At 43.9% G+C, this 71743-nt stretch overlaps 1 protein-coding gene and 1 long non-coding RNA gene across 6 annotated transcripts; one reads left to right on the top strand and one right to left on the bottom strand.

Moving 5' to 3' along the window:
- Window positions 1-41740: 41740 nt before the first annotated feature.
- Window positions 41741-69542, bottom strand: LOC139040283 (uncharacterized). 5 transcript variants are annotated; one of them, XR_011494468.1, is made up of 7 exons: window positions 69087-69542; window positions 66789-67934; window positions 65903-65955; window positions 63007-63167; window positions 61105-61329; window positions 42769-42889; window positions 41741-41874 (listed from the first exon to the last, which is right to left on the bottom strand). It is a non-coding gene; the product is annotated as an uncharacterized lncRNA (long non-coding RNA). The 5 variants fall into 5 exon arrangements; XR_011494469.1 differs by lacking the exons at window positions 41741-41874; window positions 42769-42889 and adding an exon at window positions 58694-58829; XR_011494471.1 differs by lacking the exons at window positions 41741-41874; window positions 42769-42889; window positions 61105-61329 and adding an exon at window positions 61337-61508 and having other exon boundaries at window positions 69087-69541.
- Window positions 58827-68063, top strand: LOC106841783 (visual system homeobox 1). Its single transcript, XM_014857971.3, has 5 exons — window positions 58827-60845; window positions 63041-63119; window positions 63566-63689; window positions 64630-64810; window positions 66042-68063. The coding sequence occupies exons 1-5, from the start codon at window positions 60422-60424 to the stop codon at window positions 66329-66331; spliced, it is 1098 nt and encodes a 365-aa protein (XP_014713457.3). The 5' UTR covers window positions 58827-60421; the 3' UTR covers window positions 66332-68063.
- Window positions 69543-71743: the final 2201 nt, after the last annotated feature.

Genomic DNA, 71743 nt, shown 5'->3' with positions numbered 1-71743 from the left:
TTTGCATGTGGCTGTCCAGTTTTCCCAACACCATTTATTGAAGAGACTCTCCTTTCTCCATCGTATGCTCTTGGCTCCCTTGTCGAATATTAGCTGACCATAAACGTGTGGGTTTACTTCTGGGCTCTCGATTTTGTTCCATTGATCTGTGTGTCTGTTTTTGTGCCAGTACCATGCTGTTTTGGTTACTATGGCTTTGTAGTATAATTTGAAATCGGGGAGTGTGATACCTCCAGCTTTGTTCTTTTTTCTCAAGAATCCTTTGGCTATTTGGGGTCTTTTGTTGTTCCATATAAATTTTAGGATTCTTTGTTCTATTTCTGTAAAAAATGTTGTTGGACCTTTGATAGGGTTTGCGTTGAATCTATAGATTGCTTTAGGAAGTATGGACATTTTAACAATGTTAATTCTTCCAATCCAAGAGCACGGAATATCTTTCCATTTCTTTGTGTCTTCTTCGATTTCTTTCAACAATGTTTTATAGTTTTCAGTGTACAGATCTTTCACCTCTTTTGTTAAGTATATTCCTAGGTATTTTATTCTTTTTGTTGCAATTTTAAATGGGATTGTATTCTTAATTTCTCTTTCTGCTACTTCTTTGTTAGCGTATAGAAACACAACCGAGTTTTGTACATTGATTTTGTATCCGGCAACTTGACTGTATTCCTTTATTATTTCTAAAAGTTTTTTAGTGGACTCTTTAGGGTTTTCTAGATATAAAATCATGTGGTCTGCAAAGAGTGATAGTTTCACTTCTTCTTTTCCAATGTGGATCCCTCTTATTTCTTTTTCTTGCCTAATTGCTCTGGCTAGGACTTCCAATACTATGTTAAATAAGAGTGGTGACAGTGGGCATCCTTGTCTGGTTCCTGTTCTTAGAGGGATAGCTTTCAGTTTTTCTCCATTGAGAATGATATTTGCTGTGGGTTTGTCATATATGGCCTTTATTATGTTGAGGTATTTTCCTTCTATACCCATTTTATTTAGAATTTTTATCATAAGTGGATGCTATATCTTGTCAAATGCTTTCTCTGCATCTATTGAGATGATCATGTGATTTTTATTCTTCATTTTGTTAATGTGGTGTATCACGTTGATAGATTTGCAGATGTTGAACCATCCCTGCATGCCCAGAATGAAACCCACTTGATCATGATGTATGATCTTTTTAATGTATTGTTGTATTCTATTTGCTAGTATTTTGTTGAGGATTTTTGCATCGATGTTCATCAGTGATATTGGCCTGTAATTTTCTTTTTTTGTGTTGTCCTTGTCTGGTTTTGGTATCAGGATAATGTTTGCTTCGTAGAAGGAGTTAGGAAGCCTCCCCTCCTCTTCAATTTTTTGGAAGAGTTTGAGGAGGATAGGTATTGGGTCTTCTTTGAATGTTTGGTAGAATTCACCAGGGAAGCCATCTGGTCCTGGACTTTTATTTTTTGGGAGGTTTTTAATTGCTGTTTCGATCTCCTTACTGGTGATCGGTCTATTCAAATTTTCTACATCTTCTTGGTCCAGTTTTGGAAGGTTGTATGTTTCTAAGAATTTATTCATTTCCTCTGGATTATCCAATTTGTTGGCGTATAGCTTTTCATAGTATTCTCTTATTATCTTTTGTATTTCTGAGGTGTCCGTTGTAATCTCTCCTCTTTCATTTCTGATTTTATTTGTTTGAGCCTTCTCTCTTTTTTTCTTGGTGAGTCTAGCTAAGGGTTTGTCAATTTTGTTTATCTTTTCAAAGAACCAGCTCTTGGTTTCATTAATTTTTTCTATTGTTTTTTTTAGTCTCTATTTCGTTTATTTCTGCTCTGATTTTTATTATTTCCTTCCTTCTACTGATTTTGGGTTTTGTTCGTTGTTCTTTTTCCAGTACCTTTAGGTGCACTTTTAGATTGTCTACTTGGGATTTTTCTTCTTTGTTGAGGTAGGCCTGAATTGCTATAAACTTCCCTCGTAGAACCACTTTTGCTGTATCCCACAGATTTTGGCATGTCATGTTTTCGTTTTCATTTGTCTCCAGGAATTGTTTTATTTCTTCTTTGATTTCTTCATTGACCCAATCATTGTTCAGTAGCATTTTGTTCAATCTCCATATTTTTATGGCTTTTCTGTTTTTCTTTCTGTAGTTGATTTCCAGTTTCATACCTTTGTGGTCAGAAAAGATGCATGGTATTATTTCGATCTTCTTAAATTTATTGAGACTTGTTTTGTGGCCTGATATGTGATCAATCCTGGAGAATGTTCCATGGGCGTTTGAAAAGAATGTGTATTCTGTGGTTTTTGGATGGAATGTTCTGTATATATCTACTAAGTCCATCTGGTCTAATGTGTCCTTTAAGGCGAGTGTTTACTTATTGATCTTCTGTTTGGATGATCTATCCATTGGTGTAAGTGGAGTGTTAAAGTCCCCTACTGTTATTGTGTTACTGTCTATTTCTCCTCTTATGTCTGTTAATTGCTTTATATATTTAGGTGCTCTTATGTTGGGTGCGTAGATATTTACAAGTGTTATATTTTCTTGTTGGATTGTTCCCTTTATCATTATGTAGTGCCTGTCTTTGTCTCTTATTACAGTTTTTGATTTAAAGTCTATTTTGTCTGATATAAGTATTGCTACCCCTGATTTCTTTTCTTTGCCATTTACATGGAATATCTTTTTCCATCCTTTCACTTTCAGTTTGTGAGTGTCTGTAGGTCTGAAGTGTGTCTCTTGTATGCAGCATATACATTGATCTTGTTTTTTTATCCAGTTGGCCACCCTATGGCATTTGATTAGAGCATTTAGTCCATTGACATTTAAAGTAGCTATTGATAAATATGTATTTATTGCCATTTTGTCACTTTTTCTTTTTTGGGGGTGTTTTAGTAGTTCTTCTCAGTTCCTTTCTTTTTCTCTTGCTCTCTTCACTTGTGGTTTGATGGCTATCTTTAGTAATATGTTTGATTTCTTTTGTTTTACTTTTTTTCCTGCTTGTTATAGGTTTCTGGTTTGTGGTTACCATGAGGATCCTATTTAATATACTATGCATATAACAGTCTATTGACCTCTTTCTAAAAGCTCTACTTTTTCACTCCCCTCCTCCCACATCATATGTTTTTCACATCATATATAGTCTTTTGTTTAGTGTGTGTATATCCATTACCCTCTTATCATTGAAATAGGTAATTTTAGTACATTTGTCTTTTAACCTTCATATTACCTTCACAGGTAGTTGATCTGCTGCCTTTACTATACTTTTACCTTACAAGTGATTTTATTGCCTGTTTTTTCTTGTTGTTGTTTTGGGTTTTTTTGATAATTTTTTTCTTTTATCTCTATTTGTGTTCATTGCTTTCCCACTTAAATAAGTCCCTTCAGCATTTCTTGTAGAACTGGTTTCTTGGTGATAAACTCCTTTAATTTTTGCTTGTCTGGGAAGCTCTTTATCTCTCCTTCCATTCTGAATGACAGCCTTGATGGATAGAGTATTCTTGGTTGTAGGTTTTTTCCTTTTAGCACTTCAAATATGTCGTGCCATTCTCTTCTCGCCTGTAGGGTCTCGACTGAGAAGTCTGCTGACAGTCTGATGGGCTTCCCTTTATATGTCACTTGTGGCCTTTCTCTTGCTGCTTTTAGGATTCTCTCTTTGTCTTTAATTTTAGACGTTTTGATTATAATATGTCTTGGTGTGGGCCTCTTTGGGCTTCTCTTGTTTGGAGCTCTCTGTGCTTCCTGAACTTGGATGTCTGTTTCCTTCCTCAGGTGAGGAAAATTTTCCTCTATTATTTCGACAAATAAATTTTCTGCCCCTTTGTCTCTCTCTTCTCCTTCTGGGACCCCTATAATCCGAATGTTAGCACGCTTGATATTGTCCCAGAGTTCCCTTACACTGTTCTCATTCTGTCTAATTCTTTTTTCTCTTTTCTGTTCTGCTTGGGTGACTTCCTCTAATCTTTCATCTAGCTCACTGATCTCTTCTTCTGCTTCCTCTACTCTGCTATTGAGACCCTCTAGTGAATTTCTCATTTCGAGTATTGTATTCTTCATTTCTGATTGGTTCTTTTTTATATCTTCCAATTCTTTGCTGATGTGCTCACTGTGTTCATCCATTCTTCTCTGCATATCTGTGAGCATCCTCATTATATTTTCTTTGAATTCTTTGTCAAGGAGGTTGCTAGATTCTGTTTCACTTAGTTCTTTTTCTGGTGTTTTGTAGTGTTTCCTTGCTTGGAAAGTATTCCTTTGCCTCATCATTATGCCTCTTTCTCTGTGCTATTTTCTTTGTACTAGGTGAGTGGGCTATGTTTCCTGATCTTGGAGAAGTGGCCTTATGTATGAGATGCCTTATGAGGCCCAGCAGTGTGCTTCCCTCTTGTCACCAGACCATAAGAACAAGGAGTGACCCCTTTGTGGGCTAGTTGTGTTCTTCTGCTGTGGCAGGGTTGCTCCCACTGCAGGTACCCAGGGAGTCTGATCTTTCCTTCCCTGGCCAGCTGTTTGTAAATCCAGTTTGGAGGGGCCTCAGCACTGTTGGCTACAGAGTCTATTAGCATACTATTATTGCAATTGTCCTCTTAATTGGGTTGGTACCCAGTGTAGCTGGTTGCTAGGCTCAGGGGCGTACAGTTGTGATAGGCCTGAGGCCAACAAGGCTGATGTCAGTTCTCTTAGGAGTGCAGCTGAGTAGGGCTAGCCCTTGGCATGGAGGCACTCAGTTGTTTCAGGCTTTGGAAGGTGAGGCTGATCCTTTTTATGGCTATTTGTGAAACACAAATCTTCTGCCGCTGATAAGCCTCACCCCCCTCTGGACCACATACACTGTCAGCACAGTCCTGGTCTGTGCACACTTCTCAACCCCCTGGAGCGTACCCCACCTCCACACTGCAGAGGTCCCCACCTCTGCCCCAATGCCCCCCACAGTTCACCTGGTCCTCACAAAGCCCTGCCCCACAGAGGCAGACACCTTTGCCTGCCTGTAGAGGATCAAGGCACTCAGTCAATGCAGGCTGAAAAGTACCCTGAGGGCTTGCTGTTAGGTGGGGCCAGTCCCTAGGGCGGGTTGCCTGCCCTGGCTGAACTGGATTAAATCTGTGCTCTAGTGGGTGTGGCAGACCCCTGGGCTAACAGTCCAAGGGACACACCTCAATGGCCCCCACCGGTGTCTGGACCAGCTCAGAACAACGGCCCCCACCAATGTCTCAGTCTCTGGAGAGGATCCTCCTCTCACCAAGATGCCCCCAGAGCCCACTAGGTGAGTCTTGTATCACCAAAGGACAGTGAGCCTTCTCTCTGGTGATTTTAGGTTGCTGCAATGAGTGAGTTTGTGCGTGGGCCCTTTAAGACCCGGATCTTTTTGGCTTTCAGCCGATAGCTTTTCTGGGGTGTCCTCGCTGCAGTTAATAGCCAGGAAAGCCAGACAGTAAGAGCCCCCTCTCAGTTGGGCTGAGTCTGAAGGATGGTTATAGCAGTATTGCCCCCACTCCAGACCTCACTCCTCCAGGGAGGGCTTGTACCTTAGATTGGCTCCCGCCTGGCCAGCTGAGAAGCTCCGCTGCTCCCAAAGGTGGCTTTTTTCCTCTCCAGCTGGGGTTACTGCCTCTTCTGCTTTCGTCAGGACTGTCCCTTGTTGTGGGGGTTCTTTTTATCCAGTTTTCAGTTTTCAATCTAGGGTGATTCTTCCTAAAATTGTTGTAACCTGGTTGTGTTCGTGGGAGGAGGCGAGTTCAATGTCTGCTCACAGCACCATCTCGATGAGAACTGATCCCTTGCTAATTTTTTAAACATCATCGTTTATATGTGCAACTTTTCATATATAACAATTTTATATACTGTATTTGATAATTCCAATACTTGAAGTCGTGTGGGTGGGGTGGTGTCTAAATTTGTTTACTTTGTCTGCTGACTAATGGCTTTTCATTTTGACTCATCAGCTGAATTTGATCTGTGGGAATTCTTAGGAGACTGGATTAAGAATTTTTCTCCAGAGATGATTGGCATTTTCCAATGGCATTTCCAATTGGTGTTTTACATCTGATACCCAGATGATTGGGTACCAGAGAGTGCTACCAATGTAGAAATGCCTTAATTTAATTTCACTGAAATTATTTTATTTTAGTCTCTTGGGTTTGGCCAGGCTACTCTCATGGCTAGGGCAGTATAAGAATATCAGATCTGAATGTTCAATTATCAGGAAAGACTTTTTTCCCCCATCCAGATCAAGGCAGAGAACAGAGGGCTTTTCAGAGTACTTAACTTATTATACTGCCAGAAGCAGAAATCAAGACAGATCTTGCAGATTTTTATAGTTTTTCCCTAACCTTTTACAGGTGTCTTGCCCATGTCTAATTTTTGCTCACTCTCTTTTTACATTTGTATCTCATTAGTTTACATAGTATTCCTTCTTCATTGGTTTAAAAATTATTTAACCAAGTTGCATAATGCAAACAAGTACAACTAACATAAACAGATTTCTGAAAAATCCCTACTGATAATTGGGAAGCATACTACTTGATTAGAGGGAATGGAAGGATGAAGTCATTTTTTGAGAGTAGCCATGACCATCAGCGTGCAATAGGTATTGTCCTTGCAGAGGGAATAGAGAGTATCTATTGGTTGACTAAAGATCATTTTAAGTCTTCATTGTGGCTTAAAAACTCAAAGAATACTAGTACTTTATAAAGTATAATGGCACCTTGGTCTATGTAGCAACACATTTGGTTCCCCATTGCTATCTGTGTCACCCACCCCAGATGTTATCTGAAGTCTCAGGGGACAGTTCTCATATGTACTGATGACTTCCTACCTTGAAGACCTGCATCTTTCTGTTTGAGGGTATTATCTGGCCAGAGGAGTGTGCTTGGTCTCTGCATGGAACAAGCACAAAGTTCCAGAGAGTTAGTGCCTCCAGGAGCAGCCCTTAGCCAATGAGGGATGAAAAGTGATAATTCTGAGGTGAGTTCTACACTGTCTCTCAGAGGTTCCCAGCAGGACTGAGCCCAAGTTGCCTGCAGTGGCAACATTATCATTAACTCATCCTATATTGGCTTTCCTCCTTTCCCAGTCCCACTTCCCCTTTTGCTACCAGTGTTTCTTGGAATAACCTCCCACATAAACCATTTGTACCAAATGCTTGTCTCAGAGTCTGCTTTGGGGAGAAGCATGGCTAAGATACTTCAACTCTTCCCACCTTCTCTTCTGACTGTTCAGAGGCAACCACTTTCAATCCTTTGAGTTCATTCTAGAATCTATCTTCTTATTACTAATAACATGTTTATATAGCCATTTCTTGATTCAACTATTTTAGAAATTATGCTGTATGAGGATTTTACTATCTTCTCCTCTTACTTCTTTTTCTCATATGCTCCTTATAATCTTTTGTTAAACTCGTAATAGTTACATCATTATGACTTTATAATGTACTATAATTACATTTCATTTCTTGTAGAACTTTTTGTTTTCCTGGAATTAACTACTCCTTTTCCATTTGCTTTGTTTTCTGAGACTCTCACTAATTCTTTCCTCACCCCCACAGCCTGCTATTACAATTTTTTATGCTGCCAAGCACATCAGACAATCTTCCTGGTCCATTGATCTGTACTGCCTACAGACAGATCTCCTGGAGCCCTCCAATATCCTCTCCAGCTTGGGTTCTACAGAAATATCATCGTGGGACTTTTCCTTCAACACTCCAGGAGTTCTGTTAGCTTCGCTCTTGTAGGATCCCTATCTCCTAGATCCCATATTTTCCTCTTTCTTGGTTTGTGGCCTTCATTTTTGTGGAACACTCCTTCCAGTGGCTTCCTCTGAGAAGATGATTCAATACAATTTCTTTTTTTCTTAATGGTCTGAAAATATCCTTATTTTCACATTACACATCACTTCACAATTGATTGGCAGTTTAGTTGGGGATAAAATTCTAGGTTGAAAATAACTTTGCCTTGGAATTATGAAAGCAGGGCCCCCATGGCTTCCAATGTTGTGTTGGGAAGTACTTTCTGACTCCTTACCTTGGTATTTGACTGTTTTTTACTCTCTGAAAATTGTTGGGATTTTTTCGTCCCTAGCATCCTGTAGTTTCTCAATGATATGCTGTGGTGTTGGCCTTTAGTGACTTCTATTTCTGGGTATCTGATAGGCCTTTTGATTGAGAGACACGTTCTCTTCTGGGACATTTTCTTGTGTGCTTAGTTGGGGAATTCTCTCCATTTTTCCCTGTATGCTCTTTCTAGAACTCTCATCAGCCATGTGTTTGTTGTACCCATGAAGTGATTCTCTGATTTTCTTACCTTTTTTTCTCTTGTTCATCTCATTGCCTCTCTCCGCCTGCTTTCTGAGAATTGTCTTTAATTTTACCTTAAACTCCTGATGCTGAATTATTTTTGTTCTGGCTACTACATTTTTAATTTCCAGGAGATTATTCTTACTTTCTAACTGTTCCTTTTTTTAAAAAACAATCTGTTCTAGTTTCAGAGACGTAACATCTCTCATCTCTTTGAGGGTATTATTATCGTTCTTTTAAAGCTTTCTGCTCCATGCTTTCCTTTGATTTCCACTGTGTTTCCCTTGTTTTGCTTATTTGTTGTTGCCTCTGTCTCCAGCATTAAGGCTTTCCACAGCTACACATTCATATTTAAGAGTGAGTAACCAGAAAGCAGACGGAAGTCTGTGTGTGGGTGTGGTGGGGCGTGTGAGAGTGAGTGTGTGGTGGGGGTGCTTGTTGACTGGCGGGTTTCCCTGCAGGAACTGGACACCAAGCTAGTGACCTGAGCCTGGGCGGGGGGTGGGGGGGGGTCTCACAATATTTTCTTACAGTAGCCACTTTCTGCTGGTGCCTTAGCCCTGCCCTGTACTGTGCTCAATGTCTCTGCCTCTGGAGCCTCTCTGGGTTGATTTCACAGCTTCCAAAGGGCCGGGGGAGGTGTAGTCCTGTGGTGAAAAGGGGTGGCTTCCTGGGAGTCCACTTGTTTCTCCTACAGACTTGCTTCCTTTTAGCCCAAGGCCTCATCCTGCCCACGCTGGTACTTGGGGGGATCTCTGATTCCGGAAACTTTTTGGGACCCTGTGGCACACGATGGCCTGCATTTCATTGGTGTCCCCTCCACAGCACGTGGACCTTTCCTGCTCTGCCCTCTGAGCACCAGTCTCCTGTTTACCATCTCTCTCTGAATTTTTGTTGACCTTTCCTGTCAACTGTAATCTCCTACCCCATTCACCTTTGTGGGTTTATATATCTTTTCCCTTTAATTGATTTTGGGAAGCAATGAAGACAAAAGCTGCTGCTCAATTCACCATATTTAACCAAGTATCTCATAATTCTTGTTTTAGTGGTCACATAACCAAACAAGTGAATGTATCACCATTTATTTATCCACCTATAAAGGCTATTTTAAGCTGTTTTCAGTTTTTTGCTATTATAGCAAATGCTTCAGTGAACCTCCATGTAAACAGAACTTTTTATTTCTGTTAAATTATTTCCTGAGGGTAAATTCCCAGGAGGGGACTAGTCACCATCTTCAGGAGCATTTCTTCCCTGTTGCTTTCCTTTCTAGTGGCCACCCTCGCCTGAGGATGTGTCCATGCTGGCATTTATTTTCAGTTGGCAGCACTGCACTGTTTGTTCCCAAGTGTCCTCTGCTTAGCACAGTGTCCCAGGGCCAGGTCCAAGGATGGGATAGGGAAGGGCATGCAGGTTTACCTCTGGAGAAGGCCGACAACTTGCTGGGAAATGTGGGTTTCCTGACAAGTGGTGATAGTGGCTTCAGAAAGAAAGGAACAGGCTGTGGATGAGCAGGGAGAACGTGAGCCTTGCAGAGGAAGTGGGGCTTCTGGAGTGACGTTTAAACATTGGACTGTTGGCCATCCCAGTGGTGCAGCGGTTAAGTTCGCATGTTCCGCTTAGGCAGCCCAGGGTTCGCTGGTTTGGATCCCAGGTGTGGACCTACGGCACCCCTTGTCAAGCCATGCTGTGGTAGGTATCCCACATATAAAACAGAGGAAGATGGGCACGGATGTGGGCTCAGGGCCAATCTTCCTCAGCAAAAAAAGAAGAGGATTGGCAGTAGTTGTTAGCTCAGAGCTAATCTTCCTTAAAAAAAAAAAGAAAAAGATAAACATTGGACTGTAACAGGGGACATCTGTCGCCACCACTCAATAGGGAGGGCAGGCTTGCAGCCCTGGTATGACAATATGTTCTGGGCCTCATAATCACTTGAAAAATACCACTTTTGCAGAGGGTTCTTCCTGCGTTTGTTGCAAATCCTTCTATTTTATTACAGAAATCCCAGGCAAATCCTTCAGTGAGGGGATTTTCTATTAACATGCAGCTGTTAAGTGAAAAATAAAACAAACAAGAAAAAAGCCAAGCCAGACTCTGAATAATCACGTGCTGACCCTGTAAACCCAGCACAGCCAGGCAGAGGAAAGCCTTTAGAGCTCTGAGCAGTGCTCTTGAGAAGCAAAGCAAACCCACGGCTCTGGTTTTACAGCCGTCATCACAGGCATTTGGAGGCCTCCTCTGCTGGCGGTTGGGGATGTGGCCCTGGGTGCACGCCTCTGCTTCCTGCCTCTCTCTTCCCTTCCCGGCCTCCTGCTTCCTTTTCTTCTCCCAAGAGGGAGAGTTTAATCACGTCCTTGCCTGTTCGTCAGCATCTGGGACACCATGGGAATGACCCCCACACAGTGCAGTCTTCCCGCCTGTGAGAGGCTACACTGCCAGAGGCCAGGAGACTGTTTTAAATGCAGGAAAGAGATCCTCTGTCCTGCCTCCGTTTCTCCATTTGCTTTTCTGAAGTTTTCCCTTGATTAACATGTTATAAAGAGAGCTCTTTTCTTTTTGTAATAGTAACTATTTTTCCATGGAGGGTCATCTTTTTGTTGAGGAAGCCTGGCCCTGAGCTGACATCCGTGCCCATCTCCCTCTGTTTTACATGTGGGACACTGCCACAGCATGGCTTGATGAGTGCTGCTTAGGTTTGTGCCCGGGATTGGAACCAGTGAAGCCCAGGCCACCGAAGTGGAGCACGTGAACTTAACTGCTGCGCCATCTGCTCGGCCCCCGTCCTTCTTTTTCAAGGCAGGTTTATTGAGGTAAAATTGAAAAGCAGTGAGGTGCACCCCTTTTCACGTGCAGTTCTCTGAGTTACAGTCACGTCCCCACCACAGCCTTGGGGTCCCTCCTTCTGTGTCCGCTTGGCTCAGGCGGCTTCCTGGGAGCAGAGCCTGAGGCAGGGATTAGGTGCCTGTGGTTTGTTGGGGGAGGCTCTCAGGAGAAGGGAGTGCTGCAGTGGGATGGGGCAGAGGAAGTTCCTGAGCAAGGACACGGAGCACGAGTGGTACCACAGCAAGTCCCATGTTGAGGGAGAGGCCACACCTGAGGACCCGTTCCTTCAGCGAGTGGCCACTCCTGGGGGAATTGGGAGCCCGCCCCCAGGCATTTTGGGGCAAGGTGGCTCTGCCGGCCTTGGGTGGTTTTCCAGGGGAGGATGCCCACGGGAGCTCTCACAGCAGCAGGGGAAGGGCAGTGCCAGCCCAGTAAAGGCATCTGGGCAGGTACCAATCATCTGACGCCACTTCCTGAGAATCAGAATATTTAAAATTCCCAGAAACCATTCTGGGAAATAACGCTATGTTAGGAAGCACGCCAGTTCTGCACCCTAGACTGCTCAGTTAATGGGGAAAAACTTGCGGAGGGTGTGGGCTGGTTCTCTACTGTACATTATAATGTCGAGGCAAAGGAGGTGGAAATCTCACCTTCACCTCTGACGGATCCACGTTCTATCTGCACATAAAAAGAATATGTACGTTGGAAATAAGTTCCTATGTTTTATGTGTTATTAAACGTTCATCTAAGCTTGTAGGAGAAATATTTTCATTCACTTTTGCCGAAATGTTGTTGAATACTGAAAATGCATGAAATATAAATGAAGATATATTTTAAGTTGCATGCAAGTCTCCTACTGTCACTCATGAGCCAGTTCTCGCTTGTTCCCTCCTCGGGGAACGGCTGTGGAAGGCTCTGTGAATAACACCCTCAGCAGCGACCATGACGCCTTCGCCGTGACCCAGGTTACAGTGCTCTCCCGCTAGCAGAACACACAGTGTGTGCACGCGCAGGATAAGCGTCTCCCTAAAACGTCAACTGGAAATCAATTCCCTGAATTTGAGAAAACCGGCTTCATTTGAGTAGGATTAATTCCTCCCTCTCAGATGTGGAAAGGCTGCGCCGAATCTGTCATAAGCATAACTGGAAAGCCAATTCCTATGTGTGTATGTATATGTATATGTCCATATGTCTGTCTTTCAGTCCATCTGTCATGCATTTTATTTTTAAGCATTTTAAGATAACATAAAAAGTGGAACTAGATAGAATACATTAGTTTTTGTTCAGAGCTGCCAGGAATATTTCTAAAATATACATTTTCCAATTTTACCTCAGTTTTATAGTTTTGTTCCTTAAACAAGCTACCTATAACAGCTCGTATGGATGGTAATAATCAAAGTGCCCATAAGTGAAGAATGATAGGTGCAATGAGCACTCGTTTGATAGATCCAGTGAAATCTTTTTGGTTACACTTTCCTGAAAATGAAAAAGTTAAAGACTCTCAAGACAGAACAAGAAATAACTTTGTATGTCGAGTAGTTTCTTGTTCTTTGTTTAACAAATTGAAAGAGTACCCAATTAGGTTGTCAGCTAACAGATGATCAATTGAAAACGGGGTTTGGGGCATGTGAGCAAAAGGGGTTCAAATAAATTAGTGACATTACTATGAAGAAACTGCTTCTCGTCCACCCAATTCTTCGTGTGACCAGGCTATCTCGATGTGCCACAAGCAAAAAGTGAGAAATAAAATGAAACGAATGCTGTAAACCATCTCAGGCTAGCAGCAAGTGGTATTCATGCGCACGTGAAGTAATTGAAAAAGTTCTGTTTCAATAGAAGACATATTTACAAAGAACCTGAAGGTTTAATATTTAATGGTATTTTAAAATCTATATTTTGTGATGCATATTATGATGTATTGCTCAATTATGCATTAACAATAATGTTATAGTTCAACTCAGATGACATTTTAAAAACCAGAATCACTTGGTTGTGGGAAATTTTTAAAAATTAAAATTAAAATGATGTATTTTTGTTATAGAGACGTATGACAGACTGCTCAATGAAAGATTTTCAAGCACAAAACGTCTATGATATTAGGATCAAAGTCTATGGGAGAAGTGGAATGAAAATATCAATTCAAGGAGTAAAAGAAGCAATGTTAAATTTATGACTGGTGAAGAAACTCTTGTTAATGTTTTTTTTCTTTTTAAAACTTTATTTCAACATAACTATGCTTGCAGGAATACACTCATATTGGTTAATAGAATGCAATTTAAGTTTAACTTATCCTACACAATTTGGACCAAAAACTTGGTATATACATGGTTTACTTAATGCATTTTTTTAAATGGATGATGGTGGGCATCAAATTGCCTTTTATTTACATGACACTGGAAACAGGTAAAGAATAGTATAATAATTTTATTTTAAAATATTAATAAGTACAGTATGATGGAAATAACATTCCTTGTGACAATTTATACTTTTTTTTTGAGGAAGATCAGCCCTGAGCTAACATCCATGCCTGTCTTCCTCTATGTTATATGTAGGTCACTGCCACAATGTGGCTTGATAAGCGGTGTTTAGGCCCGTGCCTAGATCCGAACCGGCAAACCCTGGGCCGCCAAAGCAGAGGGCACGAACTTAACCGCTGTGCCACCAGGCCAGCCCCACAGTATATACTTTTGATGAAAAACATTTAAACGTCAACTGTGTCTCCTGAGTTGCCTGCTGCTGGGCCTCAGGAGATGTCTGCTGCAGCCCTGCTGCTGACCAGCTGTCCGATCGCGAGATGGAGAACCTCGGGATGAGAGGGGGCCAAGCTCCTCTGCTGCGTGACTTCAGGAGACACACCGCCTCTCTGAGCCTGAGTCCTGCCCGTGAAGGATGAGACCCCCCTGACGGGGCTGCAGACAGCAGTGTGCAGCCTGGCTGCCCGGCCCTGCATCCGCGTACCCCTCAGCCACGACTGGGGCAGCTGTCAAGAGTTTCCAAGCTGGCGGTGGAGCCCAGGGTGCAGCTCTGCAGCCGTGAGGTGCTGGGAGCTAGGAAAGGCTGGCTCTGAAAGTGGCCGATGGGTCCTCTCCAGGTCCTGGCTCCTCTCTCTCCCTGAATTGCTGCTCACATGAACTCTCAAGGTTGCTGAGGAAGCGGAGCAATGGTGTCTGAGGAGCCTCAGGGCTCCTTATTTCCTGCTGACTCTTGCAGGGAAAGGCTTTTCATCTCTAGTCTGCTGGGGTCCTCATGCAGGTGGGTCTCTCACTGACCCCCAAAGTACCGGACGATCCACAGGGCCAATGCCTGTCTGGCCCCGTTTGTGCCTGAGCGCCCCCCTTCCCACCCGGGATGACTGTCCTTCCAGGCTCCCCACTGAGCCACTCCTCCCCACCACATGCTCCCCTGACCAGCCTACAGTGAGGTACACGGAGGCCTTCGCCAGTGTCAGGAGGACCTTGAGAAGCAGCCCGAGGAGGAAAGGACAGAGGAGTGGGTCCACGAGCAGACCCTTCTCTCTCACCCTCCCTCACATTTTCCTGCAGTCTCTCAAGTCACAGCCCGGGGCCCACCTGGCTCTGAAAACTTCCATCCTCCCACAGGCCCCCAGGTGACAGATGCACTTCCTCCTGGGTCTTGCCAACCTCCAGAACCGGCTGTTGCAAAGGGGGTGTTATCTGCTCAGGCTTTGCTGACTCCGAGGAGGTGGGCCCCATACAGTCCCCTTCCATGACGGGTGAAGGAGGGGGTGCGGCTCTGGCCCTGTGTAATCCCGATTCAGGTTCGCTGTGCTTCCAGCAGAGCTCCAGCTGGTCCCTTACTAGTTCTTCTAAGATGTAAACACACGCCTCATCACGTGATGTGGCTGCAATAGTCTAGTTTTGTATCAAGACAGTTTCATCATGTCCTTCCCCAGAGACGAGGTAGAAAAGAGGTGAGATAGTATACACGATATGCTCTATGCCTGCAATGGACGTTGGTTCCTTCCACTCTAGAGGGCCCAGAGGGGCCGGTGTGCAGGGCATGCTATGTGGTTGGGCGTGGGCTCCAGAAGCTCTCCATCTAGCAGCATCCTTCCGGACATACAGCCCACATCTGTCGAGCAAGGGGAGGATGCGCCCGGGCAAGGACGAGCCAGCTGTGCCTAGGGATGCGAGCCAGCAGCTCTTTCTGCAGGTCCAGCTGCACGGCATCCTTCCCTCAGTTATCAGATGCAGTATCACATTCCATAAGCCAATAAATTTACCTTGTGCCTAAATTGAAGTTGTTTTGACACTTGCAACCAGAAGAACCTTGAAAATTTTATCTGAAGGAGAGTATTTGATTTCCATTTTTAGCAGTAATTGTGGACTACTAAAACTGGAAACCTTGCCTAGAAATGCTGAACAAAATGTAACAAATGTTGTTATAAGCAAATTTGACCTCAATAGAAGAATTTAAAAAATATATAACAAATGTCTTTTAAGAGTCATAGCTTATCTTTCAACGTTTAAGGGGAATTTCCAGGGACCAAAAATGAGGATCAAAACCAGGGGAGTGAGAAGAACTGAAAGCAGACTCTCCTTTGTGGGCCTTACCTGCTTCCTTTATTTTTAAAAATTGAGCAGAAAGAACAGAGAACTCCCATATCCGCCCCTCCTCCATTTCGCCTATTGTTAACATCTTGCATTAGTGTGGTACGTTTGTTACAATTGATGAACCAATATTGGTACATTATTATTAACTAAAACCCATAGTTTACATTAGGGTTCGCTCTTTGTGTTTTACGTTTTATAGGTTTTGATGAATGCATAATGTCATGTATACACCATTAAAGCATTGCACAGAATAATTTCACAGCCACCTGTGACCGTTGGTGATGCCTGTTGTCCCCGTATCCTGTGACAGTGAGGCACCTCCCTTCACCCTCAAAGGGACTCGGCTTGGACAATCAGCCACCTGTCCCCGTTTCTCAGAAAGGACTGGCTTTTCTCTGAAGTTGTGTCCCTCCCAGTTGGTGGGAAAATCTTCTTAGATGAGAAGGTGATGGTGGATGGAACTGAGCTTCATGTTCTTATTTCTAAAAATAGAGAGGTGGCAACCCTATGGCATGCCCTGGACTGTTGGCTCTGAAATCACAAGTGTAGGAGTCCTTCTTTGGGGAGCCCCGTCCCAGATTCCTGGGTCTGGAATGTGACCACTTGCTGCCCACACACCCCTTCTGGCCCTGGTGCCTCATTTTTCTGTGCACACATTCATTCAACAAACCTTTACTGAGTCTCTGAGCAAGTGATGTGTGAGGGACTGCCAGGGTGAGGTCAGATTGGGAACCAGACCAGACAAGGTCACTCTCGTGTGGTCCACTCAACACTCCAACCTGGCCAGAACCAAGTGCCTCGTGACACAGCACTTTCCAACCAACATTTATAGAGAGAAACGTGCACCTGCCTCGCCCCCTAAACCCAACATGACAGAACAGCCATGTGTGAGAAGCATTGAGTTCATTCCTCTCAAGGTGGTGGATGCCCGAGCACCGAGGGCCTTTCGAAGGCTTGGAGTGTCTGGGACACGAGGGACCAGCACCACTCAGAAGCTGCTGGTGTGAACAGCCCATGAACCAGACAGCCTGTGACCTTTCCAGCTGTCCACAGGCAGACAAGCCACCATTCCTTTTATTTGGATGTTTCTCTGTACTCTAGAAAACTGGTTCTTCATCTTTTCCCATTTCAGGAACAGGTCTGGCCTTCTGGAACGGTGGCCACGAGGCCAGAGATGCTGCTGTGAGGTGTGTGGGCCAGGAGGCAGGTGAGGCTGGCGTCTGCTCCACGTCACTGCAAAGTGCCAGGAGCCTAGATGGCCCCCCGACCTGCAGTTGTGGCCTCTCAGAGCTGGGGTTTCATCTCTCCCAGGGGTCCTGCCATCCCAAGGCTCTGTCTGCCCCAGGAACTCATCTCCACTTGCATTTACCGTATGGTTCATCAATAACAGAGCAGGCCCATGCTGGAGGACCCTGTCCTATTCACAGGAACCACGCCCTAAGGCACAGGCAATTAATAAAGGTTTGGGGGTCCATGTGGGACCCAGGGAAGGATAGCTACTGTTCAGATGTTACTCTATACTGCATAGAACTAGATCAAGTTTGTTTCTTTAAATGTGTCCTTCCCCAAAGAGCAACATGTTCATTAGTGCAAACTACCTACTGGGCACATAATAGATTGAGGGGTTCAGAGTAGCCCCTGTGCCCACTGAGGTCACTTTACAGGGGACAGATGCCAGCCCAGGGAAGCAATTGCAATGACTCCAACAGCCTACTGGACCAGTGTGTGGGAAGAAGCACAATGAGCTCAGGGGGTGGACAGACAGGCTGGGAGACAAGCTCGTGTCGGGGGAGGCCCTCCCTGCTGTGGCCCCAGTGGCCCAGGTGTGTGGAGATGGGAGGAGCGCTGCAGGAGAGGCAGCCGGAGAAAGCAGAGTGGAGCATGGCTAGGGGCTCCCAGGCGGGGCAGGCAGGGAGCTTGTGTCCTGAAAGTCACAAGAGGTTCAAGCAGGGCCAGGCAGGATGCAGCTAGTATGCTTGGATGGTCACTCAGGATCCTGTGGGGAGAATGGTGGCGTGGGCCCGGGGAGCTCAGCCACAGTGATGGGGGCCACACGGGGAGGAGGGTATCCAGGATGACACTGGTTTGGGGTGTGAGCAAGTGGGAGGATAAGGCCATTTACTAATGGGGAGTTGGGGTGACCATTTCTGTGGGATTTGTGCAGTGTTGTCCCTCAGACCCAAGGCTGCTCTCTGCCCCCCTCCTCTGTGTCCAGTGCCCAGCACGACCTCTGCCCCCCAAGTCCAGAGATGCCCAGCAGCCATCCTCATCAAAGGGGTAGATGATGGAGAGTCCCCAGCTTCTATCCCACTCTGCTGCCTCTTCTTTCAACTCATGTCGACAACTCATGTTTCAACATTTATGTTGCTCTAATTCAGAAATTATCACACTTTCACTCCATTTCCCTGTGGCCAAGAAGGTGGCCATCTGTAAGCCAGGAAGAGAGCTCTCACCAGAACCAATGATGCTGGTACCCTGACCTCAGACTTCTAGCCTCCAGAACTGCGAGAAAACAAATTTCTGTCGTTTAAGCCACCCAGTGTATGGTATTTTCTTATGGCAGCCTGAACAGACTAAGCCTACAAATAATTATCAAACTTCTGAAAAGTAAAGGCAAAGAAAAATTCTTCAAAGCAGTGAGAAAGAAATGATGTCTTACCTACATGGGGAAAAACACACTTGGGACAGTGGATTCCTTGTTAGAAACCAGAAGTGGCACAATATTTTTCAAGTGCTGAGAGAAAAGCACTGTCAACCCAGAATTCTATATTCAATGAAAATATCTTTAAAGAATGAAGAGGAAATCAAGACTCTCAGGTGAAGGAAAACTAAGAATTTGTCACCATCAGACCTGCCCTGAAAGAATGGCTAAAAGAAGCTCTTGATATGAAAGAAATTTAAAAGAAAAAGAATTCTGGAACATCAAGGGAGGAAAGAATAACAGAAAGAGTGAAAATATGGGTAAATACAGTAGACTTTTCTTCTCCATTATGTTTGGTAGGTGAAGAAAAAATTCTAAGATTTTTGTTTGATACTGGTTCTCAATATAAGTAAAGGAAATATTGAAGACAATTATAGATGGGGAGAGTAAGTGGACCTAAGAGGAGGTGAGGTTCTTGCACGTCACTCACACTGTGAAAAGTGGAGACCAGTAGACTGTGATGTTACACACAGTAACATCATACATAGAACAAACACCCAAACCCTATGCAAAGAGATATACTGAAAAACACTTAAATCAAAATGGAATTCTAAAAAATGTTCAACTCACCCATAGGAAAGAAAGGAAACAAAGAAGGGCTGGCCTGGTGGCACAGGGGTTAAGTTCGCATGTTCTGCCTCACTGGCCTGGGGTTTCACCAGTTTGGATTGCTGTGCAAACCTATGCCCTGCTCGTCAAGCCATGCTGTGGCAGGCATCCCACATATAAAGTAGAAGAAGATGGGCACAGATGTTAGCTCAGGGCGAGTCTTCCTCAGTAAAAAAGAGGAGGATTGGCGGCAGATGTTAGCTCAGGGCTAATCTTCCTCAAAAAAAAAAAAAAAAGAGAGAGAGAAAGAAAGAACAAATAGAAAACAAAAAGTAGTATGGCAGACTTATAATTATATCAAGTGTAAATGGTGAAAATAAAACAAAGAAGAGATGGGCAGAGTGGATTAAAAAATGTAACCCAGCTACGTTCTGCCTACAAAAACTCATTTCAAATATACCAATATAGGCAGGCTAAAAATAAAAGGATAGAAAAAGATATGTTGTGCAGATATTAATCAAAAGAAAACAGGGGTGGCTATATTAATTTCAGATAAAGTAGACTTTGGAGCAAAGAAAATTTCCAGAAACAGAGAGAAAATTACATAATGATAAAAAGGAAAATTTCACCAAAAAGACACAGCAATCCTAAATGTATATGCAACAAACAACAAAGGTGCAAAATACATGAAGCAAACTGATAAAACTGGAAGAAGACACAGCAGTAAGGCTGCAGACCTCTGAAAGCCTGGGACTAACTTGCATCTTCTCTTTTTATCAATTTTGCTAGAGGTTTTTCAATTTTGTTGATCTCTGTTTCATTGATTTTCTCTATTTTTCTGTTTTCAGTTTCATTGATTTTTGCTCGTATTTTTATTGTTTCTTTCCTTCTGCTTGCTTTGGGTTTATTTAGCTTTTTTCCTTGTTTCTTAAGGGGCAAGTTTAGATTATTGACATAGCCATTTATGTAACACTACACCCAACAACAGCAAAATTCATGTTGTTTTCGAGTGCCCTCAGAACACATAACAAGATAGTCTGTATTTTGTGTCATAAACAAACTTTAACAAATTTAAAAGAAGTGAAATCATGCAGAGTATGTTCTCCAAACACAATGGAATCATACTAAAAGATAATAGAAAGAGTAAAAGAAAATCTCCAAACACTTGGAAACTAAACAGCGCACTTCTATATAAAGAGCAAGACTCAGGTAAACTAAAACCGTTGGACTAAATTAAATTATAATGAAATACAACATATTAAAATCTGTGGGAAACAGTTGATGCAGTGCTGAGAGAGACATTTACAGCACCAAGTAATTACATTAAAAAATAGAAAAAGCCTCAAATCAATCATTTAAACTTGCACCTTAAGACACTAGAACAGAGAAGAGCAAAATAAACCCAAGGCAAGCAGAAGGAAGGAAATAAAAATAAGGGCAATAATCAATGGAATTGAAAAAAAAGTAGAGAAAATCAATGAAACACTGATAAATAAAATTGACAAACCTCTAGTAAAATTGATAAAGAAAAAGAAAAGACACAAATTATCAATATCAGGAATGAAATGGGATATCAGTCCAGACTCTGCAGACAGCAAAAGAATAATAAGGGAATACTCTATCTACACCAATCTACACCTTAGGTGAAATGGATCAATTCCTCAAAAAAGTACAAACAACTATACATCCCCCATTTGAAACAGATAATATGAATGTCCTTATAACTATCAAAGAAATTAAATTTGTAATTCTGAGGCTCCCCAAAAAGATATCTCCAGGCCTAGATTGTTTCGCTAGAGAATTCTTCCAAACATGTAGAGGAATTAACATCAATTTAACATAATATTTTCCATAAATAGGAAACAAGGGAGCACTTCCCAAGTTATGTTATGCAGCCAGTATTACCCTGATGTTCAACTTGACAAAAATACTATAGAAAAAGAAAACTACAAGCAAAAAGAGGAAGATTAGCAACAGGTGGTAGCTCAGGGCCAATCTTCCTCACAAAAAACCCCACAAAAAAAACCAAACTCTCAGAAAAAAATCAAAACAGAAATGAATTCCTCAACTTGATAAAGAACATCTACAAAAACCCCCTCCAGCTCACAATATACCAAATGGTGAAAGACTGATTGCTTTTCTCCTAAGATCAGGAACAAGGAAGGATGTCTTCTCTCCCCACTCTTATTAAACATAGTGCTGCAAATTCTAGCCAGTGCAGTAAGGCAAGGAAAGGGAGTAGGGGAGACATACAGATTGGAAAGGGAAAAATAAAACTATCCCTATTTGTAGACAGTGTGATGGTCTATGTAGAAAGTTCCAGTGAATCTACAAACAAAACAAAACAAAAAAGAAACTAATACTTGAGTTCAGCAAGGTTTTGAGATACAAAATAAACATGCAAAACTCAAATCAATTTTATTTCTATACACTACCAATGAACACATTGAAGCCAAAATTTTAAATATACCATTTATAATCATTATAACTTAGATATAAGTCTAAAAAGCGTGTACATGACTTGTATGCTGAAATCTACATGGCACTGATGAAAGAAATCAAAGGTCTAAATGAATGGAAAGACATACCATGCTCATGGATTGGAAGAGGCAGCATAGTAAAGATGTCAAATCTCCTAAGTTAAGATAAAACTATGTACCCGGAGGGAAAGAAGCAAATTAAGGATAATGTAATTGAATGGGAATGTCAGTCTTTTGATAAGCAACTAACTTCCTCTGTTTACCTCAAAAAACTTGTAATCACATGGCAGAGTGAGCTGTTCCCTTTATCTCTCCCCCTTTGAATGTCCAATAAATGGATATTCATTCATACCCACAGAGCACAACAGGATGCCTGAGAGACCCACTCAGCTATACCTCTGAAGGTGGATGGACTGGGCCCCCTGGGAAGTGGTGGGGATAGGTGAGCACTCCCCAACCCTTCCCTGGCACCCCTGTGTGCAGGCATGAATGCTTTCCCTGTCAGTGGGGGTGCCCATAGTGCTGCTGTCGTCCCTCAAGTGGAAACATGCCTCAGTGTGACTGCAAGAAGGGGCAGCAGCAGCCCTGAGCACGCCTGCGTATGCTTTCCCAGTTGGCAGGAGGGCCCACTGTGCTGCTGCAGTCCCAATGAGTGGCCCAGGCTCAGAGCCCATGTAGAAACCCTGTGCACCAAGCATAGCAGCTGTTACAACTGTAAGAAAAGGTGGGAGCAGATCTATGTGTGCACACAAACACTTTCCTGGCTGGTGAGAGCACCCATGGTACTGCTGCAGCCCCCAGTGGGAAGGCACCTTGGTGGGACTGTAAGAAGAGGCAGCAGCAGCCCTGAGCCCAAAATGCCTTCCCAGCCAGTGGGAGTTCCCACTGTACCCCCACAACTCCCAGCGGGGGGGGGGGGCGTCAGAAACATAGCTCCTGCTTCCTCCAAGCGGTAGCGGGGGAATCCACAACCTGATACCACCACAAATGAGGGGGCAAAGGATTAGTTCATCAAATGCCATGAGAAACTACAGCAACAATTCAGAGAAGAAGGAAAATGACAAGCCTTCAGAAACCAACCCTGAAGTCACAGAAGTTTACAATCTAAATGACAGACAATTCAACAACTGTAATAAAGAAATTCAATGAGTTAAAAGAAAACTCAAAAAGTCAGTTCAATGAACACAGGAATAAAATTAATGAGAAGAAGGAATACTTCATCAAAGAGATTGAAACTATAAAAAAAAACCCAAGCAGAAATTCTGTATATGAAGAAAATGAGATAAAAAGTAATGTACAATACTTTAAAAATAGAGCTGACATCATGGAGAAAAGGATTAGTGATTTAGAGGATAGGAATATAGAAATGCTTCAGGTGGAGGAGGAGAGAGAACTAAGATTTTTAAAAAGTGAAGGAATTCTTCGAGAAATATCTGACTCAATTAGGAAAAGCAACATAAGGGTTATAGGTATTCCATGGGGAGAAGAGAGGGAGAAAGGAGCAGAGAACTTGTTCAAGAAATAATAGCTGAGAACTTACCAAACCTGAAGAAAGAACAGGACTTGTAAGTACATGAAGCCAGTAGAACTCCTAGTTACATCAATGCTAAAAGACCTCCAGGGCATATTATAGAAAAAGTGGCAAAAGTCAATGACAAAGAAAAAATATTAAGGGCAGCAAGGCAGAGGAAAATAACCTACAAAGGAACCTTCTCAGGATTTCAGTGGATTTCTCAGCAGAAACCTTACAGGTTGGGAAAGAATGGAATGATATATTCAAAATACTGAAAGACCAAATCTTTCAGTCAAGAATATTCTGTACAGCAAAACTTTCTTTCAGGTGTGATGGAGAAATAAAGCCTTTCCAAGATAAACAAAAGCTGAGGGAGTTCATTGCCACTAGACCTAGAGCATGATACTCCAAGCAAATGGCAAACAAAAGAAAGCAGGTGTCATCATACTTAGACAAAGGAGACTTCAAAATAAAAAATACAATGAGAGACAAAGAGGGGCAGTATATAATGATAAAAGGGACTTTCAACCAAGAGGACATACCACTTATGAATACATATGCACCTAACACAGGAGCAACAAGTTACATAAAGCAACTGTTAACAGACCTACAGGGAGAAATCAACAACAATGCACTCAAATAGCCAAACCAATCTTGAAAAAAAAAAAAAAAGAATAAACCTGAAGGCATCACAATCTCTGAATTCAAAATATACTATACAAAAATTGAAGAGGATGGGATGCCTCCTAACTCATTGTATGAAGCCAAGATTACCCTGATACCAAAAACAGCACAAAGAAGGAGAATTACAGGCCCATAACACTGATGAACATAGATGTAAAAATTCTCAACAAAATATTGGCAAAATGAATACAGCAGTAAATTAAAAGGAACACACACCATGATCAAGTGGGATTTATACCAGGGATGCAAGGATGGTTCAACAACAACAAATCAATCAATGTGATACACCACATTAACAAAATGAGGGATAATAGTCACATAATCATCTCAATAGATGCATAAAAAGCATTTGACAAGATCCAACAATGACTTATGATAAAAACTCTCAATGAAATGGGTATAGAAGGAAAGTACCTCAACATAATAAAGGCTGCATATGACAAACCCACAGCCAACATCATACTCCACAGGGAAAAACTGTAAGCAATCCCTCTGAGAACAGGAACAAGACAAGTGTGCCCACTCTCACCACTCTTATTCAACATAGTACTGGAGGTTTTGACCAGAGCAATTAGGCAAGAAAAAGAAATAAAAAGAATCCAAATTGGAAAAAAAGAAATGAAACTCTCACTGTTTGAAGATGACACGATTCTATCTATAGAAAACCCTAAAAAATCCATCAGAAAATGATAGAAATAATCAAAAACTACAGCAAAGTTGTAGGGTACAAAATGAACTTACAAAAAGCATTTCTCTACACTAATAGCAAACTAGCAGAAAGAGAAGTCAAAAATACAATCCCATTTACAATCACAACAAAAAGAATACATTATCTAGGACTAAATTTAACCAAAGAGGTGAAAGACCTATACACTGTCAACTATAAAATGTTAATGAAAGAAATTGAAGAAGATATAAAGAAATGGAAAGATATTCCATGCCCATGGATTGGAAGAATATACATAATTAAAATGTCCATATTACCTAAAGCAATCTACAGATTCAATGTAATCCCAATCAGAATCCCAACAACATTCTTCATGGAAATAGAACAAAAGAATCCTAAAATTGATATGGAGCAACAAAAGACCTCAAATAGCCAAATCAATCTTGAAACAAAAAGAATAAGCCAGAAGGCATCACAATCCCTGACTTCAAAATATGCTACAAAGCTATAGTAATCAAAACAACATGGTATGCAAAAACAGACACACAGATCAACAGAACAGAATTGAAAGCCCAGAAATAAAACCACACATCTATGGACAGTTAATCTTCAACACATGTGCCAAGAGCATACAACAGAGAAAGGAAAGTTTCTTCAATGAATAGTGTTGGGAAAACTGGACAGCCACATGCAAAAGAATGAAAGTAGACCATTATCTTGCACCATACACAAAAATTAACTAAAATGGATTAAAGACTTGAATGAAAGACCTGAAACCTTAAAACTCCTAGAAGAAAATATAGGCAGTATAATTTTGACATCAGTCTTAGCAGTATCTTTTCGAATACCATGTCTAATTAGGCAAGGGTAACAAGAGAAAGAATTAAGAAATGAGACTACATCAGACTAAAAAGCCTCTGCAAGGCAAAGGAAACCAGGAACAAAACGAAAAGACAATGCACCAACTGGGAGAAAATATTTGCAGATCGTATATTGGACAAGGGGTTAATATCCAAAATATATAAAGAACTGATACAACTAAACAACAAAGAAAAGCCTGATTAAAAAAAATGGGCAGAGGATATGAACAGATATTTTTCCAAAGAAGATATAGAGATGGCCAGCAGACACATGAAAAGATGTTCAACCTCACTAATTACTAGGGAAATGTAAATCAAAACTTCAATGAGATATCACTTTACACCCGTCAGAATGGCTATAATTACCAAGACAAAAAATAACAAATGTTGGAGACGATGTGGAGAAAAGGGAACCCTCGTACACTGCTGGTGGGAATGCAAACTGGTGCAGCCACTATGGAAAACAGTGTGGAGATTTCTCAAAAAATTAAAAATAGAAATACTATACAATCCAGTTATCCTACTACTGGGTATTTATCCAAAGAACTTGAAATCAACAATTCAAAGAGACATGAACCCTTATGCTCATTGCAGCATTATTCACAATAGCCAAGATGTGGAAGCAACCCAAGTGCCCACTGACTGATGAATGAATAAAGACAATGTGGTATGTATATATATCCAATGGAATACTACTCAGCCATAAAAAAGACAAAATCATCCAGTAGCAACAATGTGGATGGACCTTGAGGATATTGCATTAAGTGAAATAAACAAGACAGAGAAATACTGCATAATTTCACTTAAATGTGGAATATAGACTGATATATAGGTAAAGAGAACAGATTAGTAGTTACCAGAGGGGATGGGGGCTGGGGGGTAGGTGAAAGGGGTTAAGGGGCACATATGTATAGTGACGGATAAAAATTAGAGTACTGGTGGTGAGCATGATGCAGTCTATACAGAAATGGATAAATAATAATGTATACCTGAAATTACACAACTGTATAAACCATTATGATCTCAATAAAATAATTGCAAAAAAAACCTTGTAATGTCTCTGGGAGCTATTATCTAGACCATCCCAGATTCCTAAGCTAAGACAAAAAAAATAGAGGGGGAGAAAGAAGCCTTTGGAGATGCAGACTGCTAAAAAATCTAAGGAAAAGTTTACCTAATGGAAGCTATAAAATCTTTGTTTGCATCTGTCTGTGTGTTTATGTGTGTGTCCATATATATGTGTTATAAATATGTGATTTTTTTCTACCTCTGGATGGTATTATCAAGGTGGTATTATAAAAGAGCTCTGTTTAATTGGCTTAAAGAAAGTGCTTATATAAATTATTTGTAAATGTAATAGAAACTAACACAAACGTTTTTCAAGTTAATGTGATATGAAATAATATGTAAATAAAAGCTTATCTGTTTGTCGGTTTGATTAAAATAAGCATGCTTTCAGAGTTATCAGTGTTGGATATGATGAGAACATGTTATCTCTGTTACAAAATATGTCAGCAAAAATAATAACTTAGAATGATAGCTGATTTTGTCCTATGTCTCAAAAAGTTTTTGTAGGCAATCTAAATGTAGTTATGGGAAACAAGTAAACCAAACAGATGTAAGAAAGAGAAAAGTTTTGGGTGAACTTTTAACAATAATTGTGTATTATGGTATGTGTACTTAACTTCAAAACCTTTTGATAACTTGAAACCTTAGCGTTTTGATAAATTGTTAAATCATAAAAATTTATTGAGTATCTAGATCATTTCCACATAAGACAAAATATTAGAATTAATTACCAAACATAGATTTATCTACCTTTCGCTTCTTATTTCAAGGAAACTGGAAAAATACTTGGGTTTATGAATAAGCATGTTTTGTGCCGTGCTGAGAAAGTTTCTATGAGAAAGCAGAAGTTTCCAGACAGTATTTGTGGGCCTGCCAATCCACAGGATGCTAATGTAAAGGAATAAAACATCTTTGTATACAAGGAAAGTAAGATGTGTATTTTCAGTAAAGGAGGTATAAGGCATGGAGATAATGTTGTTTGTTTTGTTAAAAGAGGTAAATTCACCCTAAAGTACTGGGAAGAAGGGAAAACATGGGACAAATTCTGAACGTAAAAGTGAGTTATAGAAGGCTTGTGGAAGAAGAATCCTGAGGAAAGAGTTTTATGCATGGTCAAGTTGGCTAAGATTGAAATGAATTTAATTAAGTGAATGAATTTTAATATCAAAAGTAAGGTGGTGTAAAATTTAGTATTTGATTTTCTTTTTCTTAAAAGGATAATTTTCCTGAACTTTTAGTCTCCTCTTATTTTATTTTGTTTATTTTTTTTATTGAGGTCATAATATTTTTTAACATTGTGAAATTTCAGGTGTACATTATTATTTGTCAGTCACCAAATAAGTGTACCCCTTTACCCTTTGTGCCCATCCCCCACCACCCTTCCCCCTGGTAACCACTAAACTGTTCTCTTTGTCCATGTGTTAGTTTACCTTCCATAAATGAGTGAAATCATATGGTATTTGTCTTTGTATGGCTTATTTCACTTAATGTAATACCCTGAAGGTCCATCCATGTTGTTGCAAATGGGACAATTTTGTCTTTTTTAATGGCTGAGTAGTATTCCATCTACATTATTCCACATCTTCTTTATCCACTCATCAGTCGATGGGCACTTGAGTTGCTTCCACATCTTGGCTATTGTGAATACGCTGCAATGAACATAGGGGTGCATAAGTCTCTTTGTATTGTTGATTTCAAGTTCTTTGGATAAATACTCAGTAGTGGGATAGCTGGGTCATATGGTATGTCTAATTTTTTGAGACGTCTCCATACTGTTTTCCATAGTGGCTGCACCAGTTTGCACTCCCACCAGCAGTGCATGAGGATTCCCTTTTCTCCACATCCTCTCCAACATTGATTATCTTTTGCCTTGGTGATAACAGCCATTTTAACAGGTGTAAAGTAATATCTCATTTTAGTTTTGATTTTCATTTCCCTGATGGATTAGTGATGTTGAACATCTTTTCATGTGCCTATTTGCCATCTCTATATCTTCTTTGGAAAAATGTCTGTTCATATCTTCTGCCCATTTTTTGATCAGGTTTTTGTTTTTCTGTTGTTGAATTGTGTGAGTTATATTTTGGAGATTAACCCCTTGTCAGATATATGATTTGCAAATATTTTCTCCCATTTGGTAGGTTGTTTTTTCATTTTGTTCCTGGTTTCCCTTGCCTGGCAGAAGCTCTTCAGTCTGATACAAATCCCATTTGTTTATTTTTTCTTTTGTTTCCCTTGTCTGAGTAGACATGGTATTTGAAAAGATGCTGCTAAGACTGATGTCAAAGAGTGTACTGCCTATATTTTCTTCTAGGAGTTTTATGGTTTCAGGTCTTACCTTCAAGTCTTTGTCCCATTTTGAGTTAATTTTTGTGTATGGAAAAGATAATGATCTACTTTCATTCTTTTGCACGTGGCTGTCCAGCTTTCCCAACACCATTTAATGAAGAGACTTTCCTTCCTCCATTGTATGTTCTTGGCCTCTTTGTCAAAGATTAGCTGTCCATAGATGTGTGGTTTTATTTCTGGTCTTTAATTCTGTTCCATTGATCTGTGTGTCTGTTTTTGTTCCAGTACCATGCTGCTTTGATTACTATTCCTTTGCAGTATATGTTGAAGTCAGGGATTGTGATGCCTCCAGCTTTGTTCTTTTTTCTCAGGATTGCTTTAGCTATTTGGGGTCTTTGCTTGCCACATAGGAATTTTAGGATTCTTTGTTCTAGTTCTGTGAAGAATATCATTGGGATTCTGATTGGGATTGCATTGAATCTGTAGATTGCTTTAGGTAGTATGAACATTTTAACTATATTTATTTTTCCAATCCATGTGCGTGGAATATCTTTCCATTTCTTTATGTCATCATTCACTTCTTTCAATAATGTCTAATAGTTTTCATTGTATAGGTCTTTCACCTCTTTGGTTAAATTTATTTCTAGATATTTTATTCTTCTTGTTGCAATTATAAATGGAATTGCATTCTTGACCTCTCTTTCTGCTAGTTCTCTATTAGTGTATAGAAATGCAACTGCTTTTTGTAAATTGATTTTGTACCCTACAACTTTACTTTAGTTGTTGATTATTTCTAATAGCTTTCTGATGGGTTCTCTAGGATTTTCTATATATAAAATCATGTCATCTGCAACCAGTAAGAATTTCGTTTCTTTATTGCCTATTTGGATGCCTTTTATTTCTTTTTCTTGCCTAATTCCATGTGCCAAACCCCGCAGTACAATGTTGAATAAGAGTGGCAAGAGTAGGCACCCTTGTCTTTTTCCTGTTCTCAGAGGGATGGCTTTCAGTTTTTCCCCATTGAGTATAATGTTGACTGTGGGTTTGTCACATATGGCCTTTGTTATGTTGAGGTGCTTTCCTTCTATACACATTTTATTGGGAGTTTTTATCATAAATCTGTGTTGGATCTTGTCAAATGCTTTATCTGCATCTATTGATAGGATCACGTGGTTTGTATTCCTCATTTTATTAATGTAGTGTATCACATAGATTGATTTGTATGTATTGAACCATCCCTGCATGATTGGTATAAATCCCACTTGATCATGGTGTATGATCTTTTTGATGTATTGCTGTATTCAGTTTGCCAATATTTTGTTGAGGATTTTTATGTCTATGTTTATCAGAGACATTGGCCTGTAATTTCCCTTCTTTGTGTTGTCTTTGTCTGGCTTTTGGATGAGGGTGATGTGGGCCTCATAGAGCGTGTTAGGAAGTGTTCTGTCTTCTTCAATTTTTTGGAAGAGTTTGAGAAGGACAGGTATTAAGTCTCCTTTGAATGTTTGGTAGAATTCTCCAGAGAAGCCATCTGGTCCTGGACTTTATTTTTTGGGAAGTTTTTGATTACTGTTTCAATCTCATTACTTGTTATTGGTCTATTCACATTCTCTATTTCACCTTGATTCAGTTTTGAGAGGTTGTGTGAGTCTAAGAATTTATGCATTTCTTCTAGGTTACCCAATTTGCAGGCATATTGTTTTTCATAGTGTTCTCTTGTAATCGTTTGTATTTCTGCAGTATCCATTGTAATTTCTCCCTTTCACTTCTAATTTTATTTATTTGAGCCGTCTCTTTTTTTTTCTTAGTGAATCTGGCTAAGGGCTTGTCAGTTTTATTTGTCTTCTCAAGGAACCAGCTCTTAGTTTCATTGATACTTTCTACTGTTTTTTTTGTTTGTTTGTTTGCTCTGTTTCAATTTCATTTATTTATGCTCTAATTTTTTATTATTTCCCTCCTTCTGCTGACTCTGGGCTTTGTTATTCTTTTTCTAGTTTTGTTAGGTGTAATTTAAGATTGCTTAGTTGAGATTTTTCTTGTTTGTTAAGGTGGGCATATATTGCTATGAATTTCCCTCCTAGGACCACTTTTGCTGCATCCCAAATGCAATAGTATGATGTATTTCCATTTTCATTTGTCTCCAGACATTTTTCTTATTTCTTCTTTAATTTCTTCAATGATCCATCGATTGTTCAGTAGCATGTTGTTTAGTCTCCTCATATTTGTCATTTTTCCAGCTTTTTTCTTGTAGTTGATTTCTAGTTTCATACTATTATGGTCAGAAAAGATGCTTGAGATTATTTCAATCTTCTTAAATTTTTCCCCACCATATAGTCTATCCTTGAGAATGTTCCATGTGCACTTGAGAAGAATGTGTATTCTGCTGTTTTTGGATAGAGTATTCTCTATACATCTATTAAGTCCATTTTGCCTAGATTTTCATTTAAATCCACCATTTCCTTGTTGACTTTCTATCTGGATGATCTATCCATTGATGTAAGTGAGGCATTAAGGTCTCCTGCTATTATTGTGTTGTTGGTAATATCTCCTTTTAGGTTTGTTAATAGTTGCTTTATGTACTTTGCTGCTCCTGTGTTCTGTGCATATATGTTTATAAGTATTACATCTTCTTGGTGGAGTGTCCCTTTTATCATTATATACTTCCCCTCTTTGTCTTTCATTGTATTTTTTATTTGGAAGTCTCTTTTGTCTGATATAAGTGTGACAACACTGCTTTCTTTTGTTTGCCATTTGCTTGAAGTATCATCTTCCATCCCTTCACTCTGAGCCTATATTTGTCTTTAGAGCTGAGATTTGTTTTCTGGAGGCAGCATATTGTTGGGTCTTGTTTTTTAATCCATCCTGCCACTCTGTGTCTTTTGACTGGAGAATTCAATCCATTTACTGATATATGAGGGCTTAATGCTGCCATTTTATCACTTGTTTTCCAGTTCTTCTGCATTTCCCTTGTTTCTTGTCCCATGTATTCAGACTATCAACTCAATTTGGTAGTTCTCTATGGTGGTTTTTCTCCTTATTTATCATTTGTGTCTCTGTTCTGATTATTTGGTTTAGTGGTTACCAGGAGATTTCTCTAAAAAAATCTCATAGATGAGCTACTCCTTTTTCTGGTAGCCTCTTATTTTCTCAGAATAATCCTATTCCATCCCTCACCTCTTTCCCTTCTAGGTTACTGTTGTCACAAGTTATTCTATCTTGTGTTGCAAGTTTATGGTTAAAATAATGAGATTCTATTTAATTTTGGTGTTTTCTTTCCTTTTATCTTAAACGTTATATGTGTTTGGTAACCTGTTCTGATAGGGAGCTGTGATTTTCCGATTTTGTTTATGTATTTATCTCTTTACTCAAGGCTTTGTAATCCTTTCCTTTTTTTCAGGTACGAGGGCCTTCTTGAACATTTCACGTAGGGGGTGACTTATGGTGATGAATATCCTCAGCTTTTGTTTATCCGAGAAAGTTTTTATTTCTTCATCACAGCTGATGGATAATTTTGCTGGATAGTGTATCCTTGGTTGAGAATTTTTTCTTTTAGAATTTTGAATATATCATTACACTATCTCCTAGCCTGTAAGGTTCATGCTGAGAAATCTGCTGAAAACCTGATTGGGGTTCCTTTGTAGGTTGTCTTCTTCTGCCTTGCTGCCCTTAATATTTTTTATTTGTCATTGACTTTTGCTAGCTTTATTACTATATGCCTTAGAGAATATGTTTTTACATTGATTTAATTAGGAGTTCTATTAGTTTCTTTCACTTTTATTTCCAGCTCTTTCCCCAGGTTTGGGAAGTTCTCCGCTATCATTTCTTTGAACAAGCTCTCTGCTCCATTCTCTGTCTCTTCTCCCTCTTGAATACTTCTAATCCTTATGCTGCATTTCCTAATTGAGTTGGAAATTTCTCAGAGAATTTCTTCTTTTAGTCTTAGTTCTCTCTCCTCCTCCATCTCCAGCATTTTATATTTCTATCCTCTAGACTGCTACTTCTCTCCTCCATAATATCAGCTCTGTTATTTAGGGTGTATAGATTTTTCTTTATCTCATACATTGTGTTTTTCATCTCCAACATTTCTGATTGGTTTTTCTTTATAGATCCAATATCTTTTGTGAAGAATTCCCTCTTTTCATTAATTTTATTCCGGATATCATGAACTATCTGTATTTTCTTGTAACTTGTTGAGTTTTTTAATGGTAGCTATTTTGAATTCCCCATCATGTAGATTATAGATTTCTGTGCCTTCAGGCTTGATTTCTGGGTGGTTGTCCTTTTCCTTCTGGTCTGGGGTGTTAATATATTTCTTCATACTGGTTGATGGCATGGATTTGTGCTTCTGTATAGTGATAGTATCTGGTTGTAGCTTCCACCTGCCACCATTGGTGGAGGTCAAGAGCTGTGTATTGTGAAGTCACCACAATCTTGGCTCATTCCCTCACAGTTGCTGCTTTTCTAACATTTGCATGGGTGGTCTCACTGACTGGCTGAGCTGGAGAACCAGGTGAGGGGAGGGGTACTTTCTTTCACCTGCATGATCCTGGGGGCATTCTTGCTCTGCCCTTGCTATCTGCTCTCCTGGGCTGCTGGCTTCATGAAGACACCCCTGCAATAGCTTACCCATCTCTGTGTGGGGATTTCCCACAAGCTGTGTGGGAACTTGGAGAGCAAAGATGTTCCTGCAGAGCACCATCCCTCCCCCCCTCCTCTCATAGCCCCATGCGGTCCCACACCCTGGGTTGCTCCCATTGGGGGAGTGGGGAGTGAGAGGGGATGCCCTTACCACCTTCTACTTCCTTTGGTGGGTCCAGCACCTCCACCTTCAGATATATGGCTGTGTGGGTCTCTCAGACATATTTTGTGTTGTGTGAATGTTCTCTGTTGGTTTATGAATGTCCTTTTCATTGTATCTTAGGGGCAGAGTCTTAGGGAAGAGCTCACTCTGCCATGATGCTGATGTCACCCCTAGTCTGCTCTTGATAAAGAGATTATGGAAAGATTTTCTTTGCCTTTGAGTAGTCTACCAAAAAGCAGGGATTTTATGCTTTATCAAAAATAAATTTCGTGTGTTATTTACAAGCTCACAAGAGCTAAGATTTTTCTTAAAACTATTTAAATTTCTGTATTTGCCTGAATACCTTTAATTGTCACCATGGTTAAATGGTTACTAAGCATTGTTTCACAGTGACCTATGATCCTATTTGAGCAAGTGTTCTAAAACCTTTTGGTATTTTTGACAAACTCCCCAAATTCAAATTCAAAATAAAGACTTTCTTTTGACCTAAAAGTAATTTTGAGAATTTCCAATGGGACCCTGTGACTTCTCAAAGAATTTTTTATCTCTTCCTATAAAGGTGATCCTAAACGAACTAGGTTTATTAAATCACATGGGAAGCATTGTCAAATAAATGATAAACCTTCTGAGGTTATGTTGTGTGGGTAACATTATTAATATAAGTGTTCTAAAAGTTATGTAAAATTCCAAAAATCTGATATGTCCTGGTATAATTCTTGTCATTATCTTAAAATGTGTGCTATAGAAATAACTAAATTTTCTTGTCAATTGCATTGTAATCAGATCTTTAACCATGCCATTTTAAGTCTTTCATCATTTACAGATAGTTGTTGTTTTACTCTGACGCTTTTACAAGTATGTTTCATCTTCAGAGAGATTCATGGAAAGAACTCTGACTCTTACTCCAGAATATAGGTTTCTGTAGAGCTTTCAGATAATAAAACTGAATTGGGTAAGAAACCACAGAATTACTCTAATGGAGAAACTGACGGCTTCATAAAACTGCTAACAAAACATCAAGATCAAATATTAGTTACATGGGACTACATGAAGCAAGGAGAATGCTCAAATGTTTTGTTTTTTCAGATTTAAAGAAATATTTTCCTTTAGGCTAGCAACAATTTGATAAGATATACCTTTGTGAACAAAGATGAAACATTTACTTTTTTCTCCCTACTTGATCCCTCTGGATCAGAAACTCTGCCAGTATTCTTATTTTCACTTATTTATATAATAAATAATCATGCCAAGTTTAGTATAAACTAATTAGTTTTACTTTGATTATCTTTGGTAAACATGAGGGTAATTGTGGAGAGAAAAATTATGTTGCACCTTTGTAGATGTTGGATTCTAGTCCTGTTAGTTGTCTTTAAGGTTTTCTTATATACCTATAGACTGGAATCCCCTGGCCTAAGGTACAGCCTTTGGTCTCACTAACTGCTTGCAGTGCCCTCTTTGGAAAACATGAACTGACCCCACATGGGATAGTCACTGGCAGATCATTGTCTGTTGGTCTACAATCTTCTGCTGATCCCTTGTTGTCTTATGCTAGTATGACCAGTTACTGTAAGTCTCTAATGTCTTATACTCAAGCCTATCATCAACAGGTTAAAGATGCTTTCATGGATTCCAGTTTAGAGGATCCTGCTGGTCACAGTCCAGAGCTTGGTAACTGGGTATTATAGAAGGAACATCAGAAGAAGACAGCCCTTGAGCCCCATTGGAAAGGACCTTACCTAGTATTTGTAACTACTGACACTGCTGCAGAACTAGAAGGCAGTTAATGTTGGAGCTACATCTCATAGCTTAAGAAGTCTCCACCTGACATCTGGTCTCGTACAAATGCTGGAGACCTCCAAATCAAACTTACTGGGAAGAGAAGACGCTAACATCTGAGGCAGACAGTTCCTCCCAAGACTCAGGACCACGCCTGTATTCTCACTTTTCCTTCATTATGTTATGCTTGGTACTTTGGACAATATTGGACTCACTCGTCTATCCCCTCTCCTCCTCTATCACATCCTAAAGAAATATCATGGTTGCCTACCCATCTAACTAATATAGCCCCAAACACACCTTAGATTTATATTATGATGATGACTTAGACACAGTGTTTATGACTCCTTGAACATAGCCTAATATTCCCTTGGCTTTTTGGATTTATTTTCTGGGATATGTATATTGCAAGGAGCCATGATGAGGGAAATTTTGTTGGGAAGGTTTACAAGATACCTCCGTCATACTTTCTGACTTGTAATCAAAGTACTTTTTATCATAAATTTACTGCTATATGGTGTAATACTGGTTTTGGTAGTCAAATAGAACTGCCTAAATATAATAATACTTATACCAATATTGATACTGACAATCAAATGTTTTGGGAATTAGAACTACATCGACTCAGGCCCAGTGGTCCAGGTCACAAACAGTGTCCACCTCTACTTCAGACCCTCATTGCATTGCTCCTCAAGTCCCACCTCCTCCAGGTCCTCACTGTCTGACACCAACATTTATCACATTAACACCAGCTCTCAGCCGCTTACCCTGCACGTCCCAGTTACCTGGACTCCACCACCCTCCCACCCTAGCTCCTGAAACCAGCAGCCCTCAAAATGGCTCAGATACCAACCAAGTCCCCCTCAAGTTCACCTTCTCCCCTAGATGCAGCTTTCTTTATGACTTTCCTCGGTTTATGCTGGTTGCTATGTGTGTGTGTGCCTCAAGCACTATCCCTGGGCCACAGCTCCAGGCTCTCCACCTCCACCACAGCCTGAGCCACAGGCAGACCCAGCTTGTTGAGATCCATACATCACCTAAGCTCCAGCTCGCAGTTTGTGGGGCTGAGAGTGACCACTGCCCTGGAGGGGGAGAGCCTGGAACTTTGGCATCCTCCTCCCTCCTTGCAGCTTACCATCCAATTCATCACCAGTTTTCATCTCTGCCTAATAGATGTGACCACTTCCCTCCATGTCCACGGACACTCTCCAGTCTCTCAGATGCACCTGTTCCCACCTGTCTCCTGCTCTGCCTTGCTCTGACCATCCACCCCTGCACATAGCACAGCCAGAGGGAATCCCATGTCTCTCCCCCTAATCCTGCAGTGCTTCTGTGGCTTTGAGCATACAGGCCACCATCCTGGGCCCCTCTCTCCAGTCTCTCCTCTGCTGCCCTCATCTCATCCCACCTCACCCAGAGACAGGAAATGCATCCCATGACTCTGGCCTCTCTCCACCCTGGTCTTTCTCCTCACATTTGCCCCTCAAAGGCCTGCATCATTCAGGAACCTGCAGTTGAGCAGTCAGGAGCCATGATGTTGGGGTCCAAACCCAAGTTTAGCCACACACTGGCTGTGAGGTCTCAGGCGAGAAATGATCTGTGTAGAAATACCTGTGTGTGGACACACTGCTTCTGCTTTCCATTCTATCAGAATGGCTCCCACCTCAGAAGCTGGCTTTGAGTTTTAGAGGAGTCAACATGTATGAAAAGTGTTGATGGGCCGGTCAAGCAGATCGTGCTCAGTATCAGTGCTCTGTAGCTCATTGTCACTTTCTTAGAGCTGTGGCGACCCATGCCCACATCACGGCTCTGTTGTGGGGGTCAAATTAGACATTTGCTCTGTTGAGAGCCAACCAGCTGGAGAATGCAAAGACTCACGTGGTGCAGTGACTGTGACCCTGGGCCGTACATCACAATTCCCCGGGGACACTTCTTTTGCATTCCAACACATTTAAAACTTATATACAACATGAAGCTCATGCCAGCCCCACTCGAGGAGGTGACCCATTCCGCCTCAGGTCCCCTTCTATGCTCTCCTGGGGTGGGAATGTGCAGGCACATCACCCCTTGGTACTGTGCACATTTTGCCTGGAAGGCAAAAGCTTCCAGGAACCCCCACATTTCTCCAAAGAAGTGCCAGCTCACAGGACTCAATCTGCCGCTGACACCACTGCTCGGCCTGTGCTTGTAACGCCTCTGTCTCCCCCTCCAATCGAGAGGACCTGTCATCAGCCTGGAGGAGCTCAGCCAAGGACTCCTCTGTGGTGCCCAGGGCCTGGGTCTCCCCTGGAACTCCTCATCTAGTGCTGTGTCCACGGAGGCCTGGCACTCTGGCAAGTTCTTTAAATTGTGTCCTTCCTGTGACACCAAGTTGACAAGCAGAATTTTCAGCTTTCGATTTTCTTATTCACACAGTTTTATAAAATATATTTTAAAATATTTTAATTTATTTATGTTTAAAATATTTTAATAAAAATAAATAACTTTTACTAATTTCCCTGCTGGTGTCAAGAGCTGTTTTCATCAGTTTCAGCTTTCCCTCAGTCTGCTACGCTTGCTCTGTAAGTTGGATTTCCATGGACAGCTCTTCCAAATGCCAGTTATTCTCTGTTCTAAGGCATGGCAGCCTTTGCTCCTTCTGAACAAGAGAACTCCCCAGAAGAAAAAGGCTCCCAGGTGATACGCCACCAGGTCATCAGGCTGACGTTGGTCCCAAACCAGAGGTCTTCAGGCCATGAACCCACCAGCACCTGGGCACAGGGGAACTGTGCTCTGAATGGCTCAAAGCACTGGCCAGGCCTTGGCACTTGGCCAAGAATCACTGGCACTTCCAAGTGCGCCTCCAACAGAGGCAGCGATCTCCGCATTCACAGACAGCCCCTGGCCTGCTCTCCAGTAGAGACGGATTTCCTGGACTGGGAGCCTCAGATTTCTCATGTCTGGGTCAAGACACTCTGCTTCTTTGAGTTTAGGCTGTTCTTCCTGCCCCCTTTCCTGGCCTTACATCTGTATCACAGATTGATCCAATTGTGGTGTGGGAGGGGCCATTGGGATTGACTCTTCCCTTTCTGGCAGCTGGGGCACGTCCTGGGAGCCAAGGATGTGGCCACAGCCATGGTTGCCAGGAGGCAATGGGAAGTTTCTGAGGCCATTCTTCTGTCTGCGACTTTCGGGCTCAGATTCTCAGAGTGCGGTACAGTGGCACACAATGACTGGTATAAGGTATTTTCTTCTACCAGGTAGCAGCGTCTTCCAGCCAGCTCACCTGGGCCTGGCACAGGTGCTGATGGCCACAGGCAGATGATGACTCGGAATGGCAACGGAAACCTTGGGCTTGACGCCTGGTGTGCAACTGGGTGGGGTCCTGAAGGGAGAAAAGCAAGGGCCCGTGGCTACCGTTTGCTGTGCTGGGTCGGGGGGCTCGCAGTTGGCTGGGTGTCTGGGGGACCCCTCAAGGCACACCTGGGCTGCACTTTGCAGAGCTGGGTCCAGGACTCCACATCGGCTTGGTGTCTGGGGGACTCGCCGGCTCTCTGCTGAGCTGTGTCGGAGGGCTCGCAGTTGACCGGCTGTCTGGGGACACGAGCATCCTGTGCCAAACTGGGTTGGGGTGCTGGAGGTCTTGGAGGGGCCCTCCCAGGCCGGATGAGGGTCCGTTGTATTCCCATTCCCCGCACCTGACTTCTCCTGCAGAATGGGAGCTCATAGGTGTGGAGCGAGTCCATGAGGCGAATGTGTGGGTGGGGGACTCACCAGACTGCAGAGGGTCGCGAAGGCGGATGCAAACATGGAGGTGGAGCGCTGGGTGTGGACAGGAGGCCCGGAAGGACTAGCGGGCCGGGGGTGCACTGTCGTCTGGAGAGGAGAAAGGCTCCTGCATCTCGACTGCTTCTGCTCTCTGTGCTGCTGCAGCTTTTCCATCTATCTGAGAGCTGGCGCGGGATGCTGCTCTGGGAAAAGGAGATGAGTGCAGCATGGTGGGCTGCAGGCAGCCTGGGGTGAGGACAGGGGAGGCGAGACTCCAAGAAGAGGAAGGGTCCTGAGGCCGAGGGTCCAGGGCAACAGAGAGAGTAGGCTGCCCATCTGAAAACACGGAAGGACCTTTCTGGACAGCACCCATCACTCCTGCTATGCAGTGCTCTGCTCCTTCCCCAGCACTGTGGCCATTGTTGAAGACTTGAGCCCTGCTGGCTGCTGGCGCCACTACACCCCGTCCTCATTTTCAGTGATTTCTACATCCACCACTACAGTCCATTCTCTGCTTGGACTTTTGATCCTCCACTCCTTGCCTCCTGTTGCAAACATTGTTGGTGTTTTCCCCTGCAGTCATTTCTCTCTTCTGCACTGAATAAAGGTAATACTAATAAAATGTAAATTGTTCTGGTTTCCTGATGCAAATAGGCCCAGAGAAAGGAGGCCCATTCCCAGGGAATGAATTGTGCTGGGAGGAACTCGAACATGGTCCTTCCCTTCCACTTTGCTAGGATTGGTTGGGGGTGAGGAGGGCACTTGACCCAGTTCTGGCCAAGAGGGCCTTAGAGGGTGCCTGCTATAGGAGGCGGGTGGCGTTTGGGAAAGTTTTCTGTAACTAAACAGGCAGATGGCAAGAATCAGTCATCACTCTCTGCCTTTGACGTGGTAGGGTTAGTATGTGACGTTAGCAGCGGTAGCAGCCCAAGTGAGACCCTGAGGAAAGAGGTAAAGAAAATACCAGAGGAGCTGATTGCAAGGCTGCCCCTGCTGACAGGATGCATTCATCAGCCCTGGATCACCCCGACTCTGGAATCCTTGTTGGTGAGATCATAACCACCTGTGTTGAAGCCACTTTGGGCCAGAAATTCTGTGACATGAAGCTGAAGGCACCCTAGCTGATCCACTTCATCCCCAGAATAATCTAAATATCTTATCTAAATATTTCTTGTGCCGATTCTACTTTCTAACTACCAAAATTTGTATTTATCCTGATGAGACATAGGCCATTGTAGGTCAAATTCATATGTCATTCCCTTCGTATCCTCCAGTGTCCTAGCATCTTGCTTACCTTGTAGTCAGTGCTAAACGTGTGTAATGAATGAAAGTGTGTAATGAATGGTTTACAGTCTGGGCCATCAACGGAGCACAGCCCTTCACCAAAACCAATATCCTTACTAATGTAAAACAAGACAAAATAAGCAAAAAAACAGAGAGATCGGAAACCTGAATGACTCAGTGTACTCCTTGTGGTCACTGCCATGAAAGCAAATCAGAGGACAAGTCTAGGCCTTGCCCAAAGGAGGACGATCCTGAAGATGAAGGGCCTGGGTTCCTGCTGACCTCTGCAGGGAGGGAACCTGGCTACAGACCAGGAATTCATCTACAGACCGTCAGATGAGCTTGTTGTGGGATAAGCCAGGAAGGTGTCGGCAGTTGTTCAGGCGGCTCCTGCCATCTTAATGCACACCCCCTCTCCTTCCTCTTCCTTACGGAGCCATGCACCTATCCTGCAAAGACCAGTCTCTTGGCTCCCTTGAGGCCTGGTGTGGTCATGGGATTAAGTTCTGAGTCGAAGGGCTGTGTGGGATTTCTGAGGAGGGTCGGGAAGTGAGGCAGCAGCCCCTTCACTGCTTCTCTTCTTCCTCCTGCAGATGTGGAGTGCGCGTGTGATGGCCGGACCTCCTCAGGGGGTGCCTTGAGGCTGGAAGCTGCAGGAGGGTGATGGGCAGATAGATGCAGGCAGGACCTTAATCTTGGTCTGGAGAAGCCAGACTTTACGTGAGGGAGAAGAACGTCACTTTCTTTTTTCGCAGTCGTTGCTATGTTGACATTTTGTTATATGCAGATGCACTGACCCCTGACTGTCCAGGGCTCCTTCCCCATTCCACAGCGCTCCAGGGAAGGGCTCTGCTAGGCCTGCGTCTCCTGATCAGCTGCTGTGGCCCCAGCAGTGGGGCTCCTCACCTGCCCAGGCTCACAACCTCTAAAGCCCCTTGCTTTTCAGCTACAGCCTCGGCCCATCTCCTTCATGCCCCTGGGCCTCTGCATGTGCTCCTCCCTCAGGCTGGAGCATTGAGCTCCTGGCTAGTCCTGCCTGTCATTCACTCAGTCATTTCCTCCAGGGTGCCCTCCTGGTTCCCCACTAAGAGCCCCCTGACTTCTTCTTCACTGTCCTATCACAATTGTAATCATCTATGAGTTTGTGGATCTATCTTATTAATGCCTCCCTTCCCCATGACACTGAACAACCTGAAAGAAGGCAGCCCGTTTTGTTCCCCTCTGTAGCCCCAGTCCTAAGCATACTTCCTGCACATGGAAGGTGCTCACACATGCTGAGCTGTGGCCTCACGAACCTTCATGTTTCTGCTTCTTTGAGGTCAAGATGCTCCTGTCAGCACAGGCAGTGTTGTTGGTCTTGCTTGGTACTGCCTGTAATGACAAGGAGCATGGATTTTCTGCCCAACCCCTTTCTCACTGTATAATTTCAGGCAGGTGATCACTGTGACCTTGAAAATGGGCATGATGAGAGACCCAGCCCCTGGGGCCATGGGGAGAAACCTGTGAAGAGCACGTGAAAATGCTCAGCTCCCTGCCTACCATGGGCCACCTCCTCGCCCCTCACAGCCCTAAGGTGGATACACAGGTAATTCTGGATTCCCTTTGCCCAGGTCCTTGCTAGCTTGAGGACATTCTTCCACTTTCCATTCTTGGGGGTGCTGATGAAAGAGGTCGCGGGCAGTCCACCAGCCTGTCCGGTGTCCAGCAGGGGCTCAGGAGATACATGGCGAGTGCATCCCACCTTCCTGTCTGCTGGCTGAAGATGCTCTTCCCCTCCTTAAGAAGACAAAGGCTGGAGGTCCTGTGGGGCTGGACCCCGGACAGGTGAGGTTATTAGGAGTGGCCGCATGTGAGGCAATTAGGGTAGGTGGTGAGAGCTTGAGGTGGGCAGAGATGACTGAGGGCCAACTGGGAGGATGGAGTAGCAAGGAAGAAGTTCCAAAGTGGGACAGACTGTGGGCACAGTCTGAACAGAGGCAGACCCAGGGACACTATGCGGGGTCTGGTTGGCTCAACCACAGCTAGGTGGTGGGTAGGGGAGATATCAGGGATTGGTGGGTGGTCTTGGGATGCTGCTGGTGTGAGTGGACCCTGGGAGAGAGACTGGGGGTCACTGGGAAGAATTGGAGGGGCTGAGATGAGGGCCCTGGGGTTCAGCTGGGATGGGCCAAAAGGCAGAAATGGGGCAGCCTCGAGGGCCTATCATGCCAAAGCATACACAGGGCTCTCCTTGGTATGACAGGCTTTTCTATGTCTGGCCCTATAAAAACTCCTGCTGATCTTTCAAGCCTTAGTTCAAAGAGCCCTCGTCCCTGCTCTCCCAATCCTGTACATTCTGAGCATTTCAGTACAGTCCTGTTTAGACCCCACTCCCAGCCTTGTGGGGTCAAGTCAGCACATTCTCTCCGCTACTGCCACTCCCTAGCTATGTGGGGAAAGATGTGGTCATAATCTCCATTTTCCTTTAACCCTCCTCACCCTCCCACCCACTCAAGGGGAAAGCATCATAACATTCATTTTCCACCAAACCTCCATGCTCTGATGGCATTGTCACTCTCCCAACCCACCATGGGGAAGAGTTTATCACGTTCTCTATTTTCCATCAATCCGCTTTACTCTTCCAACCAACCATGAAGAAGGCACCATCAAATACAGGAGAGGTTTTTATGAGGGCATAAATTATCACCTTAATTGTGTAAATACCTGGGAGCATGATTGCTGGATCGTATAGCAAGAGTATGTTTAGCTTGTGTCAGAAACTGCCAAACTGTCTTCCAAAGTGGCTGCTCCATTTTGCATTCCCAACAGCAATGAATGAGAGTTCCTGTTGGAGCAGAAATCAATGAAATTGAAAATAGGAAATCAAGAGAGAAAAATCAATAAAACCAAGAGCTGGTTCTTTGAAAAGATCAATAAAATTGATAAACCTTTAGCCAGGCTAACTAAAAAAAGAGAGAGAGAAACATATTGCTAATATTATAAGTCAGCCATCACTGCTGATGCTATGAACATTAAAAATATAATAAGGAAATACTATAAACAACTCTATGCCCACAAATTTGATAACTTAGATGAAATGGATCCAATTTCTTGAATGATATCAACTGCCAAAACTCATATAAAGAAAAATATATACTCTGAATAGGCCCATATCTACTAAAAAAATCAAATCAATAATTAATAACTCTCAATGAAAGAAAGGACAAGGCCTAGATGATTTCACTGGATCATTTCTACCAAACTTTCAAGGAAGAAATACCAGTCTATAATCTTTTCTAGAAGATAGATGCAGAGGGAACACTTCCTAACTCATTCTGTGAGGCCAGAATCACCTTAATACCATAACCAGATAAAGACATTATAAGAAAGGAAAACTAAATATCAATATTTCTTATGAACGTAGATGTAAAAATGCTCAGCAAAATATTAGCAAATCAATGCAACAATGTATAAAAAGAATTACACACCATGACCAAGCAGAATTTACACCAGGTGTGCAAGGCTGGTTCAACATTTGAAAATCAGTTAATGTAATCCATCACATCAACAAGCTAAAGAAAAAAAATCATACTGTCTTATCAATAGATGCAGAGAAATCTAACACCCATTCATAATAAAAACTCTCAGCAAACTAGGAATGAAAAGGAACTTCTGCAACTTAATAGAAAATGTTTACAAAAAACCTACAGCTAACATCATACATAATGGTGAGAAACTAGAAACCTTTCCACTAAGATCAGGAACAGGACAATGATGTGCCCTGTCGCCGCTCCTTTAGAACATCGTACTGGAAGTACTAGCTAATGCAATATGATAATAAAAGGATATATACAAGGCAAACAGATTGAGAAGGAAGAAATAAAACTGGCTTTGTTCCAAGATGACACAACTATCTATGTGGAAAACCCCAAAGATTAACATATAAACTCCTGGAGCAAATACATAGCCTTGTATCCTACAGGGTACAAGGTTAACATGCAAAACCCAGTTTCTTTCTTATATACCAGCAATGAACAATTGGAATTTGAAATTAAAAATACAATACCACTTATATTGGCACAAAAATTGAAATACTTAGGTAGAAATATAACAAAATGTGTACAGGATACACATGCAGAAAACTAGAAAGTTCTGATGAAAAAAATCAAGATCCAAATAAATGAAGATGTATCCATTGTTCATGAATAAGAAGACTCTGTTGTTAAAATGTCAGTCCTGCCCAACTTAATCAACACCATCACAATCAAAACCCCAAAAAGTTATTTTGTGGATATCAACAGAGTGATTCTAAAGTGTATGTGGAAAGGCAAAAGATAGTGAATGTACTATGCTGACTGAGAAGAACAAAGTTGGCGAACTGACATTACCTGACTTTAAGACTTACGATAAAGCTACAGCAAGAAGACAGTGTAGTTCATGAAAGGACAGATAAACAGGTCAATGGATTAGAATAGAGAGCCCAGAAATACACCTATATAGTCAACTGTAAATAGTCCTTTAGGAATGTGATGATGAAGTGGGGGTGTGTGGGAAGAGGAAGTGTTCTATAGTCCTGTGATTAGGTCTCAGGATTTTAGTAAGCCTGTGCCTCAGCCATGAACTTGACAAGTGCTTCTCAGGACTATTTACAGTAGTTCCTTTTACTCAGTTCATCATGTCTGCCTAACAAGATACAGCTACAAGGCATACCAACAGGCAAAAAAGAAAATTTGATGAGACAGAGAAAACAATAGGACAAGACGTGGCAGGGATGTTGGAATTATCAGATTAGGAATTTAAAGTAACTATGATTAATATGCTACGGGCTCTAATGGATAAAGCAGACAGCATGCAAGAATGATGGGGAACATAAGCACAGAGATGGAAATCCTAAGAAAGAACGAAAAAGAAATGCTAGAGATAAAGAAACACTGTAACAGAAATGAAGAATATCTTTGATGAGCTTATTAGTAGACTGAACATGGCAGAGGAAAGAATCTCTGAGTGTGAGGGTATCCCAATGGAAACGTGCAAAATTGAAAAGCAAAGAATCAGACTTAAAAATACAGAACAGGAAATCCAAGAACTGTGGGACAACTACAAAATAGGTGACATATGCATAATGGCAATACCAGAAGGAGAGGAAAGAGAGAAAGGGACAGAAGAAATATTTGAAACAACAATGATTGCAAATTTCACCAAAATAATATTAGACACCAAACCACAGAAGCAGGAAGCTCAGAGAATACCAATAGGATAATAGCCAATAAAACCTATGCCCAGGTATGTCATTTCAAATTACAGAAAAATCACAGGTAGAGAAAAAGTCCTGAAGAACCCAGAGGGAATAAACACCTTACCTATAGAGGAGCAAAGACAAGATTTACATCCCACTTCTCCTCAGAAACCATGCAAGCAGGAAGAGAGTGGAGTGAAACACGTAAGGTGCTGAGAGAAAAAACCTACCAACCTAGAATTCTGTACCCTGTGAAATTATCCTTCAAAAGTGAAGGAGAAATAAAGACTTCCTCAGACAAACACAAATTTAGGGAATTTATCACCAGTAGGCCTGCCTTGCAGGAAATGTTAAAAGAAGTTCTTTAGAGAGAAGGAAGATAATACAGATCAGCAACTTGGATCCATACAAGGAAAAGAGGATCAGAGAAGGAGTAAGTGAAGGTAAGATAAAAACTTTTAGTTTGTAATTACTAATTTCTTTTAAAGATTTTATTTTTTTCCTTTTTCTCCCCAAAGCCCCCTGGTACATAGTTGTATATTCTTTGTTGTGGGTCCTTCTAGTTGTGGCATGTGGGATGCCGCCTCAGCATGGCTTGACGAGCAGTGCCATGTCCGCAGCCAGGATTCGAACCAACGAAACACTGGGCCGCCTGCAGCGGAGCCCGCGAACTTAACCACTCGGCCATGGGGCCAGCCCCTTTTAATTACTAATTAATCCAACAAATACGTTTGTTCAAAATAATAATAGCAACAAGGTATTCAATTATGTATGCTTATGTATACATAATATGTACACATATAAATATATGCTTATGTATGCTTATATATAAGTTAAGTGAATGACAGCAATGATGCAAGGGAAAGGAGGGAGGAATGGGGGTTATTTTGAAGTGGGATAGTGTTATTGGAAAGTGGACTTGGATTAGTTGTAAGCATTGTAAAGTTGAGTGAAACATTAGTTGTAAAGTTGAAAACTCTAGGGCAACAACTGAAAAACGGAAAAAGGAGAGAAAGTACAATTGTGTAAAATGCTCAATTAAAATCACAAAAGACAGGAAAAGAGTGGAAGACAAAACTAGGACAAAGAACAAGGGTAAAAAATTTTTTAAAGTAACAAATATGGTAGATATTAACCAAACTATATCAATAATTACTTTGAATGTCAATCGTTTAAACGTATCAATCAAAAAACAGAGATTGGCAAAGTGGATCAAAAAACACAACCCAACTATATGTTGTATGTAAGAAACCCAGTTTAACATAAAGATACATATAGGTTAAAAGCAAGTGGATGGAGAAAAATATACCATGTTAATAATAATTGAAAGAAAGTGGGAGCAGCTATATTAATTTCAGACAGAGCATATTTCAAAGCAAGGAAACTTATCAGGGATAACGAGAGGTATTACATAATGATAAAGAAGTCCATACCCTAAGAAGACATAACAATCCTTAATGTATGTGCAGCTAACAAGAGAACATCAAACTATGTGAGGCAAAAGCTGATAGAACAGCACAGAGAGGTAGATGAATCCACCAGCATAGCTGGAGACTGCCACACCCCTATATCAGAAAAAGACAGATCTCACAGGCTGAAAATCAGTGAGGACATAATTAAATTCAACAACACCATCACATCAACTGGACATCATTGATATCTATAAACTACTTTATCCAACAGTGGCAGAATACACATTCATCTCAAGCTCACATGGGACATTCACCAAGATAGGCCACATTCTGGGCCATAAAACACACCTTAAAATTTTTGAAAGAATAGAAACAATACAATGTCTGCTCTCAGGCCACAATGGAATTAAGCTAGGAATCAATAACAGAAAGACAGCTGGAAAATCCCAAAGTATTAAATAAAACAACACACTTCTAAATAACACTTGGATCACAGAAGAAATCTCCAGAGAAATTAAAAAATATTTTGGATTAAATGAAAACTAAAACACAACTCATCAAAATTTGTGAGATGTAGTGAATGTAGTGTTTAGAGGGAAAGTTATAGCATCGAATATGTATACTGGAAAAGAAGAAAGATCTAAAATCTATAATATAAGCTTCTATCTTAGGAAACTAGAAAAAGAACATCACATTAAACGCAAGATAAACAGAAAGAAAAGAACAAGAATTAAAGCAGAAATCAATGAAATTGAAAACAGGAAATCAATAGGGAAAACCAATGAACCCCAAAGGCAGTTCTTTAAAAAGATCAATAAACTTGATAAGCTTCTAGCCAGGTTAACTAAAAAAAAGAGAGAGGACACAAATTACTAATATCAAAAATAAAAGAGAGACCATCACTACAGTTCCCTTGGATATTAAAAGATAATAAAGGAATACTACGGCAATTCTGTGCTCACAATTTTGATAGTCTAGATAAAATTAATCAATTTTTTGAAAGAAACAATCTGCCAAAACTCACACAAGAAGAAATAGACAATCTGAATGAGCCTGTATCTGTCAAAGACATTGAATCAATAATTCATAACCTTCCAAAACAGAAAGCACCAGGCCCAGATGGGTTCACAGGTGATTTCTATCAAACATTTAAGGAAGAGTTTATAGCAATTCTCTACAATCTCTTTCAGAAGATAGAAGCAGAGAGAATACTTCCTAACTCATTCTATGAGGTCAGCATTACCCTAATATCATAACCAAATAAAGACATTACAAGAGAGGATTACTACAAATCAGTATCTCTCATGAACATAGATGAAAAAATGCTCATCAAAATATTAGCAAATAGAATTTGACGGTATATAAAAAGAATTATACACCATGATGAAAGTGGGATTTATCCCAGGTGTGAAAGGCTGGTTCAACATATGAAAGTCAATTAATGTAATCCATCACATCAATAAAATACAACAGAAAAACACATGATCATATCAATAGATGCATAAAAAAAATGTTTGAAAAAATCCAATACCCATTCATGAGAAAAACTCTCAGCAAACTAGGAAAGGAAAGGAACTTCAACTTGATAATCAAGAACAGCTACAAAAACCTTCAGATAACATCATACTTAATGATGAGAAAGTAAAAGCTTTCCCACCAAGATGAGGAACAAGGCAAAGATGTCTCCTCTCACCATTCCTTTTCAATATCATACTGAAAGTCCTTGCTATGCAATAAGGAAATAAAAGGTATAGTATTGGAAGGAAGAAATAAAGCCATCTTTGTTTGTAGATGACACAATAGTTTATGTCAGAAATCCTAAACAATTAACTAAAAAGCTCCTGGTACTAATAAGCAATTATAGTAAAGCTACAGAATACAAGGTTGATATTGCTTACCTATATGCCTGCAGTGAACAACCAGAATTTGAAATTAAGAACACAAGACTGTTTACATTAGCACCCCAAAAATGAAATAGTTAGGTATAAATCTAACATAGTATGTACAAGATCTGTATGAGGAAAACTACAAACCTCTGATGAAAGAAATAAAAAAACTAAACAAATGGAGAGATGTTCCATGTTCATGAATAGGAAGACTCAATGTTGGTTCTTCCCAACTTTATCTATAGATTGAATGCAATCGCAATCAAAATCTCAGCAAATTATTTTGCAAATATTGATAAACTGATTATAATGTTTATATGGAGAGACAAAAGACCTAGGACAGCCAACACACTACTGAAGAAGAAAAAGCTGGAGGACTGACACTACTCAACTTCAAGACTCAGTAGGCTACAGTGATCAAGACCGTGTGTTATTGGCGAAAGAATAAACAAATAAATCAATGGGACAGAACAGAGAGCTCAGACATAGATCCTCATATAGTCATCTGATCTTTGACAAAGGAGTAAATGCAATACAATGGAGCAGGAATTTGACAATTGGAGCTGGAACAACTGACATCCACGTGCAAAAGAAAAGAATCTAGAAACAGACATTACACCCTTCCCAAAAATTAACTTAAAATAAATTATAGAGCTAAATGTAAAACACAAATTATAAAACTTCTAGAAGATAACAAAGGAGAAACCTTGGGTATGGTGATGACTTTTTAGATACAAAGGCACAATCCATGAAAGAAATAATTGTAAGTTGAACTTCATTAATATTCAAAAATCTGCTCTCTGCTAAGCACAATGTCGGGAGAATGAGAAGACAAGCCACAGACTGGCAGAAAATATTTGCAAAAGGCATATCTGATAAAGGACTGTTATTCAAAATGGGCAAAGAACTGTTAAAATTCAGCACTAAGATAACAATCTGATTAAGTAATGGGCCAAAGACCTTGAGAGACACTCACCAAAGAAGATACATAGATGGCAAATAAGCATATGAAAAGATGTGCTACATTGTACGTCATCAGGGAATTGTAAATTAAAACAGCAATGAGATACTACTACACATCTATTAGAATGGCCAAAATCCAGAACACCGACAACACCAAATGCTGGTGAAAATGTAGAGCAACAGGAACTCTCATTCGTTGCTGGCGGGAATGCAAAGTGGTATAGCTACTTTGAAAGACAGTTTGGAGGTTTCTTACAAAGCTAAACATAGCTTTACTACATGATCTGGTAAGTGTACTCCTTGCTATTTACCTATGGGAGCTGAAGACTTATGTCCACACAAAAACCTGCACACAGATGTTTATAGTAGATTTACTCATAGTTGCCAAAACTTAAGAAGAAACCAAGATGTTCTTCAGGAAGTGAATGGATAAGTCAACTGTGGTTCATCCAGACAATGGAATACTATTCAGTACTAAAAAGAAATGAGCTTTCAAGCCATGAAAAGACCCAGAGGAAACTTAATGATGTATATTGCTAAGTGACAGAAGCCACTCTGAAAAGGCTACGTGCTGTATGATTCCAACTATGTGATATTCTGGAAAAGGTAAGACTATGGAGACAGTAAAAGATCAGTGGTTCGGGGGGGAGATGAATAGCCAGAGCACAAACAGAGGATTATTAAGGCAGCGAAAATAGTCTGTATACTACTATAAGGGTAGATACATGTCATCATACATTTGTCCAAACTCATAGAATGTACAACACCAACAGTGGGCCCTAATGTAAACTATGGACTCCGAGAGTTAATGATGTGTCAATATAGGCTCATCAGTTGCAACAAATGTACCACCTGGTGGAGGATGCTGATGGTGGGGGAGACTGTGCATATGTGGCGGCAGGAGGTACATGGGAAATCTCTATACTTTCTGCTCAATTTCGCTGTGAATCTAAAACTGCTCTAAAAAAATAGTCAATAAAAACAAACAAAAACCTACTATGAGCAGGAGTCAGCAGAAACAACAAATGGCAGAATTTGCCCTCTGAATGCTTCAGATACCAAACCGTGTTCAGTGTGACTCTAAAATGAGTGCGTTTAAATCAAACAGAAATGAGAAACACCGCCACTGAACTTAAAAAACAACAGACTGTTTATAAAGCAGATTAGGCACAGTTTATGGGAGAATTAGGGAACATCAAGTTAGAGCTGAGGCAAAAGACAGGAAGATGGAAAATATGAAAGAGAGGGCTAAGAGTCATGGAGGAGAGAACGCAAACGTCCAACCGAGGAATCTTTGGAGTTCAAGAAGGAATGGAGGAGCGGCAATATTAAAAAGGATAAAATCTGATAATTTCTCTGAACAAAGGAAATGCAGGAGACCTCAGGCCAGGAATCAGTGAGCGCCCAGCAATGTGAGGAGTATGCAACGAAAGTCCCTCTATGCAGAGAGGACCAAGGATATTAACCACCTCCGAAGACCTTTCCCCTTTGGCAGATGAAAGACTTGCTTATAACTGTGGCTTTAGTGATAAAATGTCTCAGTGTTTGCCATTTCCTCTCTCTCTAGGGAGCTGCCCTTTCAATAGAGGCATCTTTGTTGTGCTGAGGGAAGGCTGATTCAACGCATATGGCAGCCAGTGGATTTTCACTGTCATACCTTCTCCTTTTCCGCTTCCTCCTCTGTAATGAGGATTTGTCTAGTTGGTTTGAGGCTGTCTCATTAATTAGTGTGTTTGGGGGAGTGAGTTAGAATGAGTGAGGTTCCTCAATCAGACACGCATGCTGCAGGCCTTTGCTCGGGCTCATGGAGCGGATAGTCTGGGCCGTGCACCGATGGCTTGCTCCAGCCCCATCCTGCCCAGAGCCTGGGTCAATGCAAGTGCACACACCCGCCCGGGCCTCAGCTGTCATTTCCCTTAGGCTTCATGAGCAAAAACCCAACACGAACGAAAACACGGTTGCAGGGTGGATGCTTAGTGCGACCCATTTCCAAACCTTTGTTGGAAGCAGTGAATAAAACAGCTTTGTAAAAGAGGCACTAGGCAGGAATAAAGCACACAGCCTGTCCTGGGGTGGGGTGGGAGGGCCAGGCTGAGGCTGGGCTGTGACAGCTCTGACGTGGGGCTCCTTTCTGCTCCCTCTAGTGCTAAGATTACCATAGAGGAGCCGTGCTTACAGCCCATCTTCCTTGGGCCAGGCTTTGAGTGCAGGCACAGGATTGGGGAAGGGAATACTCTTGAGAAGGAGTATTGAGTGAATGAAGAGCAACTCAGGTTCTGCCAACAGGCCCACAGTTCCTGTCTGTCCACCTGTGGATTTGTTCACTCCGTAAATCTTGGCTGAGCCGCACTCTGTGCCAACCATGTGCTGGGCGTCAGGCACACAGAGCTGCCAGGCTGGCCCAGCCCTGCTCTTGTGAAGCTTACTGACTGTGTAGGTTTTGGTCTTCCCAAAGCTGACCTTGAGACAGGGATTAGGGTGAAATAGTTCATCCGGAAGGTGAAACTAGGCAGCCCCGGTAGGGAAGGGGGCAGGAGACAATGAAGGCTGTGATCATGAGTGGGGTTTTCTGGGGCTCCATCCTGATGTGGCCCTTGGAGTGACTGTGCAGAGCACACCTCAGCCTTGTTGCCCTGATTAGCAAGGATGCTGGGGTAATCGTCCTTCACGGGGTGCTACTGGGGGCAGTCCCTCCCCACGATATCAGGCCTGGCCAGTTTACTCCTGGGGCCTGAGAACGTGATCAGAGAGTTGCAGTTGCCGAGGTAGGAAGCCATGCATGTGTTTGGGAACTGTCTACAGATGCTGCAGGTGCCCTGGATGGGCTGGTGGGCAGCCCACAGACAGTGCCAGCATCTGGTAAGGGGAACAGCTAAAATGCAGTAAACCAGCAGGCAAATGAACAGTTACAATGGTGGGAGGTGCCTTGGAGGGAACCATCAGGGAGCTGGATTCAGTAGGAGAAGCAAGGATCTCCTTCAAATGGGGGGTGTCTGTGTCTGGGAGGGGTCCCCAGTGAGCAAGCAGAAACCTGCAGTCATACCTCCCTGGGAGACTCATTCTTGCCTTTGCCCAGAGCCTCAGTGGTGACGTGTGAGCCAGGACTGTGATCATACATGTCTTCACTTCTGCTAGCAATTGTTTAAAAGCACATTATCATTTGACATCAGATAGTTTTTCAATTGCCAGTAGATGACCTAATGCTTATTGCTGGAAACGAAACTCACCAAGAGCTCCTGCTTGCCCTTAGTGATCGCTCCCGTGATCTTTTGGCTGACATGGCCTGCATCATTGACCCTCACCCGACTCCATGCCCCAGCAGCGCACCTGATCCACCTGCCAGTGTCTGCCCCGCCACCTGAGGAGACCACGTAGACTCTCTCTGGTTTCTCCTCTCTGCCCCAGGGATCCCAGCACAGGTGCTGGATGCTGTGCCCTCTCGAGTTTAATTTGGTCCTGGTCTTTGACTTACAAATGGCAGGGTGGCCATGAGCCCTTTTGATGGGCTGAAGCGAGAGGAGCTGAGGAGGAAGAGGGGAGGGAAAAAAGAGGAGAGAGGAGAGAGACAGGTATAAGCTTGCAGAAGGGGGAGGAGAAATACATTCCTTGGGGCCAAAATGTTACCTGGATTCCTACCTGGGATTTCCCTATTATCTCAGGACCTAAAGAGAAGAGACCAACCAGAGGTGCTTGAGCGCCTCTCACAGAAAGCTGCCTCCAGCCCACAACACCATTGCTTGGCAGCAATTGGAGCAGTGCACAATTAAGACCTTTACAAGCCCTAAGCACTTGGAACAAAAAGAAAAAACAAAAGCAATACTAAACCCTAGACAAGTGTAAGGAACCCCTTGACATTGTCATTTTCCCCATCATGACTTTACTACTTCAGGCCTGACGGTCTGGGTTTGGATCCTGACCTCCCCACTTCCTGCCAGACTAGTCACAGCTCTGTGCCTTGCTTTTCTCATCCACAAAATGGAGATGATGATAGGACCTCCCTCATTATGGTTGTCACAAGTGTTAAGTGAATTGATATGTGTGAAACACAGCACAGCGCCCAGCAAAGAGCAGGTGCTCCACTGTTGGGGCCAATTAGTTTTATTACTAATATATTTTTTGATATGTAACATTTTAAAATAAAATGTTCTCCCTTCTGATTTTGGTGCCCTGATTTATCGGTTCCCTAACGTCACATCTGGCTGCTAACCACTCTCCTCGCACTGACCTTGAGCACTCCTCATGGTTCCTCAGAGCAGCTGAGAGTAACGGGGGGTTGTCTCCCACCACATTCATTAAACAAACGAGGACATGTGGTTCATGAAGCATTGCTAGAAGACCCTGGTTGTCAAACCTGAGTGGTCAGGATAGTACCCTGCAGGGCTTGTAATCACATAGATTGCTGGTCCCACCCCCAGAGGCTCTGAGTCAGTGGGTTTGGCTGGTGTCCACAGTTTGTATTTCTACCATGTTCCCAGGTGCTGCTTCTGCTGCTGCTGCTCCAGGGCCCACACTCTGAGAGCCACTGGTCTCGAGTGAGGAGACCAGTCCAGAAGCCAGCTGAAATGCACTGTCTTGGAAGGTAAAGAGCATTTTTCTGGGGGATGTGATAATTAGTAAGACTTGGTCCTGGGTACCTGAAGCCAAGTGAAGGATGACAACAGATTCAGAAGAACTGGAGGGCAGGACAAGATGGCATAAGGAGCATCAAGTCCTGCAGGAGTTCGGAAGAGAGTTTCCAGCTGGGTGAGAGGATCTGGACTGGGCCTCCGCGGCCAGTGACTGCAGTCCAGCACCTGGCCTTCAAGTGCAGTGTGGTGGTCTTCAAACACGTGCTCTTGCCATAGAGAGGTGTCTCCTGTGGTCTGTCCCTGAAACCAGGTGTGCTGTGGCTGCTTAGACCACAGCAGGGCCCACTTGTCGATTTGGCACAGCAGGCATGGTGCCCAGGGCCCATACTTTTAGGGCTCATGAACATGTTTTAATTTCTTTTAAAATCAAAGGAAAGAAGAATTTGATAATAATGAATCTAGACTGGATTACATTTAAATAACGTAGTCATAAAACGTAATCTTAATATTTCTTTGGAGGAAGGGGCCCATGAAGGCAAGAATTCCGAGGACCCTAAAAAGTCATAAGGTGGTCCTGCCAAGTGAGTGTGATGGAAGCGATGCCCTGTGACTTCTGAAGCTGGGTCAGCAAAGGCCACACAGCTTCCACATGGTTCTCTTAGGACGCTCCCAACTGCCCCGAGTTGGCCTTGCTGGAGAGGAATGAGGCCCATCAGTTGTGGGCATGGGAGCCAGCCACCTCGGACATCCAGCCCAGCTCAGCCCTCACAGGACCAAAGACAGATGGCAACCACACAAGGGGCTCCAAGCCAGAACAGTCCAGTGGAACTCTCTGCAAATTTCTGGTCCACAAAACAGTGACCAAAATAAATGGTTTATTTGAAGCAGGTACATTTTGGGCTAATTTTTTGCAACATAATTCTAACCAGAACGTTCAGCCAGGGAAGGGAGCTCAGAGGCTGGTTCTTTCGTAGGGTGACGAACAGATCGGTAGGTCCTGATCCCAGCAACTCCCGCAGTTTGGGTGAGTTTTATAAGAAACTGGGTCACTGACTCCTGATAGCCCACCTAGTCATTGAGAGCCCAGTGCGCAGAAGGAAGGAGACAGGAGTGTGCACTGCCTGTGGCAGTGGGGTGCTGCTGGGAATTTGAAGTTAGGAGCAACAGAGCTGTGCTTTACAGGGATCACTGTGGTGTGGAATAAAGATGGATTGGTGGGGGTTTGGGGAGGGGCACGGAGAAGGTGGGGAGACATCAGCAGTGGAAGCCAGTGCCTAGGACAGAGTTCTTGGGTGCAAACCACAGAAACGACATCCAGCCAATTTACGCAGCAAAGGAGTTTACTGAATGGCATCGTTTTTTTTTTCCCAACTGATGCAAGGCTGGAGAAAAAGAGCAGGGCCATGGTGGACCAGGCATCTGTGAACGAGGCCGGATCCCGCCAGGGAACAGTGGGGAGGGTGCCAGGGTATGGAGAGCAGCCACTGGACACTCACCACTGCTACTGTACAAAAATCTCCACCTCCCCCTCGCTCCCTGGGTGGCGGCCATAGGGGACAACTGAATTGCCAGGGAGTGGGAAGAGAAAGCATCTGCTCCCTTGTTTTTGTAGGGACCATCTCTGTAGGACACCCCCAAACTGAGGTTTGGATACTGAGTAGCCCAGAATGAAACATAAGTTCTACTCCAGCAAGTGAGAGCTTGGCCTGGTCCCAGTATGGCGATGGGCAGGGAGAGGGGACAGTGGCTATGCGAGGATTTGAGGAGGGACTTGGGGTAGCTGGTGGCCCAGAGTCAGGCTTTAGCCCCACAGTGTTTGGGTTCAAATCCTGGCTCTGCCACTTGGCAGTGGGGCTGGCAGTCGGCACTTTATGTGACTATTTGACTTCCCTCGGTCTTTGCTTCCTCGCCTGAAAGATATGGACACTAACTGTATCTACCCTACTGTTGTGGTCAGGAAGAATCGTGGGCATTTTGATAAGGTGTTACAAAGGTAGCTGTCCACAGGAAGACTCCCAGAGGTGTCAGCTGTTGTTTTACTCATTATTTTCAGTAACTGGCGGTAGACCTGGGGGGGGACTGAGGAGTCAAGGATAACACGTGGGATTCTGTTTGGGCCGCTGGGAGTGGAGGTAAAGAAGACTTGGGGAGATGCAGACCTGAGGGGGAAGAGGATGCTTTCGGCACTGGTGGCTGCGTTTCTGTACTTCTGGGAAACTCTGGGACAGATGTCCAGGAGGCCATAGGAGCTATGGGCCTGGGCTTCAGAAGCACATCCCAGGCTGGATCCAGGTTTGGGAGTTCTTGGCAGGCAAATGGTGACTGCACCGTGGGATTCCATGTGAGGGAGAGAGAAGGGTGCTTCAAGGGAGCCCGGAAAACACCATGTGTCAGTCTGGGTTTCCTCAGAAGACTCTGAGTCTAGCACTCCAGGATCAGTTGTTTATCTGGGAGGTGATTTTGGGCGACACCAGTACGGGTGTGGGGAAGCAAGATGGGAACAGGTCCCTAGAAACAGCAGAGACAGGGCCTGGATGCATGAGCTTTATTGGGGTAGAGAGGGCTCAGGGGTGAAAGAGGCCAGAGAGGAGGGGAGGAGGTGCGCAAGGATCTGCCCGTAAGGCCAGTTGAGCCTTGGCCTCATCCATGAACAGAGAGGGGTTTGGAGCAGAAATGGCTCTGCAGAGCGTAGCTGTCGAGGCAAGGGAGCAGCCCCCTCTCATGCCTCATGTACCAGCAGAGGAACCATGTGTGTGGGTGGTGTGGCCTGGGTTAGGGGCTTCTGTTAGCAGAGGGTAATTCTGCAGGTTAGGGGAAAAGGTGAGCTGTTAGCAGCCTACATTGAGGTGGTCGGCAAGAACCCAGGAAACGGGGTCTGGGCAGGCTGCCCACAGCACTTAGGAAGAAAGCAGTATGGGATGTGATAATCAGCAACTAATTGATGCACAACCTGCTGGGGGCCTCTGAGAGGAAGACAGGAATGCATGCCCAAGTTAGTCCACTCCAGACCTGGGCTGGGGTATTTATACTCCAGCTCCTCCCAGTCTCTTGTCCAGGGCTTCTCGGACGTGTTTATCCTTAGCAACCGCTGCTAGTGGGCAATGTGAACTCTGGAGACCAGAGAAAGTTCCAAGGCGAAGATGTGCAGGTGTGGACACTGGAGGCCAGGCAAGCCCGGCAGTGGCACGGTCAGAGTAGGAGACGTGGACAGGGCAAAATAGCATCAGCTACAGCCACCTTTAAATGGCCACAAAAGCAGCCGAGAAGGAGCAGAGAGGAGGGAGGAAAATCAGAAGAGGAATGGAGCCACAGGACTCCTTTGTGCAGAAACGGCGATACATTCTATTCACGCGTGTGCATCCCACTGCTATTGTATCTGTAATTTCTAGGGCCAGTCTGGCTAGAGGAGGCTCCGAAAAGCCCAAGGCGGGTCTCTGCTGAGCCGCTCACACCCAGTCCAGTCTCAGTCTGGCTCAGCGAAGAGCTGGGAGGCGCGAGGGGCTGGGGCGAGTGGAGCGCATATGCGTGGTTGGCGACAGAGAGGGCCTGGAAACCTTCCCTGGAAAATAATGAGCGGAGAAAGCCTCACTGATTAGTTAAACCCCGGATAATCCTGGCTGATGAAGGCAGATCCGGACCCCTTAACGGATTTAGGGTTCCAAACGGGTCCGGGTGGTGACTTGGGGCGGGGCCGCTCTCGAGGGCTGGCTCTGGTGCAGACTTGTCTGTGGGGGGCGGGGGGGAGGGCTGGGAAGAGCCTGCCTCCCCCCTGCCCGGGCGTGGAGGACTTGCCCAAACGTGGGCGCTCATTGCATGGTCCAGGCATCTGCCGGGCGCAGGTGACGCGCGAGCGGTGGGTGGCTCCGGGGCCCGCTTCCTCGCTCCTTCTCAAGTCTCCTGAGCGGCTGGAAGCCCTTCCCCCACCTGGGCCAACGCTAAGAGAAGCGCTTCGTCCTGCCCGCGCCGATGCGTCCCATCCGTCTGAGCCGAGGATCTGAGCTGATCCCGCAAAGTCCGGCGCTGGAGTGGACGCTCGACCCCCGCAGCAGCGGGGGGGGGGGGGGGGGTGGGGGTGGGGGCATGGACTGGCGCGGCGGGGGTGGGATGGTGGAGGAGAGGCGCTTCTCACTGGGGAGGGGCAGTGAAAGTGCCTGCGCTCCCGCCGCTGGAAGAGGCCCCAGGGTTCAGCTCTCCCCGCGCCCTGGTCTTGCCAGCCCCTTCCTGAAGATGGGGCGGGAGGAGGTGTTAGGAACTCCTCTAAACAGGAATTGCAGAGTCCCCTTAGAGCTCCAACCCGGGCTCCTTCTCTCCGGTCTCTGCTTCGCTTTCCTGGTTTCTCCCTCCCTGTCCGGTGTGAGCGGGTTAATAAGCTTCAGTTTCTTTCATCTGCAAAATGGGTTTTGTAAGATCCTTCCGAAGGGTTTGGAAAGCTGTGTGTTCTTGGCTCTGCGCGGCGCTCACCGTGTGGGGTGGCCCAAGTGGGGCTCCTCTCGCCTGGCCTTTTGGTACCTCAGGGTCCCTGGCCATCTATTTGCGGGCTGTCCTCTCGGTGACATGCTGCCTCCGCTGGCAAAGGCTAGGGGACGGAGACTCCAAGACCCTGCCCAGGTGTGGGGGCGCCGTCTGCGCTCGGCCGCGAAAGCCGGTGAACCGCCTCTGAGACCCTCCGCTTGCGAATGACCCGGGTTGGGCCACCTTAGGGCCAATTGTCCTGCCTGCCCTGGATTCGGTCGGTAAATGTGTGGATCGTTAGGTTTCCTCCTTAGCTGCAGCCCCAATTCTCATCTACAAACGACTACTCCGCCCGGCAAAGAGCCGGAGCACGTAGGCGGGTCCTGTGCTCCCCACGCCTTCCCCTGAACTCAGAGAGAAATTTGGGGAGAAATTCCTGGCGGAGCCAAAAACGACGCCAGCGTCTAAAGCCGCCCCCGACCCGGAGCAATTCACAGAGCAATCATCCCAAAGGAGAGTTATTGTTTTTCTAATCCCGAGAACAGCTTGCGAGGGGAGATTTGAGTCTTCCTCTAATAATGGAAAGTTAAGACCTAGCCTTGCAATTATCTTTATCGGAAGCCTCTCGTTTAATCTGCATGGGTAGCAGAGGGCCGGCTCCAAGGCGCCACGAGCCGGAGACCCGCTTGCTGAGTCGGGCTCCGGCCGGGCGTGCGCGCCGCTGGCGGCGCGGCTGGCCTGGGCGAGCGGCCGCCTCCCGCGGGGTGACCTCAAACTGCTGGGCCGTCAGGGGCTGCGACCGAAGAGATTCTGCTTCGGGGGCTCTGTGTTTGAGAAGGGTGGGCTCAGGGCTCCGGGCGATTCGGGTTGGGCGGGCCCAAATTTGCCGCACGCGAGCCCAGGGCGGCTCACCCCCGTGCTTGGGCGCCAACGTTAACAAATATGGGCTTTTCACGTGAAAATCAGGCTCTCTTTAAATAATCGTTAAATCGGACAATAATTTGTTGGCCTCCGTGAAGAGAGGTGGGTCCCAGCAGACAGGCCCTTAATTTCCAATTTACTGCCCTCCTCCCCTTTAGGGTTGCCAGAGAAAATAGTGATACATATCATACTAAAATTGTATGTTTATCTGAAATTCAAAGTTCACTGGACCTCCTGTAATTTAGTTTGCTAAATCGGGAGCCCTTTCCCATCACTCTCCTCCCGTCTCTCTCTCTCCTTGTTCTTCCCCCGGCTGGTGTGGATTTTGCGACCCCCTACAGACCCGCCGATAGAGCCCTGGGGGATGGACTTGGCTGGAGGTGGAGTGGGCACGGATTAAATAAACGGGGATTTTCGGGGAAGGCCCTCGTGGCTCCGCAGGTGGAGTTGGAGGTCTGGCGGGGGTCATACTGGTGGTAGCAGTGGGAGTGTGGCTGGGAGTGGGGCCCTAGATCTTAATGCGCGGCTGGAGGGTGGGAGGGAGGCTTAAGGGCAGCTGCGAGCCGGGCTGCCACCCAGAGAATCTGGAAGGGAATCTGGAACCTGCGGCTTTTAGCTGACCGGCAGATAGCGGGGTCGCTGTCTCCTCCCTGCTTGGCTCCCACCGAAAACCGGGGTGGGGGTGGGCGGGGGGACAGCTGGAGAGGAGAGGGGAGAAGGAGGAGACTGCAGCTGGGAGGGCGGCAACCGAAGGGAGGGGAAGTGGTGGCGTCCCCATCTCGCGGGGTCCGGAGCAACGACGCGTCCGCGCCCGGCTGATTGGAGCCCTCCTGGCCTTCCGGGCCCGACGGGAGGTCCAGTCGTATAAAGCGCCCTCTGAGCTGAGCTCCCTCTGCAAAGGTGACCTAGGGAGGGTCAAGCCTAGCCGACTAAGAAGCCATGACGGGCCGGGACGCGCTTTCCGACGGGCGCTCCAGGAGCAGGGCGCTGGTGCCTGGTGGCTCCCCCACCGGTCCGCGCTCCCGAGGCTTCGCCATCACTGACCTGCTGGGCCTGGAGGCTGACCTGCCGTCGCCTGCCGGCCCCGGGCCGGGATCGGGCTGCGAGGGCCCGGCGGCCGCGCCCTGCCCGGGTCCAGGGCTCAGCGGCCCCTGCCTGGCGCGTGGGGCCCTCCCGCTGGGGCTCGGCCTCCTCTGCGGCTTCAGCGCGCGGCCACCCGTGGCCGCTCGGGCGCCCTGCCTGCTCCTAGCCGATGTGCCGTTCCTGCCGCCCGAGGGGCCGGAGCCTGCTGCCCCGCAAGCCCCGAGCCGCCCGCCTCCCGCGCTGGGCCGCCAGAAGCGCAGCGAGAGCGTCTCGACGTCCGGTAATCAGGCCAGGCCAGCCCATCCCGCCCCTGCCCCTGTTCCCTCGGCCTTGGGCCGTGCAGGGGTAACACGCCGTCGCCCCCACCCCCAGCATCCCAGATCTAAAGGCAGCCGGGACCCTGGAGCCTGGCCCCGTCGGGGGAGGCGTGTTCTCGCAGCAGCATCCCCTGCCCCTTGCCTCTGCCCATCCCTCCCTCTCCTCCGGGATCTGGTCGCCGCAGCCTTGCGGATAACAGCGTCACCCGGCCCCGGACCTACCTGGGGATCTCGGCGACCCAGCAGCAGTTACCCGAGGGCCTTTCCGCCAGCGCCCCGCGCGACTCTCGGCCTCTGGGAACGGAGTAGGTCGGAGGCCTGGGCCGGTCTTGTTGGCCACAGCACAGAACCCTGTATTGGCCGGCGCTCAGACGTTTTCTGAAGTGATTGAATGATTGACAGGTCCTTGGAGGTCGCGAGGCCTGGAACTGTCCGTCTCCCGGGGTGCTGAAAAGGGAGTCCGGGTACCGTGCTTTTCTCCTCGCGCCGCCCTCGCTCCTCCCCACACGTGAGAAACAACCTCGCCAATTTCACTGTAATTATGCTCAGTGTTTTGTCGTGAGCCCGCCTATTTCCTCAAAGAAGTCGAGGTGGATTATGGGGAAACAGAAGGAAGCAATGAAATTCTGTAAAGGACAAGGGCCGAGAAATCAAGAGTTTTGGGTGTGGGGAAGAAAATGGAGAATTACGCAAGAAAACGTGAACTGAGAGAAACTATGTAGTAGAACCTAGAGCTTAGCATCCAGACAGCCAAAGCAAAAAGAGTCCGCGAGGCCTCCACTAATAATACGAGGGTGCATGCCAGAGCATCAGGCAAGCGGGCTTCCATCCTTTTGGAGGACTTTATTTCACGAGTCTTTGTGGAAGATAAAATGGATCCCCCTATTAGTTGTCTCACTAAAAATGCAGACCCACCTTCATAGGATGGGTTCTTTCCTTTGTGAGCACTGATTAAATGAAAGGCAAAATGCAACTACATCCTAGTCTGTGAGGCCATTTCTGGGAGATCAAGAGCAACACTATCCAATAGAAATATCACGCAGTTGTGAGTGCAATGAAAATTTCTCAAAGCCATATTAAAAAGGAAAAATAAACAGGTGAAATTAATTTAAATACTATATTTTATTTAATCCAATACATATAAAACATTATCATTTTACATGTAATCAATATAAAAAGTATGAATATTTTACTTTTGGGGACGTCCTAAGTCTTCTAAGTGCACTGACTATTCTCCAGTTGCAGTCGGGCTCAGTTTGGACGGGCCACATTTCACCTGCTCAATAACCTTATGTGTCTAATGGCACCAGCCTGGACAGCACGGATATTACAATATTATAATCCAAGCATACAGTTTTCTGGTGAGCTAACCGATGTAGGAGAAAAACTAATAGTGTCTTATTATTTTTGCCTTTATTAATTTTTTTTTTGTATTTTGAAGCAAATATACTTTTTAACAGTGAATCTGACAAGAGTTTAGTCTTCTAACCTTCTGGCCTGTGATATAATGAATATCGAAGGACAAAGCATAGTGGAGCAAGGCTCCTAAACATTTCCAAGTGCGTCTATGAGTCATCTGGGTGCACTTGTCGAGAATGAGGCCCTGCACTCTGTGCCCAGAGATTCGGAATTGGTACAGAGGCGCAGGGAGTGCAGTTCTGAGAGAGGTTCTGATGTCACAAACCTCAACCCTCCCTTTGAGAAATGCTGGTATATTGGTTAAGAGGAGGACGTTGGAGGCAGAAGGTAGCAGATGAATTTGGGAGCCCAGTGGGATTAGGAAATGCAATTAGCGGCCAAGTAGCCTTGACTTCACACAGTCTGGGGTTTGAATCCCAACTTCATCATTTACTACCCACGTGATTTGGGGAAACTTACTTAATCTCTCTGTGCCTCGGTTTTCTCCTCTGCAAAAATATAATAATAATAGCAGCTACCTTGGAGTTCTTTTAATTTATGAAGAATAACTGCAGTAATGCATGGACAGTGCTGAGCACCATACCTGTAATATAGTGAGTGCTGCAAATGCTAGCTTGTATGGGTCAATACTCACATTTCCTGACAGGTCCATAGCTTCAATCCTCAAATGAAAAATCCAGAAAATAAAAGGAAAAGTGTGCTCACCTTTAAAGTCCTCTCTTTCTCCTTGTGCTAACAGATGAGGACAGTCCGTCTGAAGACAGGAGTGAACTGAAGGCGTCCCACACCCCAAGCAGGAGGAAGAGGCGGCGGCACAGGTATGGGGCCAGGCTGTCTTCCCTGACCCCTTCCTCGGGACTCAGCATCTGAAAATGCGTGGCTCTGCGTTACGGCAGGCCTAGCGGCCAACTGGTTGGCAGTGGGAAGGGAACAGTAGCCATTTAAGAACATATTTCTGTAGTTCCTGGGAGGCTGCAGGACAATCTTTGTAGCGCTTTATAGACACAATTTTGTGTCTTTAAATGGGTCTTAGAATGAGTTGATGGAATTCATTGAGGAGGAAAAAAGAGCTAAAGAACTCTGTATTGTTTGAACTGAACTTCTGTACTTTCCAGAGGCTAACCAAAGGTAGGATGCTCAGCTATTAGGAGGTGGCCTTTTGGGGTGTGGACAATGGGAGAGGCAGGCACAGGGGTCCTCTAGGCTAGGAAGCCTGTGGCCTCCTGTGGACATGTGCCCACGTGTGTTTTGGGCCTCCCTGCAGGACTGTTTTCACTGCCCACCAGCTGGAAGAGCTGGAGAAGGCATTCAGCGAGGCCCACTACCCTGACGTGTATGCCCGGGAAATGCTTGCTGTGAAAACTGAGCTCCCTGAAGACCGAATACAGGTGTCTTGGGTCCCCTTTCTCCTTTCCAAAGACATCACAGAGAACATCTTACCCTCACGTGCAGTGAGTCAACCCACAGCCACCTCTGAACAGCTCAACACATTCCCCTTCACAGCAAACTGAGGGTCATTTAGATGCAAGCACTGCACTGCTAGAACCTTCCTTTATGTTTATTCCCTGAGGATATCCCCGGTAACTCTCACGCCTTTTTTCCTTTTGTTAAATCATTCTTAAAAACTACACAATAATGTGTGCTGCAACTAGAAACTATATAAAGATATATCAGTGAAAAAAAATGACTATCCTTCCACTACAAACCCTTAAAGAAACCAATGTAGACATGCTGATGTCACCTTTCTACATACCATCTCCATGTCAGACATTTATCTGCCCCCCAAAATGTATATATACATAAATACACACACACATGTAGAATTTTGTTCTTTGTTTTTACAAAAAGGAGTATCACATGTTACTCCTTAGTCTCTTCACTGACAACACATCTTAGACGTTTGTCCGGGTCAGAAGATATGCCACTAGAGTAACTCACTCTTTTTTAACAGCTGAACAATATTCGATGCTACTCTTTAATGAAGATAATGCAATCCAATAACCTGAGATTAGAAGGGGCCGTTGCCAGGTGAACTGTTTCCCATCAGTGTGGAAAATGGGCTTCTTTACACAATGTAGGAATATTTAGATTTGATTTTTGTCATTCCTGACTCTGTGGACAACCTCAGTGGAAAGTGGCCATGCATTACCCCACCCTGTGAGTTTTGAGTGAACGGTGGCACAGCTCCTGAAAGGTCTGGGTCATAGATGCCACCCCGAGTGGATGGTCGGCCCTTTGTAGAGCCCTGAGCTACAGACACCTCTAAGCATCCTTCTTCACTCTGTCTTCTCCTGTGTGCCTCTCTGCTTCCCTCTTGCCTCAAACCAGGTCTGGTTTCAAAACCGGAGGGCCAAGTGGCGCAAACGGGAGAAGCGCTGGGGCGGCAGCAGCGTGATGGCGGAGTACGGGCTCTATGGGGCAATGGTGCGACACTGCATCCCGCTGCCTGACTCTGTCCTCAACTCCACTGACGGTGGCCTGGTTGGCTCCTGTGCACCCTGGCTCCTGGGTAAGGAAGAGGACCCTGCAGCAAGCATGAGGGCCAGAGAAGTAGGGGGCGTACCCATGTAGGGCACTCATTTGTAAAGCAAAGCAATGTAAATTTACTCAGATTCAGGCTCAGAATATCACGTCTGATTTTTAATTAATTACAAGGCTTGGACTATCTGGTCAGTTGCCTTATTTTTCACTGGAACCGTGTAGACTGTGGAAAGGTCACATCAGGCCATGGTTTTAGGAAAGGAATGATATACTTTAATTATGTGAAATGTGTTTCCCAAATGTCGAATGCAATTAGCACTTGTGGAAACCATACCACTCAGAGGTCACGGTAATAGGAATCAGGACCGTGCAGGGCATGGAACCTGCAGTCAATGAAGCCCCTGCACACTGGAGTCAGAGGGCAGGTTCCTGGTCCTGGTTCTGCCCTTAACCACCTGAAGCGTAGCTCTTCTGTTCCTTAGGTTTTTGGTGCTAGAGCTGTCTACACTGGTGAGGTCCGACCTTCAGGGCTGGGTGTTCTGAGGAGGCGGCACCCTTATTGGTCCATTTGCTGTTACCAGAGACCAATGGGCTTGGAGAAATGAGTCACAAGACAGCACCCCAAGCAGGGAGGGAGGCTGCAGTTAGGGAGCTGGGGCAGCATCTTAGGTGGGGGAGGGGGAGGGTTTTGTTTGGCAAACATTTTCTGAGCCCCCTGCCACCTGACACTGTGCTGGGACTGGAGAGTCCAGTCATAAATATGGTGTCGACTTTGCCCTCAAGGATGGAAGAGACTGAGGGAGAGAGTTGGGCAGGGGGCCGAGCCCACCCTCTGAACCTACACAAGCAGGTGGGTGGCAGGGTGGGGGCCGATTGGGGGGCTAACTGGCACGAGGTCTGTGGCCATACAAGAAAGAGGGCCCAGTGCTGCCAGACACTGACTTTTTGAAAGAAGCTGGAAGTCTGGTTTTTGATGTGCAATCTCCAATTTTAAAATGTTGGTAACGAATTTTAAAACAAAATTTAAAAAATCGTCGTGTCATCCAAACAAGGCACCTTTACTGGCTGCACAGGACTGGCAGACACTAGTTTTCAACCCCTCATGGTGGGAGTTACCTACCTTACTCTCCTGGAGGCCCCGGAGACTGGCACCAAGGGCAACTCTAATGGCATCTGGAGAACAATGACAAGGAGGAAATTTACTTAGTTGTTTTATTTAGAGATATCTATTTTTATTTTTTTCTTTTCTTTTTTGCAAGGGATGCATAAAAAATCCATAGGGATGATAAGGAAACCAGGAAGTGGAGAAAAGATGGCAGGACTCTGGGACTCTGACCACTTCAAGGAAGGTTCTAGCCCAAGTCAGGCAGGACCCCAGAAACGCTCAGACGAAGGCAGCCCTGAGAACGGCTTGGAAGATGAGGCCATTGACCTCTCCAGCTCCGCCCGGCAGGAGACCAAGAGAGCATACCAGAGGGCCAGCTCCCAAGGATGCTCAGACTCCGAGGGGCTGGAGGGGCTCCTGCCTGGGAGGGTGGGGGCTCTCTGAGGCCCACAGGTCCACCCTCGAAGGCTGGAAATGGGTGCCTTCCTCCCTGGTATTGTTCAAGTTGTCTAAGATGAATCATCTCAGTTGGATTTTCTTCTTATAGTGTCAGGATAAAACGCAATGCCACTTGCTTAAAGAAGACAAACAGGTGACTTAGGGAAAATTCTATCTCACTCTAGAATGGAAACAAATCCTTAAACGCACTTGAACCAATTAATTTGGTGTAAAATTTTACTTCTCGTTTGTAGAACTCGAGGAGGGAGGATTTAAAGTCCAAAAAGCCTATTTACCGCTGGCGTCATGCGAGAGTGGGTTCAACACACTCTGCAGATTAACAGCTTAGGTCTGATTCGCACCCTGAATTTGAAACTATGGTTATTTAACCCCCAGAGAATCAGATGTCTTTATAAATAGTGAAGACCCCGCACAGACGTATTGAATGAATTATTATCTTTACCTTGAACTTAGCTTTGGATATTGCAGTTTCCTTGTTTGGCAACAATTTTGTGTTCTGCTGAGTGTCACTTGATAGGCTCTGCACAATGGAACTCAAACAAAGCAAGCCATACGTCCCTTCCTTCTGGGATAGCACGGGGCCACACTGCAACAGCTGCTGAGCGTGTAGAAACAGTGTTTGAAGGGCAGATGAGGCTTCTCGCTCTTTTAAAATTTCCGTCTGACAGCACTGTGGTGGCCGGGACTGCATGCGTGTTTCCTTCCCTGTATTTCCTCTGCTGTTCATTTAACAATAAATGTCGTGTGCTGTGTTTGCTTCTCGAGGCACTCCTTCTGTTACACACGTACACACCTGTCACCGCTGAGCCCCTGACACGGGCTCCCCTCTCTCACTCCTTTTCAATCTCAGAACGTCTCAGGCTGTCATTCTTCAGCCTGCAGCTCTAATCATGTGTAGCTCTGTAAACGTCTATGGGGCAGCAGCCACATCAAATTCACCCTCCAGAGTTCAGAGTCCGGAGAGAGCTTACATCTCATCGAGGGGGAAATGTGGACGTTCATGAAGAAGGCAGAGCAAAGAAGCAAAGTGGGGAAGCGCACTTTCGAGGCTTCCTCTGGAAATCAGCACGTCGTAAGGCTGGGCCTGTTCTCCCTTTCTCCAGATGAGAAAACAGAGGCTCCCTTCGTTTGGCCTCTTTTTTATCATCCTAGGCTAGTTCCATACTATTGTGAGAACTAAGTGTCACCTGTTCCTTACTGCAGAATCGGAAAACGAGGAGCCCTAGCTGCTTCTCTTCATTCTGGCCAGTAGGGATCATGGCTGCCGCCCGAGCCTGAACGGTGAAAGAGCAGGTGCTGGTGAAGAGCTATCAAGTCATGTCCTGTCTAGAGGCAGCAGACCAGGCTCAGAGCTACGCAGCCACACTTGTTCTGGACCGTCTTTGCCTACCAGCTGGCTCTCAGGTTCTCGCTTCCATCTCTCTGCCTTAGTTTATTCCGGGTTGAGTTTTGAGGAGGGAGCCAGTAACCTGTGCAACTTATATACATCACACTCATAAAATACAATAGTTTGCAGCCACTAAATAACAACAAAGCATATTTATTTATGTGGAATGATGTTCATGAAATATTGTTGAGTGAAAAACCCCTAAATAAAAGGAAAAAAGAGACAAGTAGAAATAAACAAATATGTAAAGCAGAACAAAAATGAAATAAAGAAATTTAACTGGTTCTGCATAGAAAACATACAAATACTGGACAAATTTCTATGTAATATTATAAAGAAAAAGGAGAAAACAGGAAGAGGCAAAGAGAAAGGGGCTAGAGCGAGTAACATAGACCGTTTTAAATGAGTCCGAAAATACTATTCACACCTGAAATGTAGATTAATACGTTTTAAAACCCTTCCACAAATGCATACATTTTCTGGAAAAATACGTATTACTAACAGTGACTCCAGAATAAGCATGACATAGGAAAGATCAATAACCAAGAAAGTCATAAAACAATTACACCATAAACTGGCTCTAGACCCAGATGGCGCTCCACTGAATTCTAGAAGGTTTTCAAGGAAGAGTTCATTTGTATGGTAAAGTTGTCCCGAACAGGACACGGGTGGAAACGGTTCTAATGTGAACATAACCCCGGTTCTAAAACCCAACAGAGATAGTGCAACCCCTCCCCACAAAACTCTCTACTTAGCTCCATTAATGGGAATGTGAAAGTCCTAAATAAAGTACTGATGTTTAGAATTCAATGGTATACTGAAAATGATCTTGGAGTACAGAAGGTCTACCCCAGGAATGCAAAGATAATTTAATTTTGTGAAAGGAAATTATTTATACATTTTATTAACAGCTCAAAGAGTTTATCTTAATAGATGTTGAAAAGTATTCAATAAATGCCTATTTCTTCAAAAAAAAAACCTTAAAAAGTAGGAATAGAAAGATGCTTTCTTAACATAAGAGAACTTATTTCAAAACGGCATCTTAATATTTTATAATGTATACATAGATACTTATGGATATATATATATGCACAGTTTCTGAGCTCTGTCACATTCTAGCTGTGTGACCTTGGATGAGTTACATAACCTCTCTGACCTCTCAGTTTTCTCAGTCATAAAACGGGGATAATAATGAAACACTCTCATTTTCCCGAAGATTAAATGAGAGGACACGAGTAATGTACTTAACGCAGTTTCTGGCATGGGAGAGAAAGAGCAAAATAAATACTGACTTCTTGTTACTACTCTTACTGGCATTCCTATTAATATCAAGACTCAAATAAGCATACTTACTATCATCATTATTAAACAATCTGGGATCCACCAAGTGAATCTTGGAATAACAACTGGCTGGAACGCTCTCTGTAAACAACGTTTAAGAAGAGCTCCAGGAACACAGCAGACACCCCCCTAAGCGGGGCAGGTGTGTCAGCCGGGGGGCCTCCGTCCCAGGAGCTCAACAAGCTGTGCCCATGCAGGAGAACCGTTCACTGTCTCGTATGACTTGAATGTGAACACGGGGTCTGTCAGCGGCTCAGGCTCATCACCGGGAACCCGGGAAGCTTCTGTTCTTCCCGTCTGCCATTTTCAGCCTTTCCGCCTCAAGCTCGTCCTTGCAAGGGCGCAGGACGCCCCTGCAGACCGCCTCTCCCTCCTCATTGATCAGAACTGCATGTCACGCTCAGGCCTAAACCAATCATAAGGCAAGGGGCCGCTGTGATCCCGCCTCCTCCAAGAGTTGCCCTAAATCTAAATCTAATTGGGCTCCTTTAAGGGAAGAAGGCGAGCGATTGCTGATGAGCCAAGCAAGAGGCCGGCCACGGGCAGGATGTAGACTAGCGCGTGTTACATTAAAAGAGAAAAAAAGAAACCTGTGCGTAAAGACAAGAAAGCAGATGACAATCCTTTAAAATGTTCGTAGCATTTAGCTTTGGATCATGGATAAATGAATACTTTTTAAAAATATTTTCTAAGTTTTGTAAAATTAGTATGTAAAAGTAAAACAGCTATTATTCGTATTAATGAAGCAGTGATACCTCTCTCTCAACTTAGGGTTAAGTTCACAGAGGATAAAAACTCTTTTGAAGGTACGGTGTGAAAACTTTTTATGATGAAGAGTCCATGCTTTGCCTGCGTCTCCGGTCTGGTTCTCACAAGGGCCAATTTGATAAAGAGGAAAGGACCAGGCGTTTTCCACGTGGTCCTATTAAATCCTTGCTCAAATCATGCAACAGGTCAAACTGGAATCTGACCACAGACTGACAGCAGGACTGAATTATTTCCAGCTTTCAAAACTGTTTGCCAGCTGAAATGTGGCTGTAAAAGTTCAAAAGGAGATTAAAAAAAATTACAGTTTTAGCAAGGCCAATTTGGGAGGAGTCCTAATATGAACCAGGGTCGCACATCCAGCTGTCAGTAACAGGAGCCGGCCGTCAGTCCTGGAAAACACTTGCGAATTCAGGAGATGTTTCAGAACTGACAGAAAAACAGGCTATGGAGATCAACATTGTTTGCTTAGGTTTAGCAATATAAATACAATAAACTAAAACTCTGTTGTTCCCGGGACTCTACAAATTGTGTCCATGTTTATTGTCTTTTTCAATTCTTCCAGCAGATGAGAAACTGGGCTGCAGAGAAATTAAGCGAACTTGCTAAGCTGATTCTCACATTTATAAGACTCAGAGTCAGGAAAGCTAAAACACCCTCGAAGATCAAGGTGGAGGGCCTGCTGTACCACATATCGATACTTTGATAAAGCTGTGATGATTACATCTGTATAGTTTTGGCTTGGAGGAGGCAGACAGATCAGTGCATCAGAATAAAGAGCAGGAATCCCACACACGTGTGGGTACAGAGGTTGGCCACCAAGGAAAGGGTTGACTTTTTGATGTTATTGGGACAATTACCTGTGTATATGGGGGAAATTGACATTGAACCTTGACTTCACACTTTACAGGAAAACACTTCTGGGTGGATCAGACATAAATGTGAAAGGCAAAACTATAAAGCTTTTAGATATTTGAGTTTAGAAGATGCTTTGGTTATCCCAAATTTGTGGCTTGAAACAATCATTTTATTTTGTTTGCAATTTTTTCAGCTAGGTTCATCAAGCCAGAGCACCTCGTTTCTTTATGTCTATCTACACATTATACATTTCTATATATTTTATAATTTTATAAATGTATTTTATATATTTCTATATTTTTCTGAACCATTTGCAAGGAAGTTGCTTACATAATCTGCTCCTTTATCTTTTTTTCCCAGCCTTATTGAGACATAAACCACTGTGTACGTTTAAGGTGTACAAAGTGGTGATTTGATAAACGTATATGTCTTGAAACGTTACCACAATAAGGTTAGTTAACACATCCTTCACCTCACAGAATTATCATTTTGTTGTTGTTGTTGTGGTGAGAATATTAAAGCTCTGTTCTCATAGCAACTTTCAAGTGTTACAGCACCGTATTGGTAACTGGAGTCACCGTGCTGTGCCTTGGATCCCAATAACTTACTCCTCTTATAGCTAAAAGTTTGTCCCCTTTGACCAACATCTCCCCATCTCCCCCACCCCTCAGCCCCTGGCAACCACCATCTGCTCTCCGTTTCTGTGAGTGTGATGTTTTCAGATTCCACAGGTAAGTGAGATCACACAGCGTTTGTCTTTCTCTGTCTGGCTTATTTAACTCAGCATAATGCGCTCAAGGTCCATCCAGGTGGTTGCAAATGGCAGGATTTTCTCCTCCTTGTATGAGTGAATAATATTCCTGTGTATGTGTGTACGCGTGCACGCACGTGTGTACGTCACCTTTTCTTCATCCATTCATCTGCTGTGGACGCTTAGGTCGTCTCCCTGTCTTGGCTCTTGTGAATAATGCTGCAGTGAACGTGGGGTGCAGATGTCTCCTCAAGACAGTGATTTCACCTCCTGCAGATGGATGCCCAGAAGTGGG

This window comes from Equus asinus, chromosome 15 (assembly GCF_041296235.1).
Source record: "Equus asinus isolate D_3611 breed Donkey chromosome 15, EquAss-T2T_v2, whole genome shotgun sequence".
NCBI lineage: Eukaryota > Metazoa > Chordata > Mammalia > Perissodactyla > Equidae > Equus > Equus asinus.
The sequence above is the reverse complement of the archived record's forward strand: the minus strand, read 5'-3'. Positions and strand labels throughout refer to the sequence as shown.

Bases quoted from the DNA above. Each gene is read 5' to 3' on its own strand.
- LOC106841783 (XM_014857971.3), top strand. From the start codon at position 60,422: ATGACGGGCCGGGACGCGCTTTCCGACGGGCGCTCCAGGAGCAGGGCG. The intron at 63,690-64,629 runs GTGTCTTGGGTC...GCCTCAAACCAG, and splicing joins TCCCTGAAGACCGAATACAG to GTCTGGTTTCAAAACCGGAG. The intron at 64,811-66,041 runs GTAAGGAAGAGG...CTTTTTTGCAAG, and splicing joins CTGTGCACCCTGGCTCCTGG to GGATGCATAAAAAATCCATA.